The sequence below is a fragment of the Aquarana catesbeiana genome, linkage group LG13, assembly GCF_042186555.1.
Source record: "Aquarana catesbeiana isolate 2022-GZ linkage group LG13, ASM4218655v1, whole genome shotgun sequence".
NCBI classification, from domain to species: Eukaryota; Metazoa; Chordata; class Amphibia; order Anura; family Ranidae; genus Aquarana; species Aquarana catesbeiana.
In genome coordinates, this window is record NC_133336.1 from 200,134,878 (window position 1) to 200,206,966 (window position 72,089).

The 72,089-nt window shown below is 45.6% G+C and overlaps 1 protein-coding gene across 1 annotated transcript; it reads right to left on the reverse strand.

Moving 5' to 3' along the window:
• Positions 1–11,108: 11,108 nt before the first annotated feature.
• LOC141117608 (uncharacterized) lies at positions 11,109–32,904 on the reverse strand. The gene is made up of 7 exons (XM_073610542.1): positions 32,768–32,904; positions 26,378–26,451; positions 22,696–23,010; positions 21,679–21,705; positions 19,271–19,576; positions 17,259–17,407; positions 11,109–12,721 (listed from the first exon to the last, which is right to left on the reverse strand). The coding sequence occupies exons 2-7, from the start codon at positions 26,418–26,420 to the stop codon at positions 12,605–12,607; spliced, it is 957 nt and encodes a 318-aa protein (XP_073466643.1). The 5' UTR covers positions 26,421–26,451; positions 32,768–32,904; the 3' UTR covers positions 11,109–12,604.
• Positions 32,905–72,089: the final 39,185 nt, after the last annotated feature.

Here is a 72,089-nt window from a genome sequence, read left to right on the forward strand (position 1 = left end):
TTTCCATCTTACTTTCTTTCTCTTTCTTTCTTTCCATCTTACTTTCTTTCTCTTTCTTTCTTTCCATCTTACTTTCTTTCTCTTTCTTTCCTATCTTTCTTTCTCTTTCTTTCCTATCTTTCTTTCTCTTTCTTTCCTATCTTTCTTTCTTTCTTTCTTTCTTTCTTTCTTTCTTTCTTTCTTTCTTTCTTTCTTTCTTTCTTTCTTTCTTTCTTTCTTTCTTTCTTTCTTTCTTTCTTTCTTTCTTTCTTTCTTTCTTTCTTTCTTTCTTTCTTTCTTTCTTTCTCCACTCATCCCCCTTTATTTCTCTCTTTGTGACATCCTACCAGAATAGGTAGGATCTGTGAGAGCAGCTTCCCTGTGCAGCTCTGCTTGAGGAAAATATATCTTTATTATGCCCACTTACCTACCCCCTGTACTGTCCACTCCCCTATACTGTACCCTCTTAATACAGTTCATAATACAGTGGGGCCTCATGTCTAAGTTTTGCCTAAGGCCTCACAAAGTCTAGAGCCGCCTCTGCTCTCCTGCCTGGTGTGGATACCCGCTCTACTGCTGGCAAGACCTACAGACACTCGTGCCACTCTGCACTTCTTCTCCTTCTGTTCACACTACCAGGGACCCCGAGTCAGAGGTGTAAAAGAGGCCTTCCCCATCAGCTCAGGCTCTGCTACCAGGTATGTGATCTCTTCTCTTCTCTCCTAGCAGCCCTGGGAAAGGAGGACTTCTGATTGGCTGTCTGGGCCAGGTTGTTTGGCTGTTGGCTGTTTGAAACCTACCCACCACTAGGAGAAGAGCAGGGATCCTTGTGGGAACCGGGGAGAGCGCTCCGGGACCTGGGAGGTACTTGGTGCCTAGAAAGTGTGTTACAACTGGAGAACAGGATGAGGGCTCACAGATTGCTGCTACACAGAGCCTGGTGAGAGTTTTCCTTTGTGCTTGTGAGAGCAAAGAGCTGGAATGGGCTGTTCTCAGGGCCGTGTGCTAGTGAGCTCAGGACCACCTGCAGACTGCTGTGAATCTGAGAGCCTGTGTATAGGGCTCTAGGGCTCAAGACCGTGTTCTGCAGGAAGAAAGCTTCAAGAGGACTTTGCTACATAGAACTTAGGCAGAGTAAGGGACTGGTCACTGTGAGTACTATTGTATTGTGCACAGATGAGGCTGCTGTTCCCACCGTTGGAGGAAGGGGCCTGGGGGACATAGGCTCCTGCAGTAGAGACTGTCTGCAGAGAGAAGACAACATGCTTCATGTGCAACACTATTGTTCCAGAGTATTCCAGTCATATCCTGCATTTCAGTGTTTCATTTATCCAAAGTGACACATGCTCCAGATGCCACCACCTGTTGCAGAAAGCTGGCTCAAGCGTGAGGGCCCTTTCACCAGCCACTAAGGGACCACACAGGAGTCTCTCACCACGTCTTGTTTATCTAATTGAGTGCTCCGACATGAAAGCCCACTTGCCGGCACACTCTCTACATCAGTGGTGGTCAACTGTTTTGATATGGGGATATTACCAAAGGGCCACACATAGATTTAAGTGAATGTTCCACCTCAGAGACAGGAGACACAACAGGATATAGTCAAAGGCTATGGGCATGATACAAGAGATGGTAAGAGACTTTGAGCATAATACAGGAGGTGATCAGAAACTACAGACATAGTACAGGAGATGGTCAGAGACTTCAGGCATTACACAGGAGATGGTCAGAGACTGCAGGCATTACACAGGAGATGACATGATATAGGAGTTGTTGGAGACTGGGGATATGTTTTAAGAGAGTCATAGACTGGAAATATGTTGCACGAGACTGCTAGAGTTCACTGCTATAACAGGGCAATAGAGAAACACAGATTAGCATCTCTAGGGGCCTCCCCTGAAAGGCCACAGAAAAAGCACCAATGGGCCGCATGTGGCCCCTTGGCCACTGGATGGGCACCAGGGTTCTACATTGTCCCACAGGCCAGTGGTTAGATAGGGCATCTCTGTAGTGGGTAGGCTGTATTGCTATTGCAAAAGTAGTTTGCACTGCTGTACAATGTTTGGATTGTTATTTATTGCATTTCAGGCCAATAGTGCTCTCATGCTCACCTAGTGCGCATTTTTGCAATGTTTGCTTCCCAGGAGGTCATGGGGAACGCACAGTGACACCCTGATTGTGCTGCTTAACGAGGTACCTGCTCCGCTATGATATTGGAAATGGTTGTCTAGCTAACCCATTCCTTTTTAGAGCTTTGCCTTTGAATAAAGCCCATTTAAACCGTGTTAGTTGTTATGGTGTTCTCAGATCCAGGTAAGAGTGGGCCATCACATAGGGTTGCCACCTGTATGGGAATGAACTGGACAGTCCAGGTTTTTACACTCCTGCCCGGGTTTCTGTCCTCCTAAAACCCGGGCACAGCAGCAGCAGCAGCAACCCTACCATCACAGGTGCAGGGCAGAAGAAACTAGATACAATTCAGTGGCTATTTCGGGAGGAGGGGGTGCTATGCACATATATATTGTGTTAAGGCCCACCTGTATGCTGCCACATATATTGGAGATGCTAGCGGAAATTGACTAAATATGGTGAGCCAGTGCGCCGTGTGCCGTGAGATAATATCTTAAACATTGTTATCAGCTTTCCCAGCAATCTTCTGTGAACTATAAAACACTCCTGTTTTAATGTGGCTGTAAAGCTCAGACATGAAATGTAGCGCCCTCTAGTGTAGAGTGCTAGCTGTATATAGTTAGTGTTTAGTGTAGGTAAATTTAGTCTGGCTGAGAGCCAGGCTGGGTTGAATCTGGGTCAGGGTGAGTGACTCAGGGAGGCTGCATGTCTCATCAGGCAGCACCACTGATACCTCCCCCTACTTGCTGCAACCTTGGATAAGCTTCCAGAAGAATGCGAGGGAGGTTAGGAGGAACTGCCCAATGGTGTCCCTGGGGGGGGGGGCCAGAGGGGGCCCTGACCCCCCCAACATTATGCTGTGCCCCACCATGTGCCCCCCAATTTAAAAAAAAACATTTTTTTTACAAAAAGGCAATGGCTAAGAGGGAGAGCTTCCCCAGTCAACTCCTGCGGGTGATTCCTCCCCCCTCCCTCCGCTCGCTGACACTGCATAATGTGAGCGCTCACACAACCACGGCCGCCCAATCTGCTCCTTCCCCTGCGTCCTCATTGGCAGGGAGAAGAGTGAGTTGCAGGAAGGACTCCACCAGGACTCTCAGTTACTGGAAAAACAGACTGATTTCACCCATCCTTACGATAGGAGAACCAGCCTGTAAATTCCAAGAGATGCCAGACCAGCGCTGTCAATAGCAGGGGCAGGACAGCAAGAGGAGGCTGGGGAACCCCACAGTGGCAGAACACCAGGGCCCGGTGGCAAGACAACCTTTGCAACCCTGATAGTTCTCCCACTGCTTTGGACCCTTATATTTTCTTGGTATGCTGGTGACATATATCTCTTGTTTTCTGCCACCCTGGGGGGGCCCCAATACAGTAGGAAGGGAGCTCACTGCAGAACATGTGAAAGGGCCGTTGTGGGATCGTAGTAAAGGGCCCCAGGATATATATATTTATCTATATATATATATATAGATATATATATATATCTATATATATATATATATAGATATATATCTATATATATCTATATATATATATATATATATATATATGTATATATATATGTATATATATATATATATGTATATATAGCATTTTATAGTTGCCCCCCTACTTTTGTCCTTGTCCCCCCATGTGCCCCCCCCTAAATATGAAAGCTGGAGACGCCACTGGAACTGCCTGGATTATTAAGGAGGGCCCCAGCCAATCCCCAGCAAGGGCTGGCCCCTCTTAAAAACTTTGGGTCATACCAGCAAGGGGCAGTTGGGTGGAAGATGGATATGGAGTGCTGAGGAGGCTGTCGGTGGCCTTTGAGGGTGCTCCCTAGTCTGGCTCAGGTGCTGGAGGGATCCTCTACAACACATGTTGGAATCCTGTCCTGGAGGCATGGGAGCAAGTGTGAGGACAGCAGGAGAGAGTCAGCACGTCCAGGAGTCCTCCAGGAGAAGACAGCCGGGTGGCTGTTGAGTGTGCAGTCTGAGGGGACTGTGGGAAGTAGCCAGGTGGGCTAGTGAGAGGGGCAGCTGCAGCCAGGCAGTCTGGCAGTGCCTGAAGAGCTGGTCCTTAGATCAGTAGCCACAGTAAGCTGGACACTGGACTTTGCTACACAACCCAAGGGGCCCAGGGGCCCTGCCTGCAAAGGGCTTTTGCTTCAAGATCTGATTGTTACCTTTTTGTCAGATTAACAATCATTGTACCAGCCAGGACTTCTGCAAGCAAGTTTGTTGGAGGAAGCAGTGGAGTGTATATAGACTGTATATAGAAAAGTTGTCCCTGAAGAGTTGTTCTAAGTCAATAATATCCCTATTCCCTATCCAAGTTTTATCCCCTCAATAAAAATACAAAAACAAGCCCTGTACTGTTCCTTGACTCTGGGAGACTGTGGAGATTCGGTGTGCCTGGCTGTGTAGGAGGGAAGATCCCTATTCACCAGCGGCTCCTACGTGGGGTGCGCTACAGAAATATGAACAAAGCATATCCCTCTATAGTGTGTACTTGTCTCAATTAAGAGCACTAAGTGCCATTTCTGTCTGCTGCCTCCTTCCTCTGCTATCACTTCCGACAAGTTTTCCTGAAACCAAGAGAAAAAAGGTGACAGGGGAGGGACCTCCAGCTGATTGACAGCCTAAACTCTGTTCCTGTGAGCTGTGTGAAGGGGGTGTGTCCCTTTCCATCCAATCAGCTCTCAGAGCTCTCCTCACTGAGCTTCAGCTCTCTGCCCCCTCAGACATTACTGCAAATAAACAGGTACAACTTATGTAGGATGATTTGTTTAATCTCTGTGTATCACCTGAGGCCAGTCACTTCACTGGGTATGTGGAAGGGTTTACACTTTGAGTAATGGAGATGAAAAGTGTTGTGGAAATTTTATGAAGATGTAATTAATATGTATTGTCATAATGTCTCCCAGTGTAAGTTCTCCCGCAACCTGCTCTAAAGAGCTGACTGGGGCAGACTGACTTGGTTGAGATCTGTTTGGTAGTGAAAAGCTCCTTGGGGATGTAGAGAAGTGTTTGCAGAGTGGGGATATGTCCACCAGAGAAGGGCCCCTGTGCGATGCACAGAACGATCGTCTGGGGGGGTTGTGTTCGCTCTGCAAAGACATTATTGGTTTAGCGGATGTACGCTCGTGTTCCCCCTGTGTGCTTTATTAACACATTTGGGGGGGGGGCTGTGGCATGCCCCTGAGATAATCTCCCACCCACAGGGACGGTAGTATAATCCAGGTATGCTTTGTTCTCTAAACAAAGCAGAATAAGCATTCACGCCAACGGTAAAAATGGGACCCTTTGGGTGCGTTATGGTCAGACAGCGTTCATGATAGCTTCCAGGTACAGGGGGCAGGAAATCGTACAAGCTGCCCATGCCCAGACACGCCCACAAGACTCCCATAGTCATTGTTCATTGGTTGTTGTATAACCCCTCCTGTTTGAAGGAATGCCTGTGCTTGATTGGTCGATTGTGTAACCCTCAGGCTCTAATTTTTATATGAATAAAGTTTGCTCAGAGATTCAGGTCAGTTGATCGAGCAATGGAGCTAAGAAGGTGACTATGTCTGTTTACTTGGGGAAATGCGGGAGACACGGGTTGTTTAAAGATGCATTATACCAATAGGCTGAAAGGGCGCTTAATAGCGCAAGTGTACAGTTGTTTTTTTCCACGACAAAAGCGTAGGTGTCTGTACACCTGGAATACTTCATGTCCTAGGGTGCCAATGCTACTCCTGCACAGATACATTGTGCTTCCTTCATGTACTGGGCAGGTACTAAAAGGTATGGATGTACTTGGACATACTTTTTGCGTTGCTTCAAGCCCAGACAAAAAAGAAACACTGTGCCGCTCCAGGCTCCTGTCAGTCCAGGTGCGGTGAACAGCTGCTTTGGAGTGCAGGCTAGGAAGGAGCTTGTCTCAGCTCAATGTATGCAAACAGAGAAAAAAGGATCATTCCAGGTGCCGCACATCCAACAAAATCCATAGGTGGCGATGGTAAGAGTAGCCTCAGCCCTGACTCCATCCAAGCCAGGCCACGCCTCTCCGATGCATTTCACCCCACCCACTTTGCTTAGTCATGGAGGTCGACCTCCATGACCAAGCCCTGTGGACGGGGTAAAACACATCGGCTCGTGGCCTGGATGGAGTCTGGGCAGAGGCTACTCTTCAACACAAAACAATCTCCTGCGCTCAGGAGCTAAGTCCATATGTAAGTGGTGTAGCCAATCCTTTGGATAAAATATGGAAAGTCAAAGGTCTTGCTGCCCTCCTCAGAACAATGGGTGTCCTTAGAGCTAAAACATATAGAAAAACAGGGAGGGTGCGCCGACCTTGCGCATTACCAAAGATACATTTTATTTAAATAATAAAAACAAGAGTCATTGTAAGAGTCCAGGGCTTACTACGCGTGCACCAATGGCGCGTTGCCGCAAGAGGAAATCCATGCCAACTGCCAAAGGCGCCTCAGTGCGCCAACCCGCACCTGCGCAGAAGATCTGATGGAAAAAGGCAGGAAAATGCCGAGGAGGCGCACAGGATGTGACCTCAACCTGATGGAAAAATGCAGGAAAATGCCCAGGAGGCGCACAGGAAGTGACCTCAACCTGATGGAAAAAGGCGGGAAAATGCCCAGGGGCGCACAGGGAGTGAACTCAAACTTCCCTTTATAATCCCAGCTCAGACACTGCCAAATTGCTGGATTATCTTCAGTCCCCCCTTATTCCTGTGCTAGTGTGTGATCTGTCTGAACTTGTTGTGACCTGGAAACCTGTTTGACTACTCTTGATTGCTGCTTACCATTGACCTTGGATTTGTACCTTGACCATTCTACTTCTTTGCCCCTTTTTGTACTCAGCTGCCAGATTGGAACCGACCCTGGCTTGGATCTCGACCATTCTTCTGATTAACCCTTTTATACCTCGTTGCCAAACTGGACTTGACCTCAGCTCGGATCTCGGACTAAGGTTTGCACGGTGCTCTGCATCCCTTGTACCTGTGCCACTTGGTGTCCACCAAATCCCTGTCTCCATCTCCAGAGGCTTCAAGGACCCGAGGTGCAAGGGCGGCCTCCCCACTACTTCCGACTCACCTCAGGTACGTGGCCCTCGTGACAGTCACAAACGTTAAAAATAAGGCTTAACATTGCTCCAAGAATTTTGGAACTGTGGCTTCTAGACACCTGCAACCTGGACCGGGTATTAGGAGAAACCAGAAGGTATCACAAACGACTTACATGTTACAAGGGAGTACCCTCTTCATCAGAGCCTCAGCGTGGCCTGGCTTGGATGGACTCAGGGCTGAGGCTACTCTTACCATCACTACCTATGGATTTTGTTGGACGTGCGGCACCTGGAATGATCCTTTTCCCTGTTTATAAAAGTGGCTTGTCAGGGTTTCCCAAACTAAAATGAAAATATCAACATTAGATCATTAAACACCCACTAAGTGTAACACACAGGGATTGTATAAAATAAATATCTTTATTGGATGCCAAAATAATAACTGAAAAAGCAATTTACAAGCAAGTTAAAAAATATTATCTTACAATAATAATACAATATCCAATCCCAATACCAACCCTGTCTTCTTACCTAAATCAGAGGGTGCTTCCAGGATGTAAAGGAACAGAGGGGTGCCAGACCAAGTGCAGCATCACAGATTTAATGGCAAAAGCAAATTAAAAACTCACACAGTAGCAGAATCAGTCACAGGAAACAGATGACAGGCGTTTCAAAGATACAAGGGGTGGTAATGCCTTTCGAAGCAATAGCTTCTTCTTCAGACCATGATTGGTTATCCTGTCTGACAGGCTTATATATACCTTGATTCCCATGATATCTTCAGAGTCAGCAGTGATCATGACGTGGGGGAGTTACAAGCTTCTCCCCCCGCGGCTTTCAGCTGCTTTAGTGACATACAGCGGAGATCGGTGCTTGTAACTCCCCCACACGCGGTCATTGCTGACTGTCACCGCATCCTCCATGCCCCCTCCGTTCCGCTGTCCCCCTCCGTTCTGCTGTCCCTCTCTGTTGTGCTATCTCTCTCCATGTCCTCCTCCTTCGTTTGTGAATGGACAGAGTCCGCTGACTCTGTCCATTCACATAACTGAAACATTGTAACCTCCTGTGATTACGATGTCTCAGTTTATGAATGGAGAGGAGCCGCTGTCTTCTCACCATTCATTCTCAGTGCAGCTGAGGCTGCAGAGAAAGGGACTGGGGAATCTCTATCCTCGGTCTCTTTCTCTGTCTCCAGGATGGAGATATCAGGGGTCTGTTAAGACCCCTGATATCTCACCAAAGCCCCCCAACAGGGCTGATTGAAAAAAAAAAAAAAACACATATTGCAATAAATAATAAAAAAATTATTATTGTAAAATTAATTAATTATTATTGTAAAAACCTATTCTTCTACTAGTGGCCAAAAAAAATCACACTTTAAAAGAAACCCTTATGCAAGTCATAAACTTTTATGTAGTGTAGAAATGCTGTATCACAGTTATCTTTTATACAGTTGTCAGAGGGATGTGCCCAGACATTCATGAACAGGTAAGCATATTGTGAAAATTATCCTTTCAGGGTTTCCAAAGGTATTTGGATCATACAGAATTATAATATTGCAAAGCAATGCCCCCAGGCCCTTTGCTTGCTTTTATCTGCCCCCCCACTGACACCAATGAAGTGGCAGACCTCCTCTCAATGACACCAACGATGGTCAGAATTCCTCCCAATGACACCAACAATGGGGCCCAATGATACCAATGATGGGGCACAATTCCTCCCAATGACACCAACAATGAGGCCCAATTCCTCCCATGACACCAAAGATGGGACATTGTTTATTCCCACTGACGTCAGGACCTTCTTCAATTTCCAAAGGTCACAGTCTGGCCCCCCCTAAAGTCTGAAGGACAGTAAACTGGCCATTTGTTTAGAGATTTTGAAAACCCCTGTTATAAAGCAAAGAGGGCACACAATCAATTGCTTCTAATTCTGTATTTTTGTATCAAGTGGCAAAGACCAATCTTCACCCCTTTTTGTGCAAAATAAATTGAGTTAGGAGCTTTATAAAAGCAAATCCCCTCAATTTCAAATGTACCACGAAGAGCAAATAATAAATGACCCAGGTATATTTGTTTCTCCTCAAGACTAGACTCAGAGTTCAATTCTAAAAGTATTTGGCATAACATTATCTGGGGTGTAATCAGATGTATATAAATGGATTATTCCAAATTATATAAAGAGAGTTTGGGCTGCGAGATCAGAGTGGACACCACATCCCAATTTTTATGAAGAATACATGAAAAAAGGAAAACTGCGGGACTTTAAAGGTGTCAGAAAAAAGGATAGCATTTTTTAATTATAAAAAATATGTTTTATTAATAACAATAAAAACATTATCATAAAAAATCCCTTGTTGTATATCAAATTAATTTCATATACATATACAGACACTATCACTCTACATGTTTCGCTTCGAATGAGCTTCTTCAGGAGAATCTAGAGTGCTGTGTGAAATGATTACTATAAGAAATAGTGAAAAAGACAACAGAATAGGGATTCATTACTTAAGAGCTTTTTTTTGTAAATTACAATTGATTACAAATTGTCAAAATATAGGTGTACAAACCTACACTTGTTTTTATATTAAATATTATCAAAAAGGAATTTTTACAATCAAGGAATATTGTTGAAGCATAGATGGACCTACCGAGTATGAAAGATTGCAAATAGGACGCCAATATTCTGCTGGGAATATTCAGAAATTGAACGCCTTGGCGTCCTATTTATAATCTTTCATACTCGGTAGGTCCATTTATGCTTCAACAATATTCCTTGATTGTAAAAATTCCTTTTTGATAACATTTAATATAAAAACAAGTGTAGGTTTGTACACCTATATTTTGACAATTTGTAATCAATTGTAATTTACAAAAAAAACTCTCAAGTAATTAATTCCTATTCTGTTGTTGTCTTCTTCACTATTTCTTATAGTAGAAGAAGCTCACTCGAAGCGAAACATGTAGAGCGGTAGTGTCTGTATATGTATATGAAATGAATTTGATATGCACCAAGGGATTTTTATAATAATGTTTTTATTGTTATTAATAAAATATATTTTTTATAATTAAAAAATACTATCCTTTTTTCTGACACCTTTAAAGTCCCGCAGTTTTCCTTTTTTGATGCATTCCAAATTATAGTTGGCAGATGTAAAAACATGGTCATGTATGATCAAGTGGATGTGAGTCACGGTAGGCTTGACTGAGTCACACATAACTTGAATAAAGTGCTAATAACCATTCCTCTTAATAATATGAGAGGGACAGTTTGTCTTATTATTAGGGCCAAAGATGTCCAAGATGTAAAAAATGCAAAAAGTTCTATACAATATCATACAGTACATCACCCAACTCGAGAAGTTAAGTATTGCACGTCCCAAATTCCATCTTGAGTACAATGTAGAAGAGTTAAACCTTTGGACAACATTTCTAATACACTCTGCCTTGCTGTCCTGACCCACTCCACCCATTTCTTGTAAGGGAGTCACAGGAACAGCAAGTAAGAGAAAATCTTCTCAGTGGAGTCGCACACAGAAATTAAACCTGCCAAAAATGTAAACTTCCCTACGCCATCTAACATGGCCATAGTTAACCAATACAATAATAAGAGCACCACTCAGAGCTTCAATGTTTTCAATCTGGTAAATCCACATAGGTGCGGCTCCACAGGGTCTACAGTTGAAGTTAAAGACCTATGCTTGATACAATTGACTAGATCAGTAATTTTCCATAGGCTTAGGAGTAAACACACCCTAAATTTATCAATTTTGCCAGGGACATTATCTATTGGTGGTCACCACTAAGGCCAGTTTAGATACCAGCCTTAGTGTGGGCTCCTACTCCACATAATAGTCATAAGTACAATTTGGAGCATCTGGTTGTTGGCATGTTGTTGCAGAAATGGTGCTTCTTGTTGAGTAACCTTCAGGGTCACTTGGGAATGTCTGTCCCCCCCCCCCCCCCCGGATAATTGCATTGCATATGGCTCATTTTATGTTGGAGCTTTATCCAGGTTCCACAAGAAGAGTTAAGTGAATATCAGTAGGATAATATGGCTGAACCAGCAGCTATCATGCTGTTTTCTTACGCTGATCTTCTTTGAATGCCCCATTCTATATATCATTATGAATGCTTGGACCCTTTACGGAGGGGGCCAAGATGATCAGTGATTCAATTTTGCTAGTATTGATATTGTTATAGCTGATTCATATAGTGCAATCAATGTAGAAAGTGATAGAGATAGGAAAAGAAGGTAGCACAGGTAATACTATACATGCATGCTCTAATGATACACAGTTGTTTAGCAAAATATAGGAATAGCAAGGAACAAAAGGAGAGAGGACTCCTATTATGTGTGCTTACTGCACAGTACTTGCACAGCTAATGCTAATGCTACAGCACATAGATGAGCTTGGGCTAGTATCCAGCGTGCATTGACATGTTGGCGCATCTCGGCACTTGTCTGCTCGCATTGGCGCAATCTATTTAAAGAAGACCCTGGAGTGTGCTAATTGCTGGATGCTCTTCAGCTTCCCCTTGACCTATGTTCTTTGTTCCTGCTTTTGTTGACTGATCTCCCGTTGCTGACCCGGCTAGTTCCTGACCTTGCTCTGTGAATTTGGAACACTGACCTTGGTTTGCCTCTGACTACTCCCTGGTGCAGACCTTGGCATGCTACTGGACCTCGTTCTGCCTGCTTCCCTGGTACTCACCTCAGCCTGCTACCTGACTACACTTCTGCCTCATTGTGTATGACCCCGGCTAACCCTGACTACATCTGTCCCTGGCAGTCACCTGCTACCAAGCTACCGGCACCAATGTTTCCTTTGAGCCTTGTACCTCTGTCACCATATTCAAGGCTGCTCGGACCAGAGCGCAAGGGAAGCCCTCTTGTCAGCTTGGCCTTCAACCAAGGTATGTAAAACTTATAATCTAGACAGACATGAGGTTGGTAATGAAAGTTGAGGAACAAATGTGCACCATATATGAGAGATATGTGGAAACTTCCAAGGAAATATATGGAAAGATCTGGCTGTAGAGAGCTTTGTAGCTAGGTGTTCAAAGATTGAACCTAGCGTAAGGAACTAGCATTTTGAAGAGATAAAAACAAGAGGCAGATAAGTCCAGGCTGAACTGAAGTGGTACCAGCCTGGTCGAGTACTTTGATAATTGAGCAAAGAGAAGATCGTTAGGTAGAATATTTTTTAAGATGGAGACGACAGGAGCTGAAAAAGTCTAGATGTTGATGTTTAACCAGATATCAAAGCCTACCTGAAGGGTACCCTTTTTTGTCTGGATCATCACCAGAGACCTGTCCAGCATGGGTGACCCTACAGATAGCCCTGCTATCGCTGGTAAAGCTCTCTGGTTCCTTTGACCACAGAAGCCCCCCACTACGTCAAAGTAAGGGCACCATCGGGGGGATAGGTGAAGATGTTGGAAAAGTCACACAGAAAGCAGCCTACAGTTTGATAACTGAGTCTGACATTCTAAATGAGATGTGTCATGGTTCGTCCTGGTTTTATTGTATTCTTTTGGATCCAACATAGTTTCAATTTTACCCTAAAACAGAAGAATAGAACATTATAAATATCTTAAACTTTTCTGGTTATCATAAAGAAAAGTATAGAAGGCACATGGTGATGAGGTAACAGTGGAGTTATTATTTAATGCAATATGCAATATTGGGTATAAAAATAACTGAAAGATTGAACTTGTTACCAACAACAACAGGATTCACCCTATCATTCTTCCTACAGTACTGGAATTATGACATTTAGATATTGATTGGTTGTTTTGGCAATTTTCTTATGGAGACTTTTATAAGCCATGAGGCTTATAATGCAAGAAACCCCTCCCTCATGACAGAGTTCGATGTTCTAAAGTCATAAAAGTTACAAACACTGGATTCATTACTGGTGTGCGAGTGATCGCAGATCAGCAATTTAATTTTTGAAAGTGCAATTAATTTGACTTTGCAGAAGAGAGTTTTTTTTGTAAATTACAATTAATTACAAATTGTCAAAATATAGGTGTACAAACCTACACTTGTTTTTATATTAAATATTATCAAAAAGGAATTTTTACAATCAAGGAATATTGTTGAAGCATAGATGGACCTACTGAGTATGAAAGATTGCAAATAGGACGCCAATATTCTGCTGGGAATATTCAGAAATTGAACGCCTTGGCGTCCTATTTATAATCTTTCATACTCGGTAGGTCCATTTATGCTTCAACAATATTCCTTGATTGTAAAAATTCCTTTTTGATAACATTTAATATAAAAACAAGTGTAGGTTTGTACACCTATATTTTGACAATTTGTAATCAATTGTAATTTACAAAAAAAACTCTCAAGTAATTAATTCCTATTCTGTTGTTGTCTTCTTCACTATTTCTTATAGTAGAAGAAGCTCACTCGAAGTGAAACATGTAGAGCGGTAGTGTCTGTATATGTATATGAAATGAATTTGATATGCACCAAGAGATTTTTATAATAATGTTTTTATTGTTATTAATAAAATATATTTTTTATAATTAAAAAATACTATCCTTTTTTCTGACACCTTTTTTGATGCATTCCAAATTATAGTTGGCAGATGTAAAAACATGGTCATGTATGATCAAGTGGATGTGAGTCACGGTAGGCTTGACTGAGTCACACATAACTTGAATAAAGTGCTAATAACCATTCCTCTTAATAATATGAGAGGGACAGTTTGTCTTATTATTAGGGCCAAAGATGTCCAAGATGTAAAAAATGCAAAAAGTTCTATACAATATCACACAGTACATCACCCAACTCGAGAAGTTAAGTATTGCATGTCCCAAATTCCATCTTGAGTACAATGTAGAAGAGTTAAACCTTTGGACAACATTTCTAATACGCTCTGCCTTGCTGTCCTGACCCACTCCACCCATTTCTTGTAAGGGAGTCTATGTTCGATGTTTTAAAGTCATAAAAGTTACAAACACTGGATTCATTACTGGTGTGCGAGTGATCGCAGATCAGCAATTTAATTTTTGAAAGTGCAATTAATTTGACTTTGTAGAAGAGATAAAAAAAAGCAAGGGGTCTATTCCAGGGTTCTGACACTAGAAAACCTGTATTCTGCAGAAATGTGTACTCATTTCATTAAGTTCTCAAATGTTTAACAAGAGCCTTGGGCAGTTGAAGCTGAAAGTTAACAAAAAAAATAGTTTTTTGCTCTACAACTTTAATTACAATGCTTTCCTGTAATGAAGTATGTCCCACATTGTACAGGCTGCTGAATTCTGTAGAGATCTTCACTATAGGCATGCCCTGTCCTCTTCCTGCTGCTGAACTTCACTAAAAGTCTGCCTTGTCTTCTTCCTGCTGCTGAATTTCACTGCAGGGCTTCCCTGCCCTCTCCCTGCTGATGAACTTTCCTGAAGAGCTGCCGTGTCCTCTTCCTGCTGATAAACTTCCCTACAGGGCTGGCCTGTCCTCTTCCTGCTGATGAACTTCCTTGCAGAGCTGTCCTGTTGTCTTCCTGCTGCTGAATTTCACCGCAGGAATTGCCTGTCCTCTTCCTGCTAATAAACTTCCCTGCAGGACTGCCCTGTCCCTTCCCGTTGCTTAATTTCACTGCAGGACTGTCCTGTCCTCTTCCTACTGCTGAATTTCACTGCAGGGCTGCCTGTCCTCTCCCTGCTTCTGAACTTCCCTGCAGGGCTGCCCTGTCCTCTCCCTACTGCTGAATTTCACTGCAGGGCTGCCCTGTCCTCTCCCTGCTGATGAACTTTCCTGAAGAGCTGCCCTGTCTTCTTCCTGCTGATAAACTTCCCTACAGGGCTGGCCTGTCCTCTTCCTGCTTAAGAACTTCCTTGCAGGGCTGTCCTGTCATCTTCCTGCTGCTTAATTTCACCGCAGGACTGCCTTGTCCTCTTCTTGCTAATGAGCTTTCCTGCAGGGCTGTCCTGTCCTCTTCCTGCTGCTTAATTTCACTGCAGGAATGCCCTGTTCTCTTAATGCTGCTGAACGTCCCTGCAGAGCTGTCCTGTCCTCTTCCTGCTGCTGAATTTCACAGCAGGACTGCCCTGTCCTTTTCCTGCTAATAAACTTCCCTGCAGGGCTGTCCTGTCCTCTTCCTGCTGCAGAATTTCACTGCGGGACTGCCCTGTCCTGTCCTCTTCCCACTGCTTAATTTCACTGCAGGACTGACTTGTCCTCTTCTTACTGCTGAATTTCACTGCAGGGCTGCCTGTCCTCTCCCTGCTGCTGAACCTCCCTGCAGGGCTGCCCTGTCCTCTTCCTGCTGCTGAATTTCTGGTGCTGTGGGGGTTAAGGTATCTGAGCTTAGCTGCACCAAGGATGATTCCATGGGGACACACTCCCTCCTATCCTCTCCTCCATAGAGAAAAGTTTTTACCAATTACAGTGCTTGTAACAAAATATGTGAATGGGGAGAGTCTGATCAGTCAAAGGATTCCCTCCTCCATTCTCAGTACGCCTGAGCCATTATTTGCAATGTATCCCTCTCAATCTTATCTCCTCAATGGACAATGTCCTTACTACATTAACAGACCAATGGGAGAAACCCAACTGAAAATTCTTAACTATGCCTTAAAAAACAACCAGAATAACACCACCTGCCCTTTATGCCATCAGGCAAGACCTTCCTTGACCCATCGTTTCTGGTCCTGCACATACATCTCCACCTTCTGGCATCAAGTCACGTCCTTCATATATTGGATAACCCTGCTGAAATTAACAAAAGACCCCCTACTCCTCATCTTTGGGTATTGGGACAAACAACTTCTAATGTGGTCCTCCAACGATAACCCCTACACAAAGACTGGATCCTGATCTGTATCCATTTTAAAAGTTTGGACTTCCCCCTACTGTCCAAAGATCTCGCAGGTCAAACGGGAGCTCCTACAGTTACTACACAAGGACAAACTGAACACCGACCTCAAACACAAAGTCTCTAGCAAACATTTCTACTCCAGATGGCAAGCTTTCATGAAATTTACACTATCTCAAGAGGAACTCGATAACTTTGAAAATTTCTTCTCATACTATGAGGTTCTTCCAACACTGCTTGTGGAGGATGCCACCAGCAATTGACTCTCTCCTAGTAGGACACACAGTCCTCAATGTCATCTAGCCCTATTATTCTCCTTCCTCACCGGCATCCAAATCCCAATCAAGAGCACTCAGCTCCTGACTTTAGTCCTAGTGCCATTCTAAAGTGTAGTTGGTGTACGCCCCCCCCCCCCTCCTCCTTCTCTCTTACCACCCTGTAGTTTAGGAACCCTCCACAGAGGATCCATCCAGTTATCTGCTGCTCAGAAGTTTTTTCTTATATGATGTTGTTTATTATCACTCCTGTTTTACAATCCACCGATGTAAACAGCGCCTAGTCAACATTGTATATGCCTAGTGAAATAAGAAAATGCCTTATCGATTTTATCATATCCCGTAATGCAATTTCTTTCAATAAAATCTATTGAAAAAAAAAAAAGACCAATGGGGTTGGCCTGGGCATGGAAGGTCCAGGGCTAAACATGGTCATGCCTTTTGAAATTTAAAATTTGCCTGCCTATATCTCTGTGTCTTCTAATGCAGTTTTCACCAAAGGGAGGACTCTGGGTATACATGGTTTCATCATAAGATAAGCTTTGTAAGTCTAGATCAGCCTTTCTCAACCAGGATTCCATGGAACTCTAGGGGTTCCTTGAACTGTGACTGAATGACTGCTCATTTGATGACCTCTACATAAATATGGGGCCAGCACCACTTGGCAGAGCCAGCTGCATGACACCAATGACCTTTTTAGCTGTTTGCAGGTGGCCTTCTGACCACCACTGTAAGTAGGACATTCTTCACACTGGCCACCAATGTTTTGGTTTTGGTAGGGGTTCCCCAAGACCTGAAAATTATTTCATGTGTTCTAGTGGGGTAAAAAAGATTTAGGCTGATCTATATTTTATTATTACGGTTTGAGCTGTTGAAGGTAGATACTAAAAAACTTGTAAAAAAAAAAAAACTTGTAAGAATAGATTCTGCAATATATTGATAAATCTTACCATATGAAATAAGTAAAGGGAATGGGTTTCTGGTTTAACTTACCTTGTTACTTTTACATAGATAGATAAAACAGCCGATTATAATAAGGAATGTGGGGATGCCAATACCGGTAAAAATAAATATTTCATTTTCACTATCTGAAGCAGACTCAGTTGATATTCTCCTCTCAACAGAAGTTTCCAAATGTGGTTCTGTTACATAAATACAGTGTATCCTCAAATTAATATTTTTGACAAAACACATAATATACATATACATATTTATTACACCTCTAAGAAACTGCAGTTTAATTTAATACAGAAGATATGGATATTTTTACATAATTACATGAATCCAGCTTGGACCAATGTAAGTATGCATCTACCATACCTATGGTATTCCCTGCAAAGCTTGAAATCAATTTTTATTAATTTTAAATCAATGTTTTTTTGGCATTTGCAAAGGGTGGAGATGGAGAACTTTTTCGAAATAAATCACTAAATATCTTTTTAAAACAATTTTTTTTAATTTATGTTTTTTTCTGGCATTTGCCAATGATGGAAATGGAAAGCTTTTAAGGAATAAACCACTAAATATCAACATTTTAAATATTTTAAGCGAATTTTTCGGCATTTGCGGAGGGGTGGAGATGGAGAACGTTTTCGGAATAAACCACTAAACATCATAATTTTTAATATTTTTAAAATTCATTTTGAATCAGTGTTTTTGGCATTTGCCATGGGTGGAAATGGAGACCTTTTTCAGAATAAACCACTAAAGATCAACTTTTTAAAATTTTTAATACATGTCAATGTTTTTTGGCATTCGCCTTCTTAAGTATTGGTGTTTAAAAAAATTTAAAATTCATTTTCAATCAACGTTTTTGGCTTTGGCCAGTGGTGGAGATGGAAAACTTTTTCCAGAATAAGCCACTAAACATCAACATTTTTAATATTTTTAATACATGTCAATGTTTTTTGGCATTTGCCTTCTTAAGTATTGGTGTAACTGTTGCATTTATATGGTTTTATTGTAATGATAAACTCTAAACTGCATCTTTGCCTAGCCAGTTGTAGAATGACTGGAGAGATCGGCCAATTATAGTTCATCCAACACCTTTAAAAGAATGGTCTAGTTTTACAGAGCAAAGCTTTTAGAGAGCTAATAAAGCCTATGTTTAGGTAAAAAAAAAAAAATCAGCACAAGGGTATTTACTTATATTTATTGAGAAGTGTCCCTTGTGCTGGTGCCGGCTGTCCTAGTTGAAATCCAAAGTTCTCTGATCTACCCCCCATTACCCCAGCAGGCGTAATCTTCTGGTGCCGCAGTGGTTAATAGGAGAGCTTGACCTGTTATAGGCACTCGTCAAGAGTGACGACTATGTCTGCCTTTTCTGCCCCCTCCTCCAGTACTATATTCTGTACTATAGTCTCCATAAATGACAAGTGCTCTGTGAATGGAAGAGGTGGATCTTTCATTCATCCATCATCCATCATTCATTAATGAAAGCTATAGTACAGCTTCAATAAATGAAGAAGGGAAGGAAGGAAGGAAGGAGGGAAGGGGGGGGGGGGCTTCATTGGCACTCTTGATGATATTTACCCTTGTAACACTGGAAGATTACAGCTACTAGGGTGTCAGGGAGGGGGAGTCATTGTGCTAATTAAAAAATAAATAAATAAATAAAAACCTCAAACGTAGGCTTTAATAATATTCAGTAAATACATAAACTATACTAAAGTCACGTAGTTCACTCCATTCTTCAAAAGGTGGAACCACAGGTGAACATCAAAGTACATAGTAGGAAAACATTGACTGTATATTTTTTACTTTATTTACCAAACGGTTTGTAGTTTTGGACAGATATTCGACTTTCCATTTTAGCACTGCTACTTCATGGGTCAGCTCCCTGTTCATTGGACAGAGATAGTGGTGCCAATATACTGTCCAATGAGAAGACGAGAGGCATGGAAGTGACATCGAAGGCTGAAGTATTGGACCAGTAAAATTACTTTCTTAATGTACAGCTTCATGTCACCCATCTGTACTCTACAGACTTATCAAAAGAAACTCACCAAAAATATTGACCCGGTACATTCGCTCCACTATTTTTCCTTTATTTGAAAGTATGCAGGCTCTGTACACTCCTTCATTTCTCTTCATTACGTCACTGAATATTAAGGAGCCATTTGGTGAGCTGGACAAGCTTCCTTCATACATTTTCTCTAGAATGCGAACATTTCCATCAACTGTTGTTGCAGCCAAGTAAACCCATCTCTCCGTAAGCCAATCAATCTCTTCAATTTCACTCTTTTCAATTATACCATCTTCCAGTGGGAGAATGACGTTTTCTCCAACTGTAGCATTTACAAGTGTTGGGCCTTCAAAAGAAGATTCATAATACACATTAGTTTATACAAGTATATGCTTATTACCATTGAGATCAATAGCACAATAATTGGTCCCTCCACACATGCCAGGGTGCTAGGTGTAATCGTGGACTCTGACCTCTCCTCCAAATCCCACATCCAATCACTGGCTAAATTTTGCCAACCTAACCCCCTCGCAACATTTCCAGAATTCGCCCCTCCTAAACTAATGGCACCACAAAACAACAAACCACAAAATCACTCCCTGGTTATCTCTCACATTGACTACTACAACTTCCTTCTCACTGTCCTACCTCTAGACAGATTACCTCCACTTCAGTCTATTATAAATGCTGCTTCCAGACTCATACTCCTTACTAACTGATCCATGGCAGCTGCCCTTCAGTGCCAATCGCTTCACTAGCTTCCACTAGCTCAACATAAAAAATTTACAATACTAACCATAAAGTACAAAACCATCCACAACATCGCGCCCAGCTACACCACCAACATCATCTTGAGGTATTGCCCAAATTGTCCTCTCTGTTCCTTCCAAGACATCTTGCTTTCTAGCTCCCTTGTTACCTCCTCTCATGCTTACCTCCAGGACTTCTCCAGAACCTCTCCCATCTTCTGGAACTCCCTCTCCCAGGATGTCTGGTTACTTCCTAACCTGTCCTACTTTAGGCAATCCTTGAAAACTCATTAATTCAGGGATGCCTACCCCACCTCCAACTAAAAACTGTTCTTTGGCTACCTCCATCAGATCATCCCCCGGAGCTAATACCTTTTGTACCAACTTCCCCTCCCTTTAAATTGTAAGCTTCGTGATCAGGGCCCTCTTATTCCTCCTTTATTGAACTGTATTGTAATTCTACTGTCCACCTTTATATTGTAAAGTGCTCCAAAAAATGTTGGTGTTATATAAATAATAATTAAAATATTCATCATGACGTCCTTCAAAGAGGACCCATCAGGATGGAAATATAGGGCTGCCAATGTTAGCTTGTGTTTTCGAGGTGTGCACCTTCCCACCTAGCGGTCATTGACCTGGGAAAAGTAGGCAGAAGTTCAGATTTTTCAGCATGGATGCATGCTTGGTCAAAGGCCATCATTTACTAGGTAGGGTATCCAGGACCAAAATGGCAGCCCCAATGCTTGCACTCTTAAAAACAGGTCAGAAGGTCCAGCACCTCTAAATCTATTCTCATAGGTTTATCATGTAATTCGTTTTGAGTACTGAATGTTAGAAACTGTCAGCTTTTTATTGCTGTTTGTGTCCCCATTGGGGAAATACCAGTGGCCTATCTAACATGTCTGGCACCCAGGGTGGATAATTTTTTTAACAACCCATCCCAGACATCAAAATTATTTTCAGTAATTATGGCTTTTGTGTCAGATAATTGGTGCAGGTCCCCCCCCCCACCCAGAGGACAGTAATAAAGTGCCATATGCCACATGGACACGTGGTGGCTGTGGCCAACAGTGGGAGGGTCTTATAAGGGCATGGTTATCCAATGGGTATACTTTTCAGCCTAACTTAAAGAAGAACCTCATAAAATAGTCAATGACTACTTAGTAACCTTTGAGTAAATAAACACTTTTGTCAGTAGTCCAATAGGATGCCTCACAACACAGATCTGCCTGCGCCTGCCTCCCTCTGTCAGTATCTGATTGGACGCTTGACAGAGTGACATCAGGCTTCTTTTAGTGCTGGGTGCTGGAGCTCTTTCTGCTTCCTGTATAGTTGAACATACTGTCCCATGACTGATCAAATGTTCTATTCATATTTTTTTAACTTTAGATTCACACAACTTTCATCCAGGATTCACACATTTTTCCAATGATAAAAACTGCTTGAATCTTAGCTGAAAATATTTATGAAAAGACCCTTTGATCTGTCATAGGACACTGGGTGTAGCACACAATGCAAGGAAGGCATGAACAAAGAATGAAGATGGAGAGCTAAGTGGGCCCCTGTGGAAAAGCGGACACTTGTGTACCTCCTACTCCACCCAACGGAACCCCATAGAGTGGATTATATAATATTTGCTCATTATCAAACTGTACAGGAATCGGATAATTAAAAGTAAAAATATAAGACTCCTACATACCTGTATCATGTCGGATGTACTTATGAACTATGGAGGAAGAGAAAGAGCTTTTTAGAAATTTTTAAGCAAGGTTATTTTAGAGTAACAGATGTCAAATTTGTATTAAAGTTCATATCAGTAACCATGTCCCACATGCCAAAATCATACATAGATCACCAATCCATCAGTTGCTGTAAGTGGATTCACTTCTGTCTTCTGTGCCTACTGTGTCCATTTGGAGATGTTCCCACCATCCCTGTGCTGAGTTCCTAGGTCTGTACACCTGCTGGGCCCATTATGAGGAGTTCTCACCAACCCTGCACTGAGTTTCCAGGTTTGTATACCTGTTATGTCCATTATGAGGGTTTCCAACTGTCCCTGTACTAAGTTTCCAGGTCTGTACTCTTGCTGTGCCCAATATAAGGGGTTTCCACCTTCCCTGCACTGAGTCCTGGGTCTGTATACCTGCTGTGCCCATTTGAGGGGTTCCCACCAGCCCTGTGCTGAATTCCTGGATCTGTACACATGCTGTGCCCATTATAAGGGGTTCACAGGGCTAGGATAGATTTCTCATCTCCTATCTTAAAGTGAAATTGTCAGAGTCCTCATCAGCATCCCCTCCCCTGCGTCAGAGTCTCCATCAGCACCCCTTTCATTCACAGAGCAGAAGCCAGAAGTACAGCAGGTCTGGACAAAGGAAGTGCTATCCTCTTGTGAAATCTGAAGCAAATATGCCATTGGTTGCCAGGATGCTGATGGTCCTGGGGCAGGGGTTGAGTGGTGAGAAATGGAGACCATTGGCAGTCTCTGCTGACCTGAATCCTCAATCTGTGCATGTTGAAGGTTTGCCCCTGCCAGGTTTTGGAGTAAGCCAGATGTGGCCCATGGACCATCATTTGGAGACCCCTTCTTTAATGTAAATTGCAGCCCCACTAATACATATGAACACTTGGGAGTAAAGAGAGATGCAGCCAAGATCAACAAACATTTCAGTTCAGAGTTGTTGGTCCAAAAAGAAAAAAAACATTAACAACTCACTTTGAACAATGACACGATACTGTATTAAAGAACTACTGTTATCAATTGTCATTATATCCACTGAATATTCATCTCCGTCTTCCCAACACAGATCCTTTATAATCAGTGATCCACCATGAGCGCAGCTTAATCTATCTCTGTAACTGGAGTGCGGAATGTTTAGGGATCCGTTTCCAAAACTCGTGGCAATATGATCTTCTTTTTTTTTCCAAATATACTCTGTTTGATTTAGTAGGTGTTCAGGCAACAATAGACTGACCTCTTCCTCCTTGTGACCAATTATAATTATTTTATCGAAACTTTCAGAGGGGACACCTAGACAAAAAACAGAAATGTGTGTTACTGGGGCTGAAGGTAAATAGGCTCTTCACTTTGCACGGAAATTTTCCCCAGAGGTCAGTGAATGTAGCGTAGGAGCCACCACGAGTGATCACCAGAGTGGAGTGATTGTTGGTGTTATCATTATAGGGGCCATTGTTGGAGTGATCACTGAAGTGAATGGAGAAATGCGGTGGAAGGCATGAACGGGGTCACTGGGGTGCCAGAGCAGCTGGGACGGTGTGGATGCCGAGGGCCGGGATCGCTGGAGTAGTGTGGTGAACTTTGAAAAGAAATGCTTATATTTCTTGGTGACACGCTACCTGAGGGTCTCTCATATATTTGAGCGGTTTGCCGGTCCTGGATTGGTGTCCTCTGTGTTGTATACCTCTGATCCCCCAAGACAAGGCCCTGGCTGGGTACAGCCAGGTCCATAAATATTGGGACATCGACACAATTCTAATCTTTTTGGCTCTATACACCACCACAATGGATTTGAAATGAAACAAACAAGATGTGCTTTAAATGCACACTTTTATCTTTAATTTGAGGGTATTTACATCCAAATCAGGTGAATGGTGTAGGAATTACAACAGTTTGTATATGTGCCTCCCACTTTTTAAGGGACCAAAAGTAATGGGACAATTGGCTGCTCAGCTGTTCCATGGCCAGGTGTGTGTTATTCCCTCATTATCCCATTTATAAGGAGCAGATAAAAGGTCCAGAGTTCATTTCAAGTGTGCTATTTGCATTTGGAATCTGTTGCTGTCAACTCTCAATATGAGATCCAAAGAGCTGTCACTACTGTATCAGTGAAGCAAGCCATCATTAGGCTGAAAAAACAAAACAAACCCATCAGAGAGATAGCAAAAACATTAGGTGTGGCCAAATCAACTGTTTGGAACATCCTTAAAAAGAAAGAACGCCCCGGTGAGCTCAGCAACACCAAAAGACCCGGAAGACCACAGAAAACAACTGTGGTGGATGACCGAAGAATTCTTTCCCTGGTGAAGAAAACACCCTTCAAAACAGTTGGCCAGATCAAGAACACTCTCCAGGAGGTAGGTGTATGTGTGTCAAAGTCAACAATCAAGAGAAGACTTCACCAGAGTGAATACAGAGGGTTCACCACAAGATGTAAACCATTGGTGAGCCTCTAAAACAGGAAGGCCAGATTAGAGATTGCCAAACAACATCTAAAAAAGCCTTCACAGTTCTGGAACAACATCCTATGGACAGATGAGACCAAGATCAACTTGTACCAGAGTGATGGGAAGAGAAGAGTTCGGAGAAGGAAAGGAACTGGTCATGATCCAAAGCATACCACCTCATCAGTGAAGCATGGTGGTGGTAGTGTCATGGCGTGGGCATGTATGGCTGCCAATGGAACTGGTTCTCTTGTATTTATTGATGATGTGACTGCTTCTTAAAAAGTGAAAGTTTGATGGATGATTATTAATCTGTTCCATTACTTTTGGTCCCTTAAAAAGTGGGAGGCACATATACAAACTGTTGTAATTCCTACACCGTTCACCTGATTTGGATGTAAATACCCTCAAATTAAAGCTGAAAGTCTGCAGTTAAAGAACATCTTGTTCGTTTCATTTCAAATCTATTGTGGTGGTGTATAGAGCCAAAAAGATTAGAATTGTGTTGATGTCCCAATATTTATGGACCTGACTGTATATAGCTGCAAGCTTCTCTATGCTTGCCTTCTGGTAAGCGTGCATTTCTCATGGTGATTTACACTTAATGGTGATGGAAGACTGCACTATTTTGTTATAATATCCAGCATTTAGCTGATTGCCCTGGACTTTTATGTCAAATTCTCATTTAAGTCATATTTTCACTCCTTATCACTTTGTTGTCACAATATATATATTTTTATTACAATTTTTTTTTCACTTTTATGTCTTTGATTAGACTTTTGATTAGATTTGTAAACATCATATCTGCTCACTTCATATTTTTGCCCGCATTCAAGTATATTCATATTGGTTTATCACTAAATATTTTTACTGTTTAGCGCAGCTATTGTTTTTCCATCTAATGGTATATGTGTGTATTTCATATGTTAGTTGCTGCTTTGTTTTAAGTTTTTTGATACTTTGTTCAGAGCGCGGTATTTCATCCCTTTTTTTACACTGTGAAAGACTACTAGGCACTGGGAGAAGAAGAGCGAGCAGAGAGGTACTGTGTAAACTGGGAGTACTGGGAGACTCGCTGAGGGTGATTGACAGAATGTACTGCCAGGTACTTTTAGAACTGCTGGTACTGTGAGTACCAAGGGGCACTGTGAGTACTGAGGGGCATTGTAAGTAACCAAGCGGCATTGTGTAACTGAGGGACACTGTAAGTAACTAAGCGGCACCTGTGAGTACTGAAGGGCACTGTGAGTAACTGAGGGGCACTGTGTGTAACCAAGAAGCAGTGTAGAATTATGGGTCACCGCAAGTATTGAAGGAAGCTGTGAGTACGGAGGGGCATTGCGTGTAACTGAGGGGTAATGTGAGTAAACCCAGGGGCACTGTAAGTACTGACAGGCACTGTGATAAAAGCTGAGGAGCACTGTGAGTACCAAAGGGCACTGTGAGTAAGCTGAGGGGCACTGTGAGTACCGGGGGGGCACTGTGTGTACCGAGGGGCATTGTGAGTAAGCTGAGGGGCACTGTGAGTACTGAAGGGCACTGTGAATGCTGAGGGGCACTGTGAGTACCGAAGGGCACTGTGAGTAAGCTGAGGGGCACTGTGAGTACCGAGCGGCACTGTGAGTACCGACAGGCACTGTGAGTAAGCTGAGGGGCACTGTGAGTACCGAGCGGCACTGTGAGTAATCTGAGAGGCACTGTGAGTATCGAGGGGCACTGTGAGTACCGACAGGCACTGTGAGTAAGCTGAGGGGCACTGTGAGTACCGAGGGGCACTGTGAGAAAGCTGAGGGGCACTGTGAGTGCTGAGGGGCACTGTGAGCACCGAAGGGCACTGTGAGTACCGATGGGCACTGTGAGTAAGCTGTGGGGCACTGTGAGTAAGCTTAGGGCAATATGATTACTGAGGGGCACTGTGAGTAAGATGAGGGGCACTGTGAGACCTGAGGGGCACTGTGAGTAAGATGAGGGGCACTGTGAGTAAGATGAGGGGCACTGTGAGACCTGAGGGGCACTGTGAGTACCGAGGGGCACTATGAGTAAACAAAAAAAGTGGAAATCCCATTTAGTTGGTGGATAATGACCAGTAGAAGTTCCCTTCTTCCAGGTTCATTATAATACACCCAGCCCATACCTTTACACATAGAAGTAGTTCAATCCATCACCTCTTTGCCTGAGTTACAAGAACACATTGGAGGATATTACTATAAACTTACCATGTGTAAGCAGTAAAATGACTGATAATACAATAGAATCCATCTTGCTTTCAGTTATTGGTTTCTTAATGGAGCTAAAAGAGTAAAAAAACAAAATGTTAAAAGCACAGAAACTTCCTGCTGTATCTGCCGTATAGTACATCCTTCCTCTTTGGTAGAGCGGATTTGTTGTTGTGACCTCACACTTATGATAAGGTCATGTTCTACCTCCAGGGCTGTTGCAGGTATACCAAGCTGCTAGATCACACCCCATATTATTGTATTGTGAAGATTGTGATACCTCACAAGGTAAGAGAACAGGACTGTCGGAGGAAGTAAGGGGTTTAAAGTAGACCTGGACTTAGTAAAGATGCTATGTTATAGGAACATCTAGAAAAGTTATTTGTGACTAAAAGCACCCTGAAAAATATTAATTTTGTTTCATGGTCCTCCTGGAAAATAGCAATGCACTTCCCGCACCTTGAGCTGAACAGCTGTATATCTGCAGTATGAGATCATCTAAGGCACTGCTCCCTCTGACTCTTGGTCTCACCAGATCTGGAGTGAGATTTGATGATGTCACTGTTATGGAACAATATCAGCCAAACAGCAATATGCAATTTGGTGTTTACTGAATTATTGCAGGGTGAGTTGACAAGACAGACAGATGAAACAGTATGCAATCAGTAATGAACAGTCTATGGAACCAAACACAGTAACTGGGATGCAGAAGCAGTAGTTTCCACACTTGATCACTAGGTGGCAACAAAGTATAGCTGATTCCTTGGGAATGGGTATATTAACTTGCAGAACAAACTGCAATATTATCATTCAAATGCAGTTACTAGCAGCTCCCTGGGAAAGGAGTGTAATGCTTCTCTCACTAGGAGGCTGGTTGTAGCTGATAGTTTATGTAGATGGCCGCAGGAATCCTCAGGGTATGACTGGAACATTCTTTGGTCTGGAGGTTCAGGAGGCTGAAGGCAATGCCAACCCCACTGGAGGGCACTAGTCTGAAGTCGGCTAGCACACTGTCCACCACAGTGACTGGGGATTAGGCAGAAGGTACACACTTTTTTGCTCTTTGCTGATGGTCCACATGCTGGACCAGTGGCGGCTGGTGCTCCAAATTTTTTTGTACCCATCATATGCAGCCATTGTGCCCATCAAACACAGCCACTGTGCCCATCATATGCAGCCACGTGTGCCCATCATATGCAGCCATTTGTGCCCATCATATGCAGCCATTGTGCCCATCAAACATAGCCACTGTGCCCATCAAATGCAACCACTTGTGCCCATAAAATGCAGCCACTTGTGCCCAGTATATGCAGCCACTTGTGCCCAGTATATGCAGCCACTTGTGCCCATCGTATGCAGCCACTTGTGCCCATCAAACACAGCCACTGTGCCCATCATATGCAGCCACATGTGCCCATCATATGCAGCCATTTGTGCCCATCATATGCAGCCATTGTACCCATCATATGCAGCCATTTTGCCCATCAAACACAGCCACTGTGTCCATCAAATGCAACCACTTATACCCATAAAATGCAGCCACTTGTGCCCAGTATATGCAGCCACTTGTGCCCAGTATATGCAGCCACTTGTGCCCATCACATGCAGCCACTTGTGCCCATCATATGCAGCCACTTGTGCCCATCATATGCAGCCACTTGTGCCCATCAAATGCAGCCACTTGTGCCCATTTGTTGTGCCCATCATATGCAGCCACTTGTGCCCATCAAATGCAGCCACTTGTGCCCATCATATGCAGCCACTGTGCCCACTGACCCCCCCCTCACAGCTCTGACACCCCCCTGCTTGTGGTTCTGACGCCCCCCCCAATCGCGGCTCTTTGACAACACCCCTACCCCCGTAGGTGGTTCGGCACTTACCACCAGTCCTGAGTCCACCAGAGTAGCCGTGGAGGTGGGGAGGTCCGTCCTCGTGTCTCCTCTGTGCCCCCTCTTCCTAAGCGCCAGGCATCCAATAGGATGCCCTGGCGCTTTGGCCAATCGGGAAACAGGTCTGACAACCTGTCTCCCTGATTGGCAGGTTGTGTGAAAATAGAGAAAATTCATTTGCTGTCATCACCCAATTGGGTGGGATCAGGGCACACTCTCTGCGCCCCCGAGCCTATCCTATTTTGAAGCCTATTAGAGCCTCTCCCACCCCCGCCATAGGAATCCATGCATCTGGCATCCTGAAAGGGGCCGGGCGCAGTCATACTTGCGACTAGTCCTTTGCCCTCTGCCTTTTTTGGGACATAGCTACCGCAGTACAGGTCCTCTTTGATGGTCACAAAATAAGGAGAAACTCTTGCTAGTTTAACAAGTACAGGGGAATGCAATCAGTAAAGAAGAGATTGTATTTATTGCAATAAAGTCGCTGACTTTCCTGACTTTTAGACCCAATGAACAAAATAAGGAAGGAAACCAAAGTCCACAATTACCGGCAGCTACGTACTTCCCTCATTCTGAGCCAATGTAAATCATTTATGTCTACGCTCCTCTCATTTTAACCGCTTCTTCTCTGGAGCAATTTTTTTTCATTTTTCACATACGTTAAAATTAGCATTTTGGCTATAAAACCTAATTAACCCACCCCTCCCCCATAATAATATACATTCCCTGAAAGCTGAGGCCCAGTAGAATAAAAAGATGATAGTTGCAATTTTCTATATTCTACACTATTTATATAACTGTTTATCAAACCTATATTTTCAGGAAGAAATACACCCAACAACATTTTATCCCAAATTTTATGTAAGATAAGGTTGAGTCGAGTAGATAGATACCAAATATGCCAATCCTCAAAGAGCTGTGCTAAGCAGAGTCCCTCTTTCTTGTCTCAAAAAATTGTGAGGTGTGTCTAAACAATTGCCATTTAAAAAAAAAAAAAAAAAAAAAAAAAAATATATATATATATATATATATATATATATATATATATACAAATTTCACTTTTTTAACCCCTACATCTCAGCGCTGCTGATCTCCTGCAGCCCCTTTGCAGCTTTTCTGATGTGACAACAGTGGAACAGAAACGTTTGCAACACCCTGAGTCTATTTGCATTTGTTCATTATTACTCAGGAGTCAACAACCCTGAAGATCAACCGGTTAGACAAGGTCTGTAAAAGACCAGGTGGTTAGTCTTTACAAAATATCTAATCTTGCTTGGCAACAACAACACTCCCAAGAGAGTACAGAAATAAAACATAGAAAGTACATACAACGAAGGTCAGGTCTACCACTAGGAAGAATAAACTTAGTGACACTTTTTCAAAATGTTCTCAAACATGATATTGAAACATTCAAAAATGATCCTAGAAGAGGGGTGTCAATAAGGGTAACAAAATGTTTGTGCCTACAGGCTCCAGTACCAATGGTGTACACCAGGGGTCTCCAATCTACAGCCCATGGGCCACTACAAGGGTGGACTCTGATGTGAAGGGTGGACTCTAATGTAAAGGCTGGACTCTAATGTGAAGGTGTGGGGCTCTGAGGTGAAAGGTAGACTCTGATGTAATGGGAGGTTTGAAGTAAGGGAGGCTTTATTGTGTAAGGGGGGTCTAAAGTGAAAGGTGGACTCCAATGTGAAGAAGGGCTCTAATGTGAATTGGGGACTCCAATGTGAAAGGTAGACTCTGACATGATGGGGAGCTCTGATGTAAAAGGGGGGGGCTTTAATGTGTAAGGGCAGCTCTAAAGTGAAAGGGGGACTCTGATGTAAAGGTAGAACTCTGATATTAAGTAAAGGGTGGACTCTGATGTGAAGGGTGTACTCTGATGCAAAGGTGGGGCTTGAATGTGAAAGGTAGACTCTGATGTAATGGGAGGTCTGGAATAAGGGAGGTTTTAATGTGTAAGGGGGCTCTAAAGAGAAAGGTGGACTCCAATGTGAAGATGGGCTCTGATGTGAATTTGGGGACTATAATGTGAAAGGTAGACTCTGACGTGATGGATAGGGAGCTCTGATGTAAAAGGGGGGGGGGGCTTTAATGTGTAAGGGTGGCTCTAAAGTAAAAGGGGGGCTCTGGTTTGAAGGAGGGTACTCTGATGTAAAGGAAGGTGGGACTCTGATGTGAAGAGTGGACTCTGATGTCAAAGGTGGACTCCTATGCAATGGGAGGTCTGAAGTAAGAGGGGCTCTAATGTGTAAAGTAGCTCTAACGTGAAAGGGGGCTCTGATGTGAAGGGGGTACTCTCATGTGAAGGGGGGACTCTGATGTGAAAGGGGGATCTAAAGTGAAAGGTGGGACTCTGATGTGAAGGTCGGACTCTGATGTGAAGGTGGGATTCTGATGTGAAGGTGGGATTCTGATGTAAATTGGGGCTCTGATGTAAAGGTGGGACTCTGATGTGAAGGTGGGACTCTGATGTAAAGGTGAGGCTCTGATGTTAAGGGGGGACTCTGATGTTATGGGAGGTCTGATGGAAAGGTGGAGCTCTGATGTAAAGGTGGGACTCTGATGTGAAGGTTGGACTCTGATGTGAAGGTGGGACTCTGATGTGAAGGTTGGACTCTGATGAGAAAGTGGAGCTCTGATGTGAAGGTGGGGCTCTGATGTGAAGGTGGAGCTCTGATGTGAAGGTGGAGCTCTGATGTGAAGAGGGGACTCTGATGTGAAGAGGGGACACTGATGTTATGGGAGGTCTGATGTAAGGGGGGCTCTAAAGTGAAAGGTGGACTCTGATGAGAAAGTGGGGGACCCCTGCTGTACAGAACACCTCCAGGTGGCCATATTGCAATTTATAGAGAATTACAGCGGCTGCAGATTGAAAAGGAAAGATAATTTTTTAATAACATTCAATTACAAAATGCCTTGTGTAACAATTGTCTATTATATTATTATTATAAGTTTTATTATTATCATGCTGTATTTAATCACCACTTGGTTTTTATTTTTTGCTAAACAAACAAAAAAAATACAGAAATTTTTGAAAAAAAAACATGTTTCATAGTTTGTTGTAAAATTTTGCAAACGGGTCATTTTTCTCCTTCATTGATATTCGCTGATGGGCTGCACTGATAGGCACAGATAAGGCGACACAGATAGGCACAGATAAGGCAATATAACTATGTGATAGGCACAGATAAGGCAATATAACTATGTGATAGGCACAGATAAGGCAATATAACTATGTGATAGGCACAGATAAGGCAATATAACTATGTGATAGGCACAGATAAGGCGACTCTGATAGGCACAGATAAGGCAATATAACTATGTGATAGGCACAGATAAGGCAATATAACTATGTGATAGGCACAGATAAGGCGACTCTGATAGGCACAGATAAGGCGACACAGATAGGCACAGATAAGGAGGTTCTTTACTGTTAGAGCGATATGGATGTGGATCTCCCTTCCACAAGTGGTGGTGTCAATGGCAAGTGTGGACAATTTCAAAGAACTTTGAGATGGGCATCTTAGCGAACTCAATAGACAATGATATGGAAAGTGGTGGAGACATAAATGCATGCACACATCCTCACAGGTTGACTGGCGTCTTTATTCCACCTTACCAACCATGTAACTATGCAAAACACAGGCCCATTGCAATGTCCGTCCTGCGGCACGCATTACAACGCGTGTGAATGCGCATGTCAATGCACAAGCATGGGCATAAGGCCGGCTTCCCTTGCCATTCACTGGCATATTAATCCTTCCATTAGAATTCTATTTAGATTTGACTTGGAGCAGAAATTTGCAACCTTGTAGCTCTTCTTCGGATGACTCCTATGAAAAGTGTTTTTTCTGGCGTGATGCCAAATCAACTGCAGATGCATTGTAGTTTTAAAATTCAAAACCCTTTATTATATATAAAGTCTTCAAAAAGAAAATGGTGATTAATTAAAATGCACTTTTAACGGAAAACAATCTCAACAATTTAGGCCCGAGTACACAGAAGATACAGCTATAGTCTCGGAGACTCTACAACTGCTGTTAGAGCTTTGGGTTTCCCCGGCAAAGCTTTTTGTTTAGATATTAGTCATACCGCCCAACATTTTGAGATGAAAATGAGTGACACATTCTAGCAAATGTATGTAGGCATAGGACACGCCCCCCCCCCCCCCCCCCCACTGCCACACCCCTAAAGGAGAATTAACCAAAAAAAAAAATGATGAAACTCACAAGTGCTTTTTTTACCACTACTATTCCTTTATATTGTCTTTAAAATTTACAAATGCAGCAATTTAGAATTTGGATGAAATGTTTAGCACTGGGAAACACTTTTTGGAAGATAAAAATTACATTTTATATATAACTATATAGATCAGACCAAAATGAGGGACAAATGAGGGGGAATGAGGGACAGAGGGACATTGCTCCAAATCAGAGACAGTCCCTCGAATTTAGGGACAGTTGGGAGCTACTCAGAAAATTCAACAAACTCTTACCTCTGTTACACGTTCAGATGAATCTCGCAATGTTTCACTTCCTTACAACAGTCTCTTGTATATCTCTCACACACCCATAGCAGGAAATCACTTGATTACTTGTTCTCTAAACTCTCCGTGTGCAAAAGCTGGATCAGAGCCAAACTTCCAACTGCAGATGCACTCAAATGTTTTTCTTTTTTAAATGCAGTACGCAGGCATATGCAAAAAAAAAAAAAAACATATTTTAATAAACCTAGTTTATACCATTGCAGTGCCTTTATTATTATTATTATTTCGGATTTATATAGCACCAACAGTTTGCACAGGGCTTTACGACATGAACATGAGGGCAGACAGTACAGTTAAAATACAAATACAGGAGGAATCAGAGGGCCCTGCTCCTTAGAGCTTACAATCTAGAAATGTGCATTTAAAAAAGTACAGCATACAGTGGAGGAAATAAATATTTGATCCCCTACAGATTATGTAAGTTTGTCCACTTACAAATGTAGCACCCTGATGTTTAGGCAGGGCTGCTATTAAATTTATTTGCCAAGCGATAGTTGCCTTGGCCAATTGTTAGGTCAATTGATTTCGCCCTAATTCTGGAATTGCTGCACTTCTCTCTTCTGCCACTAGATGGCCGGGTATCTGGTGACATTAGATAAGACAAGGGCATTGCAAGGACAGATTAGGAATGAATGGGGTATCTCAGCCAATGGGCAGGGATTTTCTTGGGTCCCTGCCTGCTGGGAGAGCCTATTTATTTGGGTAAGGTCAGGTGATCGTTGTTCTGTGCCACCTGGACGGCTGTCTGGGTGGACGTGTGTTGTAATGCCCTGGGCTGCTAGGCCAGAAACCTAAGACCTATCACGGGACATCTGGCTGCTAGGCTGTCTGAAGGCCTATCCAGAAGCAGGAGCGCAGCATAGCGTTGGGACTGCGGGCTTGTAATCCAACCAAAAATAATGGTTCTGCCGACCGGGGAACCAGTCATGGTCGGAGGTAGAAGGAAAGCTGTCGCCACTAAGGGACCATCCACCTTGCTACCGGAGACCACTGTGAGTAGCTGAGGCCAGTACCAGAGCAGACTTCTCACCAGCCAGGGATGGTGAAGAAGAGGGAAAACTTCAGCAAGTGCCAAGTCAGGGACCCAGCAGGATAGCAGAGGTGATGATTGTGGAGTGCCAAGCCAGGGACCCAACGTGTCAGCAGGGCTGTACCTATACAGAAGTGCTGTCTGGCTGGAAGCCTTCACCTGTATAGCTGTCTACCTATAAAAGTCTCGGAGTCTGCTAATTATATTTGCATCTACCTAAGGGTATCCTGGCCCCAATCCTCTCTCCCACAGTTCTGTTTAAGAGACAATAAATCTCTTTGCATTCAAAAAAGTGTCTGGTGCCCACTTGTTCATCTTGCATTACACCCACCATGCCTTGTAACCCACTCTACACTGAAGGATGTCAGCTCTCCCTAGCTCTGGGGGTTACTATTAAGCCAAAAGAGGCCCAGGACTTTGCTACACAAATAAATGAAGGGTCTATAATTTTTATCATAGGTGTATTTTAAATGATAGAGGCAGAATATCAACCAAAAATCCAGAAAAACACACAAGATACAAATGTTATAAATTGAGTTGCAATTCAGTGAGCCAAATAAGTATTTGATCCCCAATAAATACATGACTTACAGTGCCTTTAAAAAGGATTCATACCCCTTGAAATTTTACAATGTTAAAAACGTTAATTTTTTGGTGGGGGATTTTATGTGATAGACCAACACAAAGTGGCACATAATTGTGAAGTGGAAGGAAAATGATAAATAGTTTTCAACATTTTTTACAAATAAATATGTGAAAAGTGTGGGGTACATTTGTATTCAGCCCCCCGGAGTCAATACTTTGTAGAACCGCCTTTCACTGCAATTACAGCTGCAAGTCTTTTTGGGGATGTCTCTACCAGCTTTGCACATCTAGACAGTGACATTTTTGCCCATTCTTATTTGCAAAATATCTCAAGCTCGGTCAGATTGGATGGAGAGCGTCTGTGAACAGCAATTTTCATGTCTTGCCACAGATTCTCAATTGGATTTAGGTCTGGACTTTGACTGGGCCATTCCAACACATGAATATGCTTTGATCTAAACCATTCCATTGTAGCTCTGGCTGTATGTTTAGGGTCGTTGTCCTACTGGAAGGTGAACCTCCGCCCCAGTCTCAAGTTTTTTGCAGACTCTAACAGGTTTTTGCCCTGTATTTGGCTTCATCCATTTTCCCATCAACTCTGACCAGCTTCCCTGTCCCTGCTGAAGTAAAGCATCCCCACAGCATGAAGCTGCCACCACCATGTTTCACGGTGGGGATGGTGTGTTCAGGGTGATGTGCAGTGTTAGTTTTCCGCCACACATAGCGTTTTGCTTTCAGGCCAAAAAGTTCAATTTTGGTCTCATCTGACCAGAGCACCTTCTTCCACATGTTTGCTGTGTCCTCCACATGGCTTCTCGCAAACTGCAAATGGGACTTCTTATGGATTTCTTTCAACAATGTCTTTCTTCTTGTCACTCCTCCATAAAGGCCAGATTTGTGGAGTGCACAACTAATAGTTGTCCTGTGGACAGATTCTCCCACCTGAGCTGTGGATCTCTGCAGCCCCTCCAGAGTTACCATGGACCTCTTGGCTGCTTCTCTAATGAATGCTCTCCTTGCCCGGCCTGTCAGTTTAGGTGGACGGCCATGTCTTGGTAGGTTTGCAGTTCCATACTCTTTCCATTTTCAGATGATGGATTGAACAGTGCTCCATGAGATGTTCAAAGCTTGGGATATTTTTTATAACCTAACACTGCTTTAAACTTCTCCACAACTTTATCCCTGACCTGTCTGGTGTGTTCCTTGGCCTTCATGATGCTGTTTGTTCACTAAGGTTTTCTAACAATTCTCTGAGGGCTTCACAGAACAGCTGTATTCATACTGAGATTAAATCACACACAGGTGGACTCTATTTACTAATTAGGTGACTTCTGAAGGCAATTGGTTCCACTAGATTTTAGTTATGGGTATCAGAGTAAAGGGGGCTGAATAGACATGCATGCCACACAGTGTTGCTAAACCCCCCCGAAGTGAAATTTACTGTCAGGACGTCAAAATTTACAAATAGCACCAATTTTTTACTGGCAGAAATCGTGACATTTACTGGCAACACAACATTTTTTACTGGCACTGCAAAAAAGTACCTTAAATGACATTTTTCTGTGCTAAACAGTGCAAATATCAATATGTGAACTATAAACGCATAGATAGTGCTATTAGCAATGTGTTTAAGTTAAACAAAAGTCAAAAAACATATTTCTCCATTGACATGAAGTTTAGGTTACTATAACCCGGCCAGCACAGATGTTCCCCCTTACATCAGAGTCTCCAGAATTTCCCCTTATAGTGAAAAGGAACTCTTGTGTAAGGGGGAACACTGCAGATCATAATGTAAGGGGGAACTCTGAAAATGGGGGAGGGTTTGCTCTGGTGACTAGAGACCCCCTTCTGCAGAGTGAATACACTAAGGTGGGTGGGTTACTAATATAGGGGGGAACCTTTATTTCAGTGCCCCCTTACATTATTGTATTCACTCCCCTCTTACATAAGCAACCACCCTCAGACCGGCCTGGCGCTGTCACTGACCTCCTCTCAGGTGCACCGTGCAGGGCTCAGTCAGATGGCTTCAGCAGATTGGCGGCTCTGGATTTATTGTATAGTCTCCTCTCCACAGTCCACACATGTCTGTCTCCTCCCGTGACCCCCATCCCGGCAGCGCTCCTACTCTTGACTCCTTTTTAGGATTGCCCTCAGATACTGCAGACATGATACAAGAGGTGGACAGAGACTGCGGACATACTGCAGGAGGGGGACAGAGACTGCAGACACACTGCAGGAGGGGGACAGAGGCTGCGGACATACTGCAGGAGGGGGACAGAGGCTGCGGACATACTTCAGGAGGGGGACAGAGGCTGCGGACATACTACATGAGGTGGACAGAGACTGTGGACATACTACAGGAGGGGACAGAGGCTGCAGGCATACTACAGGAGGGGGACAGAGACTGCGGACATACTGCAGGAGGGGGACAGAGGCTGCAGACATACTGCAGGAGGGGGACAGAGGCTGCGGACATACTACAGGAGGGTGACAGAGACTGCGGACATACTGCAGGAGGGGGACAGAGACTGCAGACACACTGCAGGAGGGGGACAGAGGCTGCGGACATACTGCAGGAGGGGGACAGAGACTGCGGACATACTGCAGGAGGGGGACAGAGACTGCAGACACACTGCAGGAGGGGGACAGAGGCTGCGGACATACTGCAGGAGGGGGACAGAGGCTGCGGACATACTTCAGGAGGGGGACAGAGGCTGCGGACATATTACATGAGGTGGACAGAGACTGTGGATATACTACAGGAGGGGACAGAGGCTGCGGACATACTACAGGAGGGGGACAGAGACTGCGGACATACTGCAGGAGGGGGACAGAGGCTGCGGACATATTGCAGGAGGGGGACAGAGACTGCGGACATACTGCAGGAGGGGGACAGAGGCTGCGGACATACTACAGGAGGGGGACAGAGACTGCGGACATACTGCAGGAGGGGGGCAGAGGCTGCGGACATACTGCAGGAGGGGAACAGAGGCTGCCGACATGATAGTGTCCTCCTCACCCCCTCACAGTAGCCTCCTCCTCTGTCCACCATCATATTACAGTCTCCACACCAGTGTGTGCTGCTCCCCTTTCACCTCTCCACAGTCCACAGGGCAGCACATCAGTGTCCTTCACTGTCCCCCTGCATGCCATGGCTTCACCCCTCCCTTCCAGTAATGCCATGTCATCCTCTGTCGTCTGTCCCCAGACCCAGTAGTGTCAGCTGCTGTCCCCAGCAATGTCATCCTCTTCCTCTCCCAGTGTCACACTCTCTTCCTCACTTACTCCCCCTTGACTCCTCCGCCTACGGCGAGTGCACAAAACACGGCGGCCGTGTGTTAGGCCGGAAAAAGGTTACTCTGGAATCTATTATGACGCCGGGCGGCACCATTAAGTTACTGCGCATGCGCCGCCCGGCTGAGCGTGTACGAGCTTACCCGAGCCCAGCCGGCTTCGGAACAGCACATGCGCAGTTACATGGTCGGCTCGTGGCCATCTTTTTTACGGGCATAACGGACATTTACGGGCTCCCCGAAAGTGGTAGTAAATTTACTGGCTGCCCGTAAATCTACGCGCGGTTGGCAACACTGATGCCACACCTTTCAGATATTTATTTGCAATAACTTTTGAAAACCATTTATCATTTTCCTTCCACTTCACAATTATGTGCCACTTTGTGTTGGTCTATCACATAAAGAACCTACAAGTTAAAAACCCCAGGAAGTCAGCACAGCACAGGGATGGTGGGAGCCCCTCATAATGATAAATTCATCATAACGAACATTCGTAATTGTTACGAAAAGTTAATGAACCTAACGAAAATTCGTATGTCGTACGAATTTAAATTGAATTTCGGACACGAATTACGAAATACTAATTAATTCTAATACGAAACGAAACAAATTTATTGACGGCGCACATGTCTATTTCAAAGTCACGTCAATCCCTTTTCTTCCCAATTATGATGCTCGGTTTGAACTTCAGCAAGACATCTTCACAACGTCTAGATGCCTAAATGCATTGAGTTGCTGCCATGTGATTGGCTGATTAGCAATTTGTGTTACCAAGCAATTGAACAGGTCTACCTAATAAAGTAGTCGGTGAATATATATCGCTGAAAGTTCTTCCTGCTTTTCCTATTAAATTTCTGCAAGCAATAAACTTTTTTTTTTTTTTTTTCCCATAAAGTTTTTATTGGAAGTAAAAGAGAACAAGTAAATGAAGAGTATTACAGAAACTCATAATACAAGTCATATGACAATAGACAAGGTATGGTAACATCGTAATTTTCAGGCAACGAACATCAAAATGTCAATTAACATTAAGCTAATGAGAAGGAACCCTGTTTCCGAGGAGTCGGGAACCTGGTGGATTTCGTAGATTTTGACTGGGCATATGGGGTTGGTTATCTGTGTAAATATGATAGCTGGTATGGAGAGGGTGGATTTATTTTGGTTAAGTCAAGGCCGTCGCTTCTTCTTTCAGCCAACCGGGTCTTCGGACTCCTGGCCAATGGAGTCTCAGGACCCGCTTCCTGATTGGCCAGGAGGAGAAACAGGAAGACAATAGCGAATATTAATTTGCTAATGTCACACAACAGGGTGGGCTCCGGGGACAGTGCTAATTTTTGAAGCCAATTAGAGCCTGCGGTTCTAATCATGTGCTTAAAAAAACCCCATTGGGATCCATGCGTCCAGCGCCCTGCATGTAGATTCGAGGCCCGGGCACATGGATTAGGGGGGCCGGGTCCCTGCGCCCCTAATGAGCGTCCACCACTGGTTGCTTGTGTGAATGAGTGATCTCTGTATTTATTGGAGAAGAACTCAGAAAAATTCAGTGGCCCGTACGGTGAGGATGACGTATCCAGCTACAGCTGCCTCCTAGGATATTTAAATCACACATCCCAGGAGGCAATGCACCAGATTCCAGGTATGCACGGACACACTGACCTAACAGAGCTCCAGCCAGTCTGTGCATTCGCCAGATCTTAATTTCAAGTTAGCGGCATGGGAGCATGTAGGCAGGTGCAGTCTACTTTCTCTACTGTAGGAGATACTCATCCACAGCGGCAGTGCAGTTGGAGAGGAAGTCAAGGGGAACATGGTTCCCTAATGGCTTCCTAGGTCACTGGGGAAGCTATCCGGTTGGATGATGCTGCCCCATGTGACTCTAGCAGTCATCTTGGGTCACACAGAGCATATTTAAAGCCCTGGCTCCCAGACTTGGTGTGCGTTTGCGAGTGGGTAGAGTAGGGACAGGTACCCTGTCTGGTAGGGACAGCAGTAGCGGCAGGGAAAGGTTCCTGACAAGGAGAGAAAGCATAGGGTTCCCAACTTCTCTGGAGATCTTCCTGCTTGGGCACAAGACGGCCAGGACGCATTCTGCAGTTTTTAACAGGCGCCGTCAGTTTGGCTGAAATCTGCTCTCTGCACGCTGTTGGAAACTTGAGTGTTCCCAATTGGGCTGTTTTCCCGCCGGGTTTATTGTGAACTGCCTTTGCCTTACTTCAATAAAAGGTCTTACATCGCAATTGGACTGTGGTTTTTATTGCGCCCCCTACAAGCGCCGAGCAATGGGAACTTCGCCTGTAAGAAGACAATGCTGAACTCCATGGAATAGTAAGTAGGTTTTTTGTTTACATACAGGGACAAAAGATTTTAAATTTGGTTTAGAATAAGTAGGGTGAAGTTTCTCTTCAAGCTGGCTATACACTGGTAGATCTTCATACAAACGCTTCTATGAAAAATCTCCTCAGTATGTGGGAGGCATCCAGGCGGCTCTGCATGTGGCCTTCATGAGCAGCTGAGTCACCATTTAGAATACCAGTGACGGGACAGTACCAGCAACCACATGTTACAACATGTACAGTTGAGGGCCTGAAACTTCTTCTCACCTTCCTCCAGATGCTTGCTACTTAAATGCTTCACGCCCAAAGTACACACCAGGTTTTCAAATACACCTGGTTTGCACATACACACATCTGAAAGTACTTTCAAAATTTGAATTTGTTTTTAACATTTGATTTTGGAATTAATGGATTTTCCTGAATGAAAACCACATTAACTGTTAGAATTTTCTTTGTTCGAGAAAAATCTTCCATCCTGCTCCTTTAATTTTCTTCATCGATTCAGTTGAATACGATTGCTGATTTGACCCCATTAACTATTGGAAATCTAACAAATTTTCCAGAATCTAATTTTTTTAAATTAAATTCTACCCTGGTATGGCCAGCTTTAGAAATAATAGCCCAGACTTTTTTCAAATAAAAATGTGACTGCAGTATTTGCACATTCTGTGACATTGTTCCTCACAGGACATACCTAAGGAGGGAGGGACAATGTCCTGGTTGAGGTAGAAAGATATAACCACCATATGGAGAAAAGTGGCTTTAGGCCTCAGGACAACCTTGTCCTTGTGTGTTCCTAGGAAAGGCTCTTTACAGAATAAAGCGTCTGATCATGATGAAACGCGTTGGATGGAGCCTGGACATCTGACATCACTGCACACTGCCCACCTTGTTGGTTGGAAACTTACATTGGATGTTAATGACATGCTTGAATTGTTCATACAGCTTGTGAGTATATTGGAATTTAATAAACATTTAAGAGCTCATACATACTACACCATGAGGCGGTTTTTATTCTACTTTTGACACACATGTATGGTTATATGACCTTTGGAGAGACGATTTTAGAGGGGACATCAGGCTTGGACTATAATCTTGTGCTGTCTATTGGGAATAGGGATGAGCTTCGTGTTCGAGTCGAACCCATGTTCGACTCGAACATCGGCTGTTCGCCCGTTCGCCGAATTGCGAACGATATGGGCCGTTCGCGCCAAATTCGTGTGGCGCGTCACGGCCCATAATTCACTGCGGCATCGCAGTGCATTGCTTGCTGATGATTGGCCAAGCATGCACTATGACCCGCATGCTTTGGCCAATTATGGCTCAGGGGATTTAGTACACGCCCCACACTATATAAGGCCGCCTGCACGGCGGCCCTGTGTAGTGTGTGTTCCGACGTTCATTGAGAGAGAGAGAGAGACAGACAGTGTCATTTGATTTGAGTTAGATAGATTAGGCAGAACAGTCAGTCAGTTAGCTGCACTTACAGTGTATTGTGTATATATATGCATCCCAGGTGTTGCATATATATATATATATATATATATATATATATACACTGTATTCAGTTTAGCTAGATCCGTTCCTGTTATCTTCTAGACTATTTACATTTAGTGCAGTGCGTCCTGCTCACAGTGTTCAGCTAGATCCGTTCCTGTTATCTTCTAGACTATTTACATTTAGTACAGTGCGTCCTGCTCACAGTGTTCAGCTAGATCCGTTCCTGTTATCTTCCTACTGACAGGCAGGCTTGTCTGGTTACAGTATATAAAGCTACCTGAAGAAAATTACTGGTGTTCTATTTGATCCTATTAGTACCACGGTCAGGCAGCTAGACTATTTACATTTAGTACAGTGCGTCCTGCTCACAGTGTTCAGCTAGATCCGTTCCTGTTATCTTCCTACTGACAGGCAGGCTTGTCTGGTTACAGTATATAAAGCTACCTGAAGAAAATTACTGGTGTTCTATTTGATCCTATTAGTACCACGGTCAGGCAGCTAGACTATTTACATTTAGTACAGTGCGTCCTGCTCACAGTGTTCAGCTAGATCCGTTCCTGTTATCTTCCTACTGACAGGCAGGCTTGTCTGGTTACAGTATATAAAGCTACCTGAAGAAAATTACTGGTGTTCTATTTGATCCTATTAGTACCACGGTCAGGCAGCTAGACTATTTACATTTAGTACAGTGCGTCCTGCTCACAGTGTTCAGCTAGATCCGTTCCTGTTATCTTCCTACTGACAGGCAGGCTTGTCTGGTTACAGTATATAAAGCTACCTGAAGAAAATTACTGGTGTTCTATTTGATCCTATTAGTACCACGGTCAGGCAGCTAGACTATTTACATTTAGTACAGTGCGTCCTGCTCACAGTTTTCAGCTAGATCCGTTCCTGTTATCTTCCTACTGACAGGCAGGCTTGTCTGGTTACAGTATATAAAGCTACCTGAAGAAAATTACTGGTGTTCTATCCCAGCTTAGTGCAGCTACAGGCCATTAGTATGTCTGGAAGGCCAAGAAGGAGAGGCAGACAGTCACAAGCCAATAAGAGAGGGCAAGCAGGCTCTGTGTCTAGTGCTGGTCGTGGAGACGGTGCATCCTCATCAGCACGTGGCCATGGGACACGCTTGGCCTTTTTTTCGGCAGCTGGCCGTGTTGAGCCGCAACATGCGGAAGACTTGGTCGAGTGGATGACCAAGCCGTTCTCATCCTCCTCATCCTCTCTCACCCATGCCCAGGGTGCTTTGTCTGGCAAAGCAGCGGCCTCTTCCCTCAGCTCAATGTCATCAGTGACTCCTTCCCTAGCTCCACCATGTCCTCATGAGGATTCCCTCGAACTGTTTGACCACAGTGTTGGGTACATGCTCCAGGAGGATGCCCAGCGTTTGGAAGGCTCTGATGATGATACTGAGCTCGATGAAGGCAGTAACATGAGCACGGACAGAGGGGGTGCCCAAGAAGGACAGCAATCTGGCAGTCATGCTCCCCCTGCTGCAGCATACTGCCAGGTTTGCTCCAGTGATGAGGAGGGAGGGGATGATGAGGTCACTGACTCAACGTGGGTGCCTGATAGGAGAGAGGAGGAGGTGGAGGAGGAGGAGGAGGAGGCGGCACATCACCAACGAGGCAGGATGCCCTCCAGGGGCCAGCCTGAGGGCAGCACATTGACTGCATCACACCCCAAAGCTCCACATGTGCAGGGCGCTGCAGTCTCTGCGCGTTATTCAAAAAGTTCTTTGGTGTGGGCCTTTTTTGAGACGAGTGCATCAGATCGCACCACTGCTATTTGCAACATATGTCTCAAGCGTATCTCACGTGGCCAAAACATCTCCCGCTTGGGTACCACATGCTTGACCAGACATATGTTGACCTGCCATGCAGTTCGTTGGTAAGCGTATCTAAAAGACCCACACCAAAGAACAAAGAGGATCTCTCCTTGCTCCTCATCAGCTGAGATTTCCAACCCCACTAGACCTCCAGTCCTCTCTGAGACCTGCAGTGAGAGGAATGAAGGTGTAGAATTAGGTGTGTCACAGCCAAGTACTTGTGGGCAATCTGCTTTTGGTACACCGACGTCAGATTGTACCAGGCAAATTTCCCTGCCCCAGCTGCTGCACCGCCGAAAGAAGTTTGCTCCCAGCCATCCACATGCCCAGCGGTTGAATGCTAGCTTGGCAAAATTGCTAGCACTTCAACTGCTGCCTTTTCAGTTGGTAGACTCTGCCCCCTTCCGTGAGTTTGTGGAATGTGCGGTTCCTCAGTGGCAGGTACCCAAACGCCACTTTTTCTCACAGAAGGCGATTCCGGCTCTCTACCGGTATGTGGAAGGCAATGTCCATGCCTCGCTGGACAGGGCGGTCAGCGGTAAGGTGCATATTACCGCTGACTCATGGTCCAGCAGGCATGGACAGGGACGTTACCTAAGTTTCACGGCACATTGGGTGACTCTGCTGGCAGCTGGGAAGGATGCAGGACAAGGTGCAGTAGTGTTGGAGGTTGTTCCGCCACCACGCCTCCAAAATGCTGATTGTGACACACCTCTCTCCTCCACCCCCTCCTCTTCTTCTTCCTCCATGGCCTCATCCTCGGAACCAGCGGTGCTCCGTAGTCGTTCAAGGGGCTACGCAAGTACGCAGGCCAAAAGATGCCATGCGGTGCTTGAGCTGGTGTGCTTGGGGGACAGGAGCCACACTGGGGCAGAGGTTCTGTCAGCTCTGCAGGGGCAGGTTCAGAGGTGGTTGACGCCACGCCAACTTATGGCAGGAATGGTGGTTTGCGACAATGGCACCAACCTCCTCTCTGCCCTCCGACAGGGACAAATGACCCATGTGCCCTGTTTGGCTCACGTCCTTAACTTGGTGGTGCAGCGGTTCTTGGGCAGGTACCCGGGCTTACAGGATGTCCTGAGGCAGGCCAGGAAAGTCTGTGTGCATTTCCGCCGGTCATATAATGCCAGTGCTCGGCTGACGGACCTCCAAAAGGAGTTTAACCTGCCCAAGAACCGCCTAATCTGTGACATGCCCACCAGGTGGAACTCAACGTTGGCCATGCTGCAGCGGCTGCACACGCAGCAGAGGGCCATCAATGAGTACCTGTGCGACTATGGCACCAGGACAGGGTCAGGGGAGCTTGGTTTTTTTTCCCCACGCCAGTGGGCCATGATCAGGGATGCATGCACTGTCCTGTCACCATTCGAGGAGGCCACGAGGATGGTGAGCAGTGACAGTGCATGCATCAGTGACACTGTCCCCCTTGTTCACCTGTTGGAGCACACGCTGCGTGGAATAATGGACAGGGCACTTGAGGCAGAACAGAGGCAGGAAGAGGAGGACTTCCTTAGCTCTCAAGGCCCCCTTTATCCAGACAGTGTTCCTGCGTGCCCGCCGATCACACAGGAAGAGGACGGGGAGGAGGAGGAGGAGGAGGAAGATTGTGTCAGTATGGAGGTGGAGCCTGGCACTCAGCATCAGCAGCAGTCTTTAAGGGATCAGTCCCAAGAAACACATGGACTTGTACGTGGCTGGGAGGAGGTGGCTGCGGACGTTGTCGTCCTTAGTGACCCAGGGGACTCCGGACCGAATGCCTCAGCAAACCTACGCTGCATGGCCTCCCTGATCCTGCAAAGCCTGCGTAAGGATCCTCGTATTCGTGGTATCAAGGAGAAGGACCAATACTGGCTGGCAACCCTCCTTGATCCACGTTACAAGGGTAAGGTTGCGGACCTTATCTTGCCATCGCAGAGGGAGCAGAGGATGAAACATCTTCGGGAGGCCTTGCAGAAAGGTCTGTGTCTGTGAGGGGTTGCAGTGTTGTGGCACCAGCACCAGTGCCTAAGGCCCAATTTTTCTGCCCCTGTCTAACAGGGGCGTGTAATTACAATTTTTGATGCAATACTTTGCAGCAGGGCTCGTTCCTGCGTTCCAACTAGAGTGTCTGTGAGGGGTTGCAGTGTTGTGGCACCAGCACCAGTGCCTAAGGCCCAATTTTTCTGCCCCTGTCTAACAGGGGCGTGTAATTACAATTTTTGATGCAATACTTTGCAGCAGGGCTCGTTCCTGCGTTCCAACTAGAGTGTCTGTGAGGGGTTGCAGTGTTGTGGCACCAGCACCAGTGCCTAAGGCCTAATTTTTCAGCTCCTGTTCAACAGGGGCATGTAATTACAATTCTTGATCTAATATTTCACAGCAGGGCCCTGTGAGGGCTTACAGTGTTGTGGCCACAGCAACACCTAAGGCCCAAATTTCTGCTGAGTATATAGGGCAGGACCCTACTTTCAAACATCTAACTTACAAACGACTCCTACTTGCAAACGGAAGGAGACAACAGGAAGTGAGATGAAATCTACCCCTAGGAAGGGAAATTCTCTCCTGTAAGAGTTAATATGGGAAAACAATTTCTCCTTTCCACTGATGCTTTCCAATCCTTGTTCCACAAAAAACCCAAATTTTCAAAAAACATTTTTCATTGGGACAAAAAGTGAGGTGAAATCTTCTGAAGAGGAGGAAAGACAGCAAAACAAATGTCACAGGGGTGATAACCCTTCCCTATGTTTTCCAAAAAGCTTAAAAAAGATTTTTTTGGCTGGAGCTAAACGCGTTAAAAATGTACCCGTTCAAAATTACAAAGAGATTCTACTTAACAACAAACCTACAGTCCCTGTCTTGTTTGCACCGCCTGTATACTGCTGTTCAGAGTATATAGGGCCTTTCCTTATTTTAATTTGGGTGCGGGGTTCCCCTTAATATCCATACAAGACCCAAAGGGCCTGGTAATGGACTGGGGGGTACCCATGCCGTTTGTCTCACTGATTTTCATCCATATTGCCATGACCCGACATGACATTAAACCCGCAAGCAGTTTTAAATGAGATTTTTTCCTTTAAAAATGACATTTGGTGCAGGGACTGTTCTAAACACGGGAAACACGCGTCACTTTACAGGCATACTATAGACACCCCCCAGGTACGATATTTAAAGGAAGATTTCACTTTTTTTTTTTTTTACTTTAAGCATCATTAAAATCACTGCTCCCGAAAAAACGGCCGTTTTTAAAAGTTTTTTTTGCATTGATACATGTCCCCTGGGGCAGGACCCGGGTCCCCAAACCCTTTTTAGGACAATACCATGCAAATTAGCCTTTAAAATGAGCACTTTTGATTTTGAACGTTCGAGTCCCATAGACGTCAATGGGGTTCTAACGGTCGTGCGAACTTTCGGTCCGTTCGCAGGTTCTGGTGCGAACCGAACCGGGGGGGTGTTCGGCTCATCCCTAATTGGGAACCTGACCATACTAGGTGGAGGACTGAACACTATTAGACCAGGTATAATTTGGTGGTCCATTTCTGAGGGTAAAAGACCCAGTGTGCTGTGTTGTTGGTGGAAAATCTTTTTACCACTTAAAGAAGAACTCTTGATATACGCCAGGGGTGCTCTCCTTGGACTTACGTATATGGATCACTTTGAAGGACGCTTGTTATATTTAGAAACACTGCATTTTATTTTTACAATTTTGCCAATTGTCAACAACAGTTTATGCTAGCTGCTTTTTCAGTGGAATTGTGTTACCCTAAGCGCAGGTTGATTTTTATATCTTTACAGAATGGACACTGGCTCAGAGACCCTCCACTCAGAGGTGAAACAAGAAGAGCCAGCTTGTGAGTGAACTCAGACAATGAAAAATTTTGAGTAGGTTCGAAGAGTGGTCTGTGAAGTGCTAAGAGAACAGGTAAAGGGGGAACAATGTTCTCAACATCTTGTACAAACGCCTTAAAGCGGAGTTCCACATAAAAATGGAACTTCCGCTTTTCGGAACCCTCCCCCCCTCCAGTGTGACATTTGGCACCTTTCAGGGGGGAGGGGGTGCAGATACCTGTCTAAGAGAGGTATTTGCACCCACTTCCTGGCATAGACTCCCACCGCGCTGTCTCCTGGGAAACACACAGGTACCAGGAGATAGCAGGGACCAGTTACGACGTGCAGCGCGACTTGCGCATGCGCAGTAGGGAAATTCGGGAAGTGAAGCCGCAACGCTTCACTTCCTGATTCCCTCACCTAGGATGGCGGCGGTAGCTGCCGAGAGTCAAACGAGTGATCGGCGTCGGCTGTCGACATCACTGGACCCTGGGACAGGTAAGTGTCCATTTATTAAAAGTCAGCAGCTGCAGTATTTGTAGCTGCTGGCTTTTAATATTTTTTTTTTAGGTGGACTCCCGCTTTAACCAAAAATGGAAGGCCAATAGACTCTTAGGCCGGGTTAACACTGATGCGGTGTTCACGTCCCTGCGATCTGTTTTCGCAAATTGCACTGTATTTTGCAAAACGATTTTGGGGTGTTGTTGACTTAACATACACTTCGCATTCGGTTTGCGTGAATGGGTTGCGCTTTTGAATTCGCACCACATCTAGTGTGAATTGGGCCTAAAACAAAAGGCCATGGTTAATAGTTGCCTGTATGTAGGTGGGGCAAAAGCCTGGGGAACCCAATCAGAGAGAGACCACACACAAAGTTCTTGATGTAGGGAAACAGGGAAATTTAATCATAATGGGGGACTTCAATTAACCCGCTATCGACTGGGCAGAGGGAACAGCTCACTCACTAAAGGCCCATCACTTCTTGAATGTTTTACAGGACAACTTCATGTCCCAAATGGTGGATTCACCAACTAGAAAGAATGCCCTGTTAGAACTATTAATTAGGAACGATCCAAGTCTGATCTCAGATGTGGAGATACGCGATAGCTTGGGATCTAGCGATCATAGGATGATCGCATTTACCATAAATCTCAGGAAAATGAGGTATATGGGTGGTGCAAAAACACTAAATTTCAAACAAGCTAATTTTCCTGAACTACGGTCATTGCTACATGACATTAATTGGGACCAAATTCTGGGGTCATTGAACACAGAAAAGAAATGGGAATGCTTTAGGAGCATATTAACCGGTTCCCGACCGGCGCACGCCGATGTATGTCGGCAGAATGGCACGGCTGAGCAAATGGGCGTACCTGTACGTCCATTTGAATTCCCCGCCGTGCCATTGCGTGCGTGCCGCCGTCGGGGCGCACGCCGGGAGCTCCATGAGTCGGGTCGCGGGTCCCGCGGACTCGATCGCCGCAGGGATACCCGCGATCGCATCACGGAGAGGAGAAACGGGGAGATGCTGATGTAAACAGCATCTCCCCGTTCTGCCTAGTGACAAGTGTCACTCGATCTCTGCTCCCTGTCATTGGGAGCAGAGAATAGTGACGTCACACACCAGCCCATCCCCCTGACAGTTAGAAATCACTCTCCTAGGACATACTTAACCCCCCCCCCCCCGCCCCCTAGTGGTTAACCCCTTCAATGCCAGTGTCATTTACACAGTAATCAATGCATTTTCAATCGCACTGATCGCTGTATAAATGACAATGGTCCCAAAAATGTGTCAAAAATGTCCGACATGGCCGCCATAACATCACAGTCACAATAAAAATCGCTGATCGCCGCCATTTCTAGTAAAAAAAAAATTTTAATAAAAATGCTATAAAACTATCCCCTATTTAGTAAACGCTATAACTTTTGCGCAAACCAAACAATCAACGCTTATTGCGTTTTTTTTTTTACCAAAAATATGTAGAAGAATACATATCGGCCTAAACTGAGGAAAAAAATGTTTTTTTATATATTTTTGGGGGATATTTATTATAGCAAAATGTAAAAAATAATGCGTTTTTTTCAAAATTGTTGCTCTTATATTGTTTATAGCGCAAAAAATAAAAATCGCAGAGGTGATCAAATACCACCAAAAGAAAGCTCTATTTGTGGGAAAAAAAGGACGTCAATTTTGTTTGGGAGCCACGTCGCACGCCTGCGCAATTGTCAGTTAAAACAGACGCAGTGCCAAATCGCAAAAACGCTCTGGTCAGGAAGGGGGTAAAATCTTCCGGGGCTGAAGCGGTTAAATAAAGGTATCAAGCAGTGAATTCCAATGGGAAATAAATATAGAAGAGCAAAAATTAAACCTCAGTGGTTAAACCATTACGTGAGTAGCCTCATCAAGGAGAAAAGTATGGCCTTTAAAAAATATAAAGGGAATGGATCAAAACCAGCATTCCTGCACTACAAGGAATGCAACAAGAAATGTAAAATTGCAATCAAGGTGGCTAAAAAAGATTACAAGAGACACATAGCGGAAGAAAGTAAAAATAACCCAAAAAAGATTTTTTAGATATATTAACAATAAAAAGGCAAAAACGGAGCACATTGCACACTTAAAAGATGAGGATGGTTACAGATGACACAAAGAAGACAACTCTACTAAATGCCTTCTTCTCCACAGTTTTTACGCAAGAAAAAGAAGGGTTTACCGACAGTGACTATAGTGTTAGTGGCACAACAGAAGACATACCCCCGTGGCTAACAGAGGCTGGAGTCAAAGATAGACTTAGTAAGCTCAACACAAATAAGTCACCGGGACCAGATGGCATACACCCATGAATCCCCATAGAACTCAGTCAAGGTATAGCCAGACCCTTATTCCTGATCTTTGCGGACAGCATAATGACAGTATTAATACCAGCTGATTGGAGAAAAGCCAATGTGGTACCAAGATTCAATAAAGGACAGAGACATATTCCTCGGAATTACAGGCCAGTCAGCCTAACATCAGTAGTGGGTAAATTATTGGAGGAGATGATTAGGGACTACATCCAAAGTTTTACTGAGGAGAAGAATACCATTCGTGGTAATCAGCATGGGTTTATGAGGGGACGTTCCTGCCAGACCAATCTGCTAACATTCTACAAGCAAGTGAACAGCTATCTAGATATGGGGAGACCTGTGGATGTGGTGTATCTGGACTTTGCAAAAGCATTTGATACAGCCCCCCAATAAACGCTTAATTTACAAGCTAAGGTCTGCAGGCTTAGACCATAGGGTCTGTGCTTGGGTAAAAAACTGGTCACAGGGATGGGTTCAAAGGGTAGTGATAAATAACGTGTACTCAGACGGGTGTGGAGTGGTGAGTGGGGTACCCCAAGGTTCTGTCTTGGGACCAATTCTATTCAACATATTCATAAACGACATAGAGGATGGGATAAATAGTTCAGTCTCAGCTTTTGCAGATGACACAAAGTTAAGCAGAGTAATAAACTCTCATCAGGACATGGAAATTTTGCAGAATGACCTGAATAAAAAAAAGGAGCGGGCAGACAAATGGCAAATTAGGTTTAATGTGGAGAAATGTAAAGTAATGCACTTGGGGTCAAAAAACATAAATGTAAAATATTCACTAGGTGGAGTACAGCTGGGGGAGTCAAGGATGGAGAAGGATCTAGGGGTACTAGTAGAGGGCAGGTTGAGCAACAGCATGCAGTGCCAAGCTGCAGCTGCCAAAGCCAGCAGAATATTAGCATGCATAAAAAAGGGGATATATACTCCAGGGACAAAACCATAAAGAACCCTCTACGTAGTTTAAGGTTAAACCTCCTTTCTTCTAATTTTAATGAGTGGCCACGTGTCTTATTAAACTCCCTTCCACGGAAAAATTTTATCCAGGGGCGGAAGTATAGGGGTCGCAGAAGTCGCCATTGCGACTGGGCCCCATGCTGCAGGGGGCCCGTGGGGGCCCGTGTGCCCCCCCCCTCCCCGAGCAGTGGCTGAATATGGGACCAAGCTCCCCAATCCTCAGCCGATGCGTAAATTGACAGTGCAGGAGCTCGGTCACGCTGTGTTTACTCTGAAAGTGAAAGCAAGGGAAAGGTGTCTAGCACAGTGTGTGCTCTCTGCCTCCCCTACCGGCATGGAGAGTGAAGGTACAGGGCTGCAGCTGCTGATTTATTAAAAAAAGTGATCTATGTATGTTTGTATGCATGTGTGTGTGTTTATATGTGTGTGTCTGCATGTGTGTGTGTTTATATGTGTGTGTCTGCATGTGTGTGTGTTTATATGTGTGTGTCTGCATGTGTGTGTGTTTTATATGTGCGTGTGCGTTTATTTGTGTGCATGTGTATATTAAGTTGACCAGTTTTTAAAATGAAATCTGGGGACATATTTTATTTTTTTTATTTGGAAATAGTAAACTATAAGCATATCTTCCTCAAATGATATATGCAGTGTATTGCCGCGTACACACGAGCGCTATTTCCATCGGAAAACTCTTGGCTGGTTTTTCCGACGGAAAAAACAGCTTGCCCTGAACTTTCCACCGTCAAGAACACGGTGACGTACAGCACTACGACGAGCCGAGAAAATGAAGTTCAATGCTTCCGAGCATGCGTCGAATTGTTTCCGAGCAAGCGTAGGAATTTTGCGCGACGGAATTGCTACAGACGATCGGAATTTCGAATAGGAACTTTTTCCATCAGAAAAATAGAAAACCTGCTTTCAATCTTTTGCTGGCCGAAATTCGGCCAGCAAAAGTCCGATGAAGCATACACACGGTCGCATTTACCGACCAAAAGCTCACATCGGACTTTTGCTGGCGGACTTTCCGACCTTGTGTACGCGGCATAAGTGGTATGTGTTTATGGAATGATTGTATGATATACAGTCAGGTCCATAAATATTGGGACATCGACACAATTCTAATCTTTTTGGCTCTATACACAACCACAATAGATTTAAAATGACATGAACAAGATGTGCTTTAACTACAGACTTTCACCTTTACTTGTGGGTATTTACATCCAAATCAGGTGAATGGTGTAGGAATTACAACAGTTTGTATATGTGCCTTTCACTTTTTAAGGGACCAAAAGTAATGGGACAATTGGCTGCTCAGCTGTTCCATGGCCAGGTGTGTGTTATTCCCTCATTATCCCATTTACAAGGAGCAGATAAAAGGTCCAGAGTTAATTTCAAGTGTGCTATTTGCATTTGGAATCTGTTGCTGTCAACTCTCAATATGAGATCCAAAGAGCTGTCACTATCAGTGAAGCAAGCCATCATTAGGCTGAAAAAACAAAACAAACCCATCAGAGCGATAGCAAAAACAATAGGTGTCACCAAATCAACTGTTTGGAACATCCTTAAAAAGAAAGAACGAACCGGTGAGCTCAGCAACACCAAAAGACCCAGAAGAGCACGGAAAACAAGAATTCTTTCCCTGGTGAGGAAAACACCCTTCACAACAGTTGGCCAGATCAAGAACACTCTCCAGGAGGTAGGGGTATGTGTGTCAAAGTCAACAATCAAGAGAAGACTTCACCAGAGTGAATACAGAGGGTTCATCACAAGATGTAAACCATTGGTGAGCCTCAAAAACCAGATTAGAGTTTGCCAAACAACATTTAAAAAAGCCTTCACAGTTCTGGAACAACATCCTATGGACAGATGAGACCAAGATCAACTTGTACCAGAGTGATGGGAAGAGAAGAATATGGAGAAGGAAAGGAACTGCTCATGATCCAAAGCATACCACCTCATCAGTGAAGCATGGTGGTGGTAGTGTCATGGCGTGGGCATGTATGGCTGCCAATGGAACTTGTTCTCTTGTATTTATTGTTGATGTGACTGTTGACAAAAGCAGCAGGATGAATTCTGAAGTGTTTCGGGCAATATTATCTGCTCATATTCAGCAAAATGCTTCAGAACTCATTGGACGGCGCTTCACAGTGCAGATGGACAATGACCCGAAGCATACTGCGAAAGCAACCAAGGAGTTTTTTAAGGGAAAGAAGTGGAATGTTATGCAATGGCCAAGTCAATCACCTGACCTGAATCCGATTGATTGCATTTCACTTGCTAAAGGAAAAACTGAAGGGAAAATGCCCCAAGAACAAGCAGGAACTGAAGACAGTTGCAGTAGAGGCCTGGCAGAGCATCACCAGGGATGAAACACAGCGTCTGGTGATGTCTATGCGTTCCAGACTTCAGGCTGTAATTGACTGCAAAGGATTTGCAACCAAGTATTAAAAAGTGAAAGTTTGATGGATGATTGTTAATCTGTCCCATTACTTTTGGTCCCTTAAAAAGTGGGAGGCACATATACAATCTGTTGTAACTCCTACACCGTTCACCTGATTTGGATGTAAATACCCTCAAATTAAAGCTGAAAGTCTGCAGGTAAAGCACATCTTGTTTGTTTCATTTCAAATCTATTGTGGTGGTGTATAGAGCCAAAAAGATTATAATTGTGTTGATGTCCCAATATTTATGGACCTGACTGTATACGTTATTTCTTACATTTCCTCCATAAGTAAAGATTTTTAAAAAAGATATGATTTGAGATATGACAACCAAATGTTATGAAGATAAGATATAGTAAAAACAGAGTGCAGAGTTCAGGAGTGCACTACAAAAAAGAATACAGGGCTCAGCTGTGCCCATCTATGCAGCCTGACCAGTGCCCATCTATACAGCCTCACCAGTGCCCAGCAATGCAACCTCATCTGTGCCCAAAAATGCAGCCTCACCTGTGCCCATCTATGCAGCCTCACCAGTGCCCATCTATGTAGCCTCACCAGTGCCCAGCAATGCAGCCTTACCTATGCCCAGCAATGCAGCCTCACCATTGCCCAGCAAAGCAGCCTCACCTATGCCCAGCAATACAGCCTCACCTGTGCCCATCTATGCAGCCTCACCAGTGCCCATCTATGTAGCCTCACCAGTGCCCAGCAATGCAGCCTTACCTATGCCCAGCAATGCAGCCTCACCATTGCCCAGCAAAGCAGCCTCACCTATGCCCAGCAATGCAGCCTCACCTATGCCCAGCAATGAAGCCTCACTAGTGCCCAGCAATGCAGCCTCACCTGCGCCCATCTATGCAGCCTCAACGATGCCCATCTATGCAGCCTTACCAGTGCCCAGCAATGCAGCCTCACCAGTGCCCAACAATGCAGCCTCACCTGTGCCCAGCAATGCAGCCTCACCTGTGCCCAGCAATGCAGCCTCACCTGTGCCCAGGAATGCAGCCTCACCTGTACCCAGAAATGCAACCTCGCCTGTGCCCAGGAATGCAGCCTCACCAGTGCCCAGCAATACAGCCTCACCTGTGCCCAGGAATGCAGTTTCAACTGTGCCCAGGAATGCAGCCTCACCAGTGCCCAGCAATGCAGCCTCACCTGTGCCCAGCAATGCAGCCTCACCTGTGCCCAGGAATGCAGCATCACTTGTGCCCAGCAATGCAGCCTCATGTGTGCAGGGGATCAAAGAGGAGATCCGATCATCACACAGATCCTGGGTGGGTGCTGAGGCGGGGGGGCAGTCTGCCCCAGGTGCCACACACTGGGGGGTGTCAGACCATTGTCCATTTGACAAGTGTGCTGTCTGACAAAATAGAAAACCAGGAGGTGGGACTTGTGTGATGGTGATTGAAATTAAATCTGACACAGTGGGAGAGGTCGGCCTGACACACCCCCCAGTGTGTGGCACCTGGGGCGGACTGCCCCCCCCATGCCTCAGCACCCTCCCAGGGAGGGCTGCTGTTAGAAATCAAGGGGCCCCGCACAACCTAACAGGGCCCCCCCACCTGACAGGGCCTGGGGCCTGAGCCCGACCACTGCTCCCCCCAGCCTGCAGGCAGCAAGCAGAGAAAAAGGAGGCAGCGTGGACTGTGTACCTTGGAGAAATAAGGATGTGGCAAAACTGAAAAACTGCACAACAGTGGGAGGGCAGGTGTCAGGTGTATGTATATAGTTTACAAAATTCAGGTGTCTAGAATATGCAATGTACAGAGTGCAGGGGTCAGGACTATGTAACCTACACAGTGTAGTTTCAGGAGTATGTACTATACAGTTTGCAGGAGTCAGGGGTATGTACATAGTGCATGGATCAGGAGTGTTTAACCACTTAAGGACCGAGCCTCGTTTTGAGATTTGGTAGTTAAAATAATTTTTTTTGCTAGAAAACTACATAGAACCCCAAACATTATATATATATATATATATATATATATATATATATATATATTTACTTATTTATTTATTTATTTATTTATTTCTAACACCCTAGAGAATAAAATGGTGATCGTTGCAATACTTTCTGTCACACCGTATTTGTGCAGCGGTCTTACAAGCGCACTTTTTTTGGGAAAAATACACTTTTTTTAAATTAAAAAATAAGTCAACAGTAAAGTTAATCCAATTTTTTTTATATTGTGAAAGATAATGTTACGCCGAGTAAATTGATACCCAACATGTCACGTTTCAAAATTGCGCCGCTCGTGGAATGGCGACAAATTTTTACCATTAAAAATCTTCATAAGCAATGTTTAAAAAATTCTACAGGTTGCATGTTTTGAGTTACAGAGGAGGTCTTGGGCTAGAATTATTGCTCTTGGTCTAACGATCGCGGCGATACCTCACATGTGTGGTTTGAACACTGTTTTCATATGCGGGCCCTACTCACGTATGCGTTAGCTTCTGCACGCGAGCTCGGCGGGACGGGGCTCGTTAAAACTTTTTTTTTTCTTATATATTTTACTTTTTATTTTTTATTTTTACACTGTCCTTTAAAAAAAAAATGTGTCACTTTTATTCCTATTATAAGGAATGTAAACATTCCTTGTAATAGAAAAAAAGCATGACAGGACCTCCTAAACATGAGATCTGGGGTCAAAAAGACCTCAGATCTCATATTTACACTAAAATGCAATAAAAAAATTTAAAAAATGTCCCTTTAAGAGCTATGGGCGGAAGTGACATCTTGACGTCGTTTCCGCCCTGCAAAGGTATAGAGCTGAGCGGGGGCCATCTTCCCCCTCACTCAGTTCCATACCACAGACCGAGAAGGATCCGATCGCTTCCGCCGCTGCTGGTGGGATCCATTTGGCCATGTTCAGTGGCCAAATGAATCCCACTCCACTGAATGGGGACGCCTCACAACCATGTACAGGTAAAGCGAGTTCCCACCCGCTCTACCTCCGCGCCCCCCTGCTGAGATGACAGGTCCGGGGACAGCGTCCTCAATCCAGGGACTGTCCCCGGAAACCGGGAACATCTGGTCACCCTAGTGTATATGTTTATATGTGTGTGTGTGTGTGTGTGTGTGCATGTTTGTGTGTGTGCTTTATATGTGTGTGTGCATTTATGTGCATGTGTGTGTGTGCATTTATATATGTACCCTGTTTCCCCGTAAATAAGACCTAGCGTGATTGTCGGTGATGGCTGCAATATAAGCCCTACCCCCCAAATAAGCCCTAGTTAAAGTCCTTGTAGGTCTTATTTTCAGGGTAGGGCTTATTTTCCTGGCCCCTCCCCTTGTCCCCACATCTCCGCAGAGTCCCCCCCCCTCTCCTGCCGACTGCTGCAGGGTATCTGTCAGGATGAAGCCTTTTCTGAATGGAGAGTCTGTGATCCATACCGATCACGGACTCAGTCCATTCATAACTCAAACATAGTAAACTGGAATTACTATGCTTCAGTTTGTAAATAAAGGGGCAGCTCTATACAGAGCTATTCCTAGCCATTCATTCTGTGCAGCTGAGGCTGTGTTCTCAATCTCCTTTCTCGGTCTCAAAGGTGAAACAACAGAGGTCTGCTTAGACCCCTGATATCTCACCAAAGCCCCCAACTGGGCCCTTAAAAAATATTTTTAAAAAATAATTTTGTAAATAAGTAAATAAATGGTAGAAAAATAAAATAAAAATAAAACATAACAGACGCCAGTGGCAGAACTACCAGGGTCACAAATGTTGCACTTGTGACCGGGCCTTGGCTTTTCCTCCACCAGGCTCGGAGGGAAGGACCCCAGCTGGGGGTCAGGGGGGCTCTTCATGGTTGCTTGCACCGGGGCCCTGAAGGTTTTATCCCTATTGTGGTGTCACCAGTATGGTATTTGTGCATTGAAATCACATCCCCTCTCGAATGTCTCTTCTACAGAGAGAATAAGTTCAGTGCTCGCAACCTTTCCTCATAACTAATATCCTCCAGACCCTTTATTAGCTTTGTTGCCCTTCTTTGTACTCACTCCATTTCCAGTACATCCTTCCTGAGGACTGGTGCCCAGAACTGGACAGCATACTCCAGGTGCGGCCGGACCAGAGTCTTGTAGAGCGGCAGAATTATCGTTTTATCTCTGGAATGAATCCTCTTTTTAATGCATGCCAATATTCTGTTTGCTTTGTTAGCAGCAGCTTGGCATTGCATGCCATTGCTGAGCCTATGATTTATCAGGACCTCCAGGTCATTTTCCATCCTAGATTCCCCCAGAGGTTCTCCCCCCAGTGTATAGATTGCATTCATTTTTTTGCCACCCAAATGCATTATTTTACATTTATCCACATTAAACCTCATTTGCCATGTAGTTGCCCAGCTTATTAATTTGTTCAGATCTTGCAAGGTTATCACATCCTGCGGAGAAGTTATTGCCCTGCTTAGCTTAGTATTGTCCGCAAATACAGAGATTGAACTGTTTACCCCATCCTCCAGGTCGTTTATGAGCAGCGTATTTTCTCGCTGGAGAAAAGACGCTTGAGAGGAGATATGATGGAAATCTACAAATATCTCAATGGGGATCCCAGCATAAGAAATTGTCAGAAACCATGAACCAGACCGAGACAGAAGTATAGTAAAATCACACTTGTTTATTAATAAAAATAAAAAGGTAAATAGAATAAGCGTAGTCAAAGCATAGCCAGAGTCCAGTAACCAGATCGGGTAATCAGCCAAGCCAGAGTTCAGTAACCAGATCAGGTAATGAGCCAGGCCAGAAGTCAGGGATCCAAGTAGAGGAACAGCAAGCAGGATAAGGAGCCATAAGGGATGTCAGCAAAGCCAGTCTTTAAACAGGAATGCAGGAGATGGTTTCTTGGGATGTGACCAAGGCGAAGGCAGGAATGAAGTGAGCTGGAGATCTTTATATAGACGAGACTGACGAGCAGATCCACAACAGCTGGTTAACTGTGGAGAGGGATGAGAGCTGGCAATTAGCCGACAGCTAAGTGGCCAGCTCAGAGAAGGAAGGGCTGAGCCAGCCCTGACAGTACCCCCCTCCTCAACGACCCCTCCCCCTCGGAGGACCACCGGGCTTGAGGGGAAAACGTCTATGGAAATCACGGAGGAGGGCAGGAGCATGTACGTCCAAGGATGAGACCCAAGAGCGTTCCTCCGGACCGTACCCCTCCAATGCACCAGGTACTGTATGCGCCCACAGAACCTGCGGGAGTCAACAATGGATTGTACTTCATACTCCTCATGGTTCTCAACCTGTATAGGTTGAGGAGGTGGCACCGAAGTGGTAAAGCGGTTGCAGACCAACGGTTTCAATAAGGAGACATGAAACACATTTGAGATGCGCATACTAGGAGGAAGGTCCAATGCGTAAGCCACTGGGTTGATCCTGCGAAGGATACGGAAAGGCCTAATAAACCGAGCTGCAAACTTCAGTGAGGGAACACAAAGTCGGAGGTTGCGAGATGACAGCCAGACCCTGTCCCCAACCTGGTAGGAAGGCGCAGGTAGGCATCTGCGGTCAGCATGGAGTCTGTACCTATCATTAACATGATACAAAGCCTCCTGGACTTGTGCCCAAGTGGAACGAAGACCACGGAGATGCTCCTCTAGCGCAGGAATACGCTGGGAAACAAACGAGTCAGGCAACATGGAAGGTTGGAAACCATAATTTGCCATAAACGGAGTAAATCGGGAAGCAGAATTCAAGGCACTGTTGTGAGCAAACTCTGCCCACAGTAATAGGTCTGACCAGTTGTTGTGATGGTCAGAAATATAGCAATGTAGGAATTGCTCCAAGGACTGATTGGCTCGTTCTGCGGCCCCATTAGACTGCGGGTGATATGCAGAGGAGAAAGCAAGCTGAATTCCCAGCTGTGCACAAAAGGCTCGCCAGAACCGGGACACAAACTGACTACCCCTGTCCGAGACAATCACCTTGGGTAGCCCATGTAAGCGAAAGATCTCCCAAGCAAAAAAGGATGCCAGTTCCTTAGAAGTGGGCAACTTCTTAAGTGGAATACAATGACACATCTTTGAGAACCGGTCAACCACCATAAGGATAACTGTGTGGCCTTGGGAGTTGGGCAACTCCACAATGAAATCCATAGACAGGTGGGTCCAGGGCCTCTCTCCGTTGGGTATGGGTTGTAGGAGGCCCACTGGAAGGTGTCGTGGAGTCTTACTCTGAGCACATGGAACAGGCAGCTACAAAGGCAGTTACATCAGCACGTAGACTAGGCCACCAGAATTGTTGGGAAATGGCCCAAACAAGTTAATTCTTACCAGGGTAGCCAGCTGCCTTGGGAGAATGGTAAGTCTGGAGCACGGCAGTATGGAGACTCTCTGGGACAAAGCAGCAGTCACAAGATATCTCAGGAGGAGCATCGACCTGAGCATCAAGAATTTTGTCACCCAAAGGAGAAGTAAGACTGGTGCGAACCGTAGCCAGAATACGATCAGGAGTAATCATAGGAACCGGAACCGACTGCAACTTGGAAGTGGAGGAAAATTGTCATGACAAGGCGTCAGCCCTTACATTCTTAGTACCGGGTAAGAATGAGACAATGTAATTGAAACTTGACAAGAAAAGACCCCACCGCGCTCTTCTGGGAGAGAAGCGTTTAGCCTCAGACAAGAATGTGAGATTCTTATGGTCAGTAAGAATGAGAACTGGCACAGTGGTACCTTTGAGGAGATGTCTCCATTCTTTCAGGGCTAAAATGATTGCCAACAGCTCTCTGTCACCAATCTCGTAATTGCACTCGACAGGTGACAATTTCTTGGAAAAGTAGCCACAAGGATGCATAGCACTCTCAGAGGTAGGACGTTGAGACAGAAGGGCGCCAACACCAGTCTCAGAGCATCAACCTCAAGGATAAAAGGTAATGTAGGATCAGGATGTGCCAACACAGGAGCAGAAACAAAGGCAGCCTTGAGACATTCAAAGGCCATAATGGACTCCGGAGACCAACTCTGTGGGTTACGATTCTTTTTGGTCATATCGGTCAGGGGCTTGACCAGAGACAAGAAGTTACGAATAAACTTCACATAATAGTTGGCAAAGCCCAGGAAACGCTGCAGAGGACGTAACCCCACGAGTCAGGCCACTGTAAGACTGCCGAAAGTTTCTCTGGGTCCATCGAAAAACCAGCAGTGGAAATGACATAGCCCAGGAATTTAACCTGTTCCCGATGGAACTCACACTGCTCCAGTTTTACAATAAAGATTGTTCTATCCTAATTTCTGAAGCACACAACAGACATCTGTGTGGTGGCTCTCCAGGGACTTGGAAAATATGAGGATATCATCGAGATAAACCACCACACATAACTGCAACAAATCTCAGGGGACATTGTTAATAAATTCCTGGAAAACTGCTGAGACGTTACAAAGGCCAAAAAGCATTACAAGATACTCATAATGGCCTGTTCTGGTATTAAACGCAGTTTTCCACTCGTCACCCTCCTTAATCCTCACGAGATTGTAAGCCCCTCTCAGGTCAAGCTTAGTGAAAACCGTTGCTCCCTTGAGGCGGTCAAATAACTCTGTAATCAACGGGATCGGGTAGGCATTCTTAATCGTGAAACAATTGAAACCCCTATAATCAATACAAGGTCTCAGTTCACCGCTCCTCTTCTTCACAAAGAAGAAACCAGCACCAGCAGGAGATGAGGATTTGCGGATGAAACTCAGAGAAAGTGCATCTGCAACATACTCCTCCATGGCTTTATCCTTCAGGACCGACAAAGGGTAAACCCGGCAATGAGGGGGAGTGGCACCAGGTTGAAGGTCAATTGTGCAATCATATGGCCGGTGTGGAGGCAAACTCCCGGCTTGACCTTTGTCAAAGACATCTCTAAAATCACGGTACTCCGCTGGCAGGGAGGAGAGTGAAGAGGTACACAGGACCTTGGCTACCTTCCGAAAGCATGTTTCACTGCATTGTGGTGACCAGGAGAGAATAGGCCTGCCTGCAGCACCAGAGTCGATTAGAGCCTGTATCTCAATAGACGACTTAACCCAAGAAAAGGTGACCAAAACCAGGGGCTTATCCTTCTGGAATACTGGGGACTACAACACCACCTAAGGTCTGTCCATGACAGGACCTCAAGGTTCGGGTGTTCCCAGGACGGGTAGGACAAGACTTCAAAAAGTGACCTGCCTGGCTACAATAAAGGCGCAATCTCTCCCTCCTCCTAAAGGCTCTCTCATCCACAGAGAGACGGGTGAAGCCCAAGTACATAGGTTCATCTTCACTGACCGACTCAGTACCAGGAGGCATGGAAGGTGAGGGAGGCATGGGTGGGACTGCAAAGCTCTGAGGCAAACGTACAGGGGGCATCCGCAAGCGCTCCTTGAAAGAAAGTCTTTCTTTGAGTCTGGAGTTAATGAGGATGGCAAATGAGATCAAGCTATCCAGCTCAGTGGGTATATCTCGGGCTGCTATCTCATCCTTGATGGAATCTGAGAGACCATGAGAAAAAGCAGCCATGAGGGCCTCATTGTTCCAAGCTACCTCTGCGGCCAGAGTACGGAACTCAATGGCGTAGTCAGCATCAGTTGTCTGTTTGATGGACATGAGGCACTTCACAGCAGAAGCGGAGCATGCGGGAACGTTAAATACCCTTTTAAAGGAGGCCACAAACTCAGGGTAACTCAAGACAACAGGTTTTTGCATCTCCCATAGAGGGCTAGCCCAGGCCAAGGCTCTCTCAGAAAGCAAAGATATACTTTGCTTCTGTCCTGGGGCAGCATCTCAAAGTATATCTCAACTTGGTTGAGAAACCCCCTGCATTGAACTGGATCACCCCCAAATCGCTGGGGAAGCGGGGCAGAACCAGACATACCTCTTATAGAGGTAATACTCAAGGCGGGTGCCTGCACAGAGACTGGTGCAGCAGCAGCGATGGTCTGCAACTTAGGTTGTACCGGAGCAGCCACAGTGGGGGATTCCAGGTGAGCCATGCGACTCAGGAGGATTTTTAACGCCATGGCAAACTGATCCATGCGGTGATTTTGCTCATTCAATCTGGAAAAAATATTTCCAAAAGGGATTGACTGTATCTTCTGAATTCATGGCCTTCGCCTACTATCAGAAACCATGAACCAGACCGAGACAGAAGTACAGTAAAATCACACTTGTTTATTAATAAAAATAAAGAGGTAAATAGAGTAAGCATAGTCAAAGCATAGCCAGAGTCCAGTAACCGGATCGGGTAGTCAGCCAAGCCAGAGTTCAGTAACCAGATCGGCTAATCAGCCAAGCCAGAGTTCAGTAACCAGATCGGGTAATCAGCCAGGCCAGAAGTCAGGGATCCAAGTAGAGGAACAGCAAGCAGGATAAGGAGCCAGAAGGGATGTCAGCAAAGCCAGTCTTTAAACAGGAATACAGGAGATGGTTTATTGTGATGTGACCAAGGCGAAGGCAGGAATGAAGTGAGCTGGAGATCTTTATGTACGCGGGACTGACGAGCAGATCCACAACAGCTGGTTAACCGTGGAGAGAGATGGAAGCTGGCAATTAGCCGTCAGCTGAGCGGCCAGCTCAGAGAAGGAAGGGCTGAGCCAGCCCTGACAGAAATAAACTATTCAGCCCCAGGGAGAGTAAGGCCGCGTGCACACGGGCGGACTTTTCGACCGGACTTGTCCGACAGACTTTCCAGCGGACTTTCGACGGACTTCCGACTGACTTTTTAACAAACGGACTTGCCTACACACGATCACACCAAAGTCCGACGGATTCGTACGTGATGACGTACACCGGACTAAAATAAGGAAGTTGATAGCCAGCAGCCAATAGCTGCCCTAGCATCGGTTTTTGTCCGTCAGACTAGCATACAGATGAGCTGATTTCTGGGTCCGGCGGAGTTATGACGTAAAGATTTGAAGCATGTTCCAAATCTAAAGTCCGTCAGATTTGCGACTGGAAAAGTCAGCTGAAGCTCCGGTGAAGCCCACACACGATCGGATTGTCCGCCGGATTTGGTCCGTCGGCGTCCGTCGGACAAGTCCGGTCGAAAAGTCTGACCGTGTGTACGCTGCATAAGAGGACACAGGGCCACACAATGAGACTGGAGAAACAGCCGTTTAAACATAAACTATGTAGGGGGTTCTTCACTGTTAGGGCAATAAGGATATGGAACTCTCTCCCACAATTGGTGGTGACTACAGGGAGTACATATATCTTTAAAGTGGTTGTAAACCCTAAAAAAATAAAAAATAAAAAAATAAAAAACCACTGCAAGACAAAGGCATAATGAGCTAGTATGCATAGCATACTAGCTCATTATGAATTACTTACCTGAGATCGAAGCCCCCACAGCGGTCCTTGTTCACCGCTCCGGCGGCCAACATCGCTCCAGGGGGTTACTTCTGGGTATTGCGGCTCCGGCTAATCACGGCGCGGCTCCGACTCTGTGATCGGCCGGAGCCGCGATGATGTCACTCCCACGCATGCGCGCGGGAGCCACCAGTAACGGAACAGTCTAACTGAAGTAACAGCACGTATGTGCTGTTGCCATAGGTGTGCGCAGCCTCTTGCATTAGGGTGTGCACCCCAAAGCTCAAATACATATGCATGTGTATATGTACTGATGGTGTCAGTAGGGCAGTGGACACTGTAATTTTGTTAATTTTCTTTTCCCAAAAATTTTTGGCTTGTGTAACATTTTTGGGGGGGATGAAATATCAGTGGTCTAGACAGGGGGGAATATGCAGCACACAAGGCAATTAGGGTGTGCCCAGGCACACCTAGCACACCCTGTGCGCACGCCTATGGCTGTTGCTTCAGTTTGCTTAAAGTGGATGTAAACCCAATGTCATCCTTTCTAAACTACGGCCATAGGGGTTATCTATAAGGATATACATGCCTCCTGCATGTATCTTTACCTGTCAAATGTCTCCCCTCTGTCTGTTATGAGAGCCGAAAAACTGCAGATTATGTGGGTGGGTCTGTTGTCTGGAGCTCGGTGGGTGGAGTTGTGATGTCAGTAGATTCCCCGCCCACCTCTACACTTCCCTTGTCAGCATGCATTTTTCTCCTGTGTATTTCTAACACTCAACTTCTGCTATGATCTCTAACATCCAGTGAAAAGACAGGAAAGTAAACACATGACTTCAGCATGCCCAATTATGCTGAGGTATGGAACATCCAATCCTGGCAGAGCAGCAGAAGAAAGGAGTGGGAGGGAATTAAAAAATAATGCATGTCTTAGGCTAGTGCACGAGATATGTAAATCATCTGTCACTCCCAGCAAGGGGGAGGATTTGACAAAGTTTTTCTCTCTTTGTCAAGATTTATCTCACTGAACAATAAAAGAGGATTGCTCAGAGCTGGATTAACTCTTTGTGGCAAGACTGGGCTCAAATTATGGGAAATCTTATACTCTATATTATGACATTAAAAAAAAAAAAAATCGGGTTTGCATCCACTTTAACCACTTCAATACAGGGCACTTAGACACCTTCCTGCCCAGACCAATTTTCAGCTTTCAGCATTGTCGCAGTTTGAATGACAATTGCGCGGTCATGCTACACTGTGCCCAAACTAAATTTTTATCATTTTGTTCCCACAAATAGAGCTTTCTTTTGGTGGTATTTGATCACCTCTGCGGTTTTTATTTTTTGCTAAACAAATAAAAAAAGACCGAAAATTTTGAAAAAAATAAAAGTTTTGCTTTTGTTTCTGTTAAAAAAAATTGTAAATAAGTAAGTTTTCTCTTTCACTGATGAGCACTGATAAGGCGGCACTGACAGGCACTGATACGGCGGCACCGATGAGGTGGCACCAATGAGCGGGCACTGACGATGGGCACTGAAATGCGGCACTGATGGGCACTGGTAGGCGGCACTGATGGGTGGCACTCATATGCAGCACTGATGGGCATTGATAGGTGGCACTGATGGGCACTGATGGGTGGCACTGGTTGGCACTGATGGGCACTGATGGGCGACACTGATGGGCAATGAAAGGCGGCACTGCTGGGCACTGCTAGGCACTGATAGGGTGGCACTGATAGGCGGCACTGATGGGCACTGATTTGTGGTACTGATGGGCACTGATACGCGGCACTAAAATGAGGCACTGATGGGCATCCCTGGTGGCACTGGCAGTGGTAGGCATTGTAGTGGGCACTGACTGGCAGCTGCCTGGGCACAGATTGGCAGCTGCCTGGGCACACAGTGGCATTTCCCTGGTGGTCTAGGGGCATACCTGGTGGTCCAGTGTGGATCGCTTCCCTGGTGGTCCTGGGTAGGATCCGAGGGGGAGCTGTGCTGATAAACAATCAGCACAGCACCCCCCCCCCCTGTCAGGAGAGCAGCCGATCGGCTCTCCTCTACTCGCGTCTGTCAGACGCGAGTGAGGAAAAGCGGATCACCGGCTCTTCCTATATACATCGTGATCAGCCGTGATTGGACACAGCTGATCACGTGGTAAAGAGTCTCAGTCGGAGACTCTTTACCTAGATCGGTGTTGCAGGGTGTCAGACTGACACCCCGCAACAACGATCGCCGCGATGCGCGCCCCCGGGGGCGGGCAGCGGCTCGATATTCCTGAGCACGTCATATGATGTCCGATCAGGAATATCAAACCACTTTGCCGCCGTCATTCTGTAATAGGGCGGGCGGGAAGTGGTTAAGTGCGCATGTGCCAATGACATCGGGGATATCTCCTAAACCGTGCAGGTTTAGGAGATATCCGATGTAGCTACTGGTAAGCCTAAATATAGGCTTACCTGTAGTATAAAGTGGTTGTAAAGGGTTTACAACCATTTTAAAAGTCTCTTAGATGTACATCTTAAAGGAAACAACATACAGGGATATGGGAAAGCATTATAGACACTCATACACATGCACCCACACAGCTTGAACTGGATGGACTATTGTCTTTTTTCAGGATTACCTTCTATGTAACTATGTAGTAATTTATCTTGTAGATTACAGTGGAACCTTGGTTTACGAGTAACGCAGTTAACGAGCGTTTTGAAAGATGAGCAATTTTTTTTTTTTAATTCTGACTCGGTTTGCCAGTGTTGTCTCACAAAACATGCAGAATTCAAGCTAATCGGGGGTGCAGTACCGCATTTGGCCAGAGGTGCGGGGACGCCGGGGACACTCAGAATGGTTTGGAGCCATTTGGAAATCCTGGGAACCACTCGGAAACCCGAGTGTTTCCGAGCCTTTCTGAGTTCAGCCGAGCTGTCCCTGAGTATTTATGAGGCTCTCTGGCGTCCCCCACCTCTGGCCACACGCGGTATTGCATGTAATAGAACTCAATGCGGAACAAACTATCTTTGTTTCTATTGACTTCTATGGGGAAACTCGCTTTGATATGGGAGTGCTTTGGATTACTAGCATTCTCCTGGAAGAGATTGTTAGTAATCCAAGGTTCCACTGTATATATAAGTTAGCAGTAATGAATAGGCAGTCTTTGTAGGCACTGATAAAAGGCAATATAGCAGTTGGTATTTACACAGCATCACCAGGCTTGGGACTGTATTACTGGAGGACATCTTCCGCTGGAGGGGTGTTGGTTTGGCGCATCAGGACGGCACTGTAATGCTGATGGGAAGAGCCTCATGTTACTTTTTTGGATACTGGGATTTTTCTTCAAGGCAGATGTTGTCCCTGAGCAGACCCTACGCACCATGAACCTATCCTTGTGCTATGTACTTTACCTCAGCAGCAAAGTTTCTGTCCCTAACCTACCACTCACTCCAGGCATGCCCAAATGAGGCAGAAGACCCTATATATAAGGTTCCCAGTCGAGATGGCTGCCTGAGGTCCCCAGAGATTGTAGCTTCCAATTGAACAGCTTACTTCCCTGAGATTCTGATGGAGTCCACAATTCCTCTAACAGACTCCATTCCAGCTGTACTAATGGCATAGTGCCCCCTACAGGTCAGAGGGGAAACCTGCACCTGCCTACACGTTGATAGCAGTGGCGGCCTGTCCATAGGGGGCGCATGGGCGCCGCCCCCCTCTCCCCCCAAAAAAAAAAATGTCCCTTTAAAAAAAAAAAAAAAACTTCCTTTAAGTGCACTGTGTTCCGGGCGGGCGCCGGACACGGTGCACTATAGAAGCGTCATGCCAATGCAATACCGTGATTGCAGGCAAGACGCTTCATTTGCGGGGTTTTTTGATGCCCTGTGGCGCTATGCAGTGCGCCTCTACATGCTGATTGGGCCATTCTCCTTTGTGTCTTCCTGTCTGGGCGGTGCTGTCTCCCGGCGGCGTGTCACTTCCTGTTTCGGGCCGCTCTGTGTGAATGGAGAAGGGAGAAGACAAGGTACTGTGTCACTGACAGCATATTCTTCTCAGTCTGTGATCGGAGGGAGCCGTGATTCACCTCTGCCCTGCCAGGCATCAATCTCTGCTCCAGCCCTTCACCCGACAAATGTGCTGGAGCCTTCATTACACATCTGCTGTATGTGTAAATCACGGGGGCTCCCAGCACTGCGTCCTACAGTCATGCTGTGCATTCTATCATTCTCTCTCTCTTTCCATCTCCATCTCTGTATATCTCTATCTATCTACATATGCATAGCTGCCAACTGTCCCGAATTTCCCGGGACATTCCCGGGACTTGGACTTCATTCCCGGATTTGTGGGAAATGTCCCGAAAAATCCGGTTCCCGTTTTCGAAACCGCCGCCGCCGCTGCCGCTGCCGCTGCCGCCGCTGCCGCCGCTGCCGCCGCTAGAGGCCGGCGGCCGGCGGAGACATTGTCTCCGCCGGCCGCCATTTTGTGGAAGTTCAGGAAGACGGCTGGGGGGGCTAGACGAAGCTTCTGCGTCGCCGCCCACCCCCTGCCCCGCTCCGCCTCGGCCCGCCCCGCCTCGGCCCGCCCACCCCCTGCCCCGCTCTGCCTCGGCCCGCCCCGCTTCGCCTCGCCCCGCTCCGCCTCGGCCCGCCTACCCCCCGCCCCGCTGCCAGTCTGATATGGAAAGGGGCGGGGGTTCTAGCCATGCTGCGGACACACCTCTGAGGTGGGGGGGGGAGCGCGCGCACCGCTGTGGGACACCTGATGTGAGTGGGGGGGCACTGGGGACACCTGATGTGAGTGGGGGGGGCACTGGGGACACCTGATGTGAGTGGGGGGGCACTGGGGACACCTGATGTGAGTGGGGGGGGCACTGGGGACACCTGATGTGAGTGGGGGGGGCACTGGGGACACCTGATGTGAGTGGGGGGGGGGCACTGGGGACACCTGATGTGAGTGGGGGGGCACTGGGGACACCTGATGTGAGTGGGGGGGGCACTGGGGACACCTGATGTGAGTGGGGGGGCACTGGGGACACCTGATGTGAGTGGGGGGGGCACTGGGGACACCTGATGTGAGTGGGGGGGGCACTGGGGACACCTGATGTGAGTGGGGGGGCACTGGGGACACCTGATGTGAGTGGGGGGGGCACTGGGGACACCTGATGTGAGTGGGGGGGCACTGGGGACACCTGATGTGAGTGGGGGGGCACTGGGGACACCTGATGTGAGGTGGGGGGCACTGGGGACACCTGATGTGAGGGGGGCACTGGGGACTCCTAATGTGAGGGGGAGCTCCGCCGGGGACTCCTGATGTGAGGGGGGGCTCCGCCGGGGACTCCTGATGTGAGGGGGGGCTCCGCCGGGGACTCCTGATGTGAGGGGGGGCTCTGCCGGGGACACCTGATGTGAGGGGGGCTCCGCCGGGGACTTCTGATGTGAGGGGGGACTCCTGATTGTGAGGGGGGGCTCCGCCGGGGACACCTGATGTGAGGGGGGCCTCTGCCGGGGACACCTGATGTGAGGGGGGCTCCGCCGGGGACTCCTGATGTGAGGGGGGACTCCTGATTGTGAGGGGGGGCTCCGCCGGGGACACCTGATGTGAGGGGGGAATCCGCCGGGGACTCCAGATGTGAGGGGGGGCTCTGCCGGGGACACCTGATGTGAGGGGGGGCTCCGCCGGGGACTCCTGATGTGAGGGGGGGCTCTGCCGGGGACACCTGATGTGAGGGGGGCTCCGCCGGGGACTCCTGATGTGAGGGGGGACTCCTGATTGTGAGGGGGGGCTCCGCCGGGGACACCTGATGTGAGGGGGGGCTCCGCCGGGGACTCCTGATGTGAGGGGGGACTCCTGACTGTGAGGGGGGGCTCCGCCGGGGACACCTGATGTGGGGGGGGCTCCGCCGGGGACTCCTGATGTGAGGGGGGACACCTGATGTGAGGGGGGGCTCCACCGGGGACTCCTGATGTGAGGGGGGGCTCCGCCGGGGACTCCTGATGTGAGGGGGGCTCCGCCGGGGACTCCTGGTGTGAGGGGGGGCTCCGCCGGGGACTCCTGGTGTGAGGGGGGCTCCGCTGGGGACATCTGATGCAAGGACGGACTCTGCTGGGACATCTGAAGCAAGGACGGACGGCTGGTGGTAGGCGACGTGGCAGGTGACACTCTTAGGGCTCCCACTGATTCAGCATTATGGTGAGTTGAATGATTTCATTTTATATTACAATATAATAATAGAAATAATGCGCTTCAATCATCCTGACACCATAACAACCATGGTGCCGGGATGATTGAAGTGCTAACACCAGGTGTTTGGAGTATCTTTATCTGCTGATTGTTAAACTTTCTAGAATACACATATTTCTATTGTGTAGGATCTGGGGCTGCTGTTCCGTCATTTCCCTCTCTCTCCCCCTCTCCATCCCTCATTCATTTCAGACTCTAACCACACCCTCTTGAGCCACGCCCATTTAAGCCACACCCACAATTTCGCGTAAACCACGCCCATTTTTCGCGCGCCGCACTTGTCTATTTTTGCTAGGCCACGCCTGCTGACGAATGCCCCACCCCCTAATTATTGGACAGCTCCGCCTACAGCCACAAAAGTGTCCCACATTTTTTTTTTACAATGTTGGCAACTATGCATATGTATATCTCTATCTAACTGCATGTCTATCTATCTGTATATCTATATAACTGCATATATCTGTCTGTCTGTCTATCTATCTGTCTATCTGTCTATCTATATAACTGCATCTATCTATCTATCTATCTATCTATCTATCTATCTATCTATCTATCTATCTATCTATCTATCTATCTATCTATCTTATCCATTCTATCCCTCTGTGTGTCTATAGGCCCATCACGGGCGAGTGACGTCAAGGGGGGGGGGGTTGGTTGGGATTTTGTTTGCGCCCCCCTAAAAAAATGGAGCACCAGCCGCCACTGGTTGATAGCACTCAAGACCAGATGCTGGTCCAGAACAGAAAAGAAAAGAAGTATAACATGTATCCACTGCACCACCAATGAGATAGTCTTCCTAAAATAAAGCAGCCTCTGCAACAAGTTAAGCTGGCCATACACAACACAAGTTATTTGTGCAATCTCTTAAATTTACCAAAACTATGTAAACTGAAGGGTAACCTAAACAATCCATGCAATTTGAATATATAAATAATGAAACCCCCTAGATAGCAACTCACTCTGTGCATAGACTAATTCAATTGTGAAAAAATAAATCGCAAATCTTATATGAATAAAAAGTAAAACTGCCCCTTTTTATGCACATGCATAAATTGCTCATATGACAGTAAAAATATATGTAAAAGGTTCTGGCTCGTTCACTTGAATGCACAAATAACATATAGAAATATCAGATAGTGACCTTCTGAATTGTACTTATAATGGTTGCAACAAACTAAATGTAGTGTCTTCAGGAAACCCTTCCTGAAGACTCTGCATTGGTGAAACACGTTGAGGCAGACCCTTGTCATCATATCTGGTTACCAAGTGTCATCACACCCGATTGCGAACTTCCGGCTCTTGGAACACACACCAGATCTAGCTCTGGCTGACTCCTAAATCCTCTTCGGGTGATGGGCACCCTGATCCCTCCTGCATCTAAAAGATCATCCCAGTCATAGGTGTGTGCCTGGGCACACCCTAATCGCTAAGTGCTGTGCAGATTGCCCCCAATGCTTGGACTTCCCCCCTTTGTTGCTTCCACCTGCCTCGCAGTGCTGCTTGGCTTCCCTCCTTTTAGAATGGAGAGCAGGGGCAGGGCTAGTAAATATGTAATTCGCTGGCCCCTTCCTTTTCTAAACGAACACTGTGTTCATTCATAACTAAAACATAGTAAACTGTGTTTACTATGCTTCAGATTGTGAATGAACAAGAAGCCGCTCAGCACAGAGCACTTCCCATTCAATCACTGTCCAATGCAGCTGAGACTGTAGAGAAAGGCATGTGTGTTAGAGCTTTGGGATGCACACCCTAATGCAATAGGCTGCGCACACCTATGTTCCCAGTTATTTATTATGTGTAGCAATGTGGACTACGATTGCAAAGTACAGCGATTCACTGTCATTCCATAGTTTGCATTGTCCCTCTAGTGCCCAGTGCCACTAACTGACATAATACTTGTGGGCCCAACTAAAGGGATTGTGGGATTAGTAGTTCTTCAGAATGGCTATCCTTCTACATGACTATACACTCAGACTACATATCCCAGGGATCTTTGGCATCAGAGGGATTCCTGGGAAGAGCTATAAAAGAGGCCAGAGACCCGCCTGCCCTCTCTTCTTCCTGGGCCCCATGTGTGACGGACCTCTCTGTACAGGGAGGGTGAGGTCGCGGCCTACCGTGAAGTGTATAATATTCCAACCCAGCCAAAGAGGGCTTAG

Coding starts and splice junctions, on each gene's coding strand:
- LOC141117608 (XM_073610542.1), bottom strand. CDS start 26,420: ATGGATTCTATTGTATTATCAGTCATTTTACTGCTTACACATG. Junction 19,577..21,678: donor GTACATCCGACATGATACAG/GTATGTAGGAGT, acceptor CTTCTTTTGAAG/GCCCAACACTTGTAAATGCT. Junction 12,722..17,258: donor ATCTATGTAAAAGTAACAAG/GTAAGTTAAACC, acceptor CTTCTGTTTTAG/GGTAAAATTGAAACTATGTT.